At 42.8% G+C, this 64,486-nt stretch overlaps 2 protein-coding genes and 2 pseudogenes across 3 annotated transcripts; all 4 read right to left on the bottom strand.

Annotated features, from left to right (window-relative positions):
* Positions 1-6,539: 6,539 nt before the first annotated feature.
* Positions 6,540-10,257, bottom strand: LOC144505437 (protocadherin alpha-C2 pseudogene; annotated as a pseudogene). The gene has a single exon (XR_013499812.1). The product of XR_013499812.1 is annotated as a protocadherin alpha-C2 pseudogene (transcript).
* A 2,612-nt stretch (positions 10,258-12,869) lies between these two features.
* On the bottom strand, positions 12,870-14,184 carry LOC144505598 (protocadherin beta-4-like). Its single transcript, XM_078231710.1, has one exon. The coding sequence runs from the start codon at positions 14,182-14,184 to the stop codon at positions 13,495-13,497; it is 690 nt and encodes a 229-aa protein (XP_078087836.1). The 3' UTR covers positions 12,870-13,494.
* Positions 14,185-15,486: 1,302 nt separating this feature from the next.
* Positions 15,487-38,972, bottom strand: LOC144505599 (protocadherin gamma-A7-like). Its single transcript, XM_078231711.1, has 4 exons — positions 36,527-38,972; positions 18,083-18,185; positions 15,527-17,317; positions 15,487-15,494 (listed from the first exon to the last, which is right to left on the bottom strand). The coding sequence occupies exons 1-4, from the start codon at positions 38,906-38,908 to the stop codon at positions 15,487-15,489; spliced, it is 4,284 nt and encodes a 1,427-aa protein (XP_078087837.1). The 5' UTR covers positions 38,909-38,972.
* Positions 38,973-54,489: 15,517 nt separating this feature from the next.
* On the bottom strand, positions 54,490-56,883 carry LOC144505600 (protocadherin alpha-C2 pseudogene; annotated as a pseudogene).
* Positions 56,884-64,486: the final 7,603 nt, after the last annotated feature.

The raw sequence follows: 64,486 nt of genomic DNA on the forward strand, positions 1-64,486 counted from the left end.
TAGAAATAGGAGAGAGTTTTAAATGAGTTTAACTTAATGATGCAGTGCCGAGAAGGGTAAAACTTATAGTTAGATGCATGTTGAACGAAGGAGTTTGCACGCGTGGGTGCTGGTTTGAATTCCAACTATGATTCCACTGCCCTTAGAGAGAGTTACGGCATGAATAAGGAATATAACTAGTGGGGTTACCTAGCAACATGTGGCCCTTGTAAGGATGAAAAATGACTTTTAAGTTTTCGTTTTAGCTGAGTTTGTTAACAGTTGGAAACAGGACAATGGGGAGTGAACTTCTCAACTTTTCCAAAAGAAATATTGGACAAGACTGGAGCTGCAAAGAGGCACGCTCCCAAAGTATCAGTAACGGTCCACATAACCAGGGAATTGGTTCAGAAAGAATTCTTAAGATGGCTGGAGTTAAGTAAACAGAGACCAAAGCATTGTTCAAAATAATTGACGGAAGGGAAACTAAGTGTTGTGAGTAAAAGAGACATTGCAGTAACCAGATTTAAATTTGGATAGGAGACTCCAAAGGCAAATTAAACGTCTGATGCCATTTTAATACAGTCTGGAAATCGACAGTTAAAGCAATTGTGAGCACATTGCACAGTGGTCAAGAGAAACTAATCCTAAAAAGGCTGGTGTAAAATCTTAGAAAGGTTCGCTTGCAAAAGTGGAATGAAAGTGTTGATAAAAGTGTCATCAAGAAAATCTGGTCTAGCGTTTAGAATGCAAACCGGTAAAGGAAAGCACCATTATGAGAGAAGAATTAAAAATGCGATTTGAGGACTGGAGTTTGCAAACTTTCGCGTGGTAGACATCTGCAGGTTCTCTGAGGAGACCATTGTAGATTCTTTGTAATTCGTGTTACTCTTGAAAAGTGTGTGTAATAGTTAATCTAAGGGAAGAGCGAAGTTTATAAGTTTAAGTTTAAAGTTTATCCATTAGAGTCACAAGTAGGCTTGCATTAACACTGCAATGCAGTGACTGCGATTCCCTATTTGGATACACTGAGGGAGAATTTAACAAGGCCCATATGCATAACCAGCATGTCTTTCGTACTTATAGTAGGAAACCAGAGCACCCGTAGGAAACCCGGGCAGACACGCGAGAACGTGCAGACTCCACACACAGTGACCCAAGTCAGGAATTAAACCTCTGTCCCTGGCGTTGTGAAGCAGCAGTGCTAACCACTGTGCCACCGTGCCACCCGTCCATTTATTCACCTTTAATAAATGTTGTCTCCTTGTGAGTAATACGAATTGGCTGTCACGTATCTCAGTTCCTCCATGTTTTATAAACATAAATAAATACATGTTATGGGCTTTTGAGCTAGGATGCCATTCTGTCATCTTCCTATTAGGCTGTAACATCAACTAGGAACGTAACAGGATTAATTGGGCTAGTTTGATTTAAACTATCCTGGCAGGGAGTGGGAACGTATGTGCGGGAACACAAGGGACGGTAGCAAAGATAGAAATGAAAGATAGAAAAGAAAGTAGCAAAACTGGAAGAGGCAACGCGGGCTTGCAGAAAACCGGGCCATAGTACAAAACAGATGTGTAAAAGGACTAAAACGTAAAGTCAACATGCAATGTACCTGACAGCAGAAATAAATGTAAAAGAGTATGGTATGATCGTGATTATGAAGAAGTGGCTGCCGGGTGACCAAGGCTAGGAAATAAATATCCAAGTATGTACAATGATTCGAAAAGAGAGGAAAATGAAAAGGACACGGATTTGCATTGTTAGCAATGGATGAAATCAGTGCAATACTAAGAAAAGATATTGGCTCAGAAAACTAAGATGTAGAATCAGTCTTCGTGGAGCTAAGAAAAAAACAAGTGGCGGAGTCGGAGTCCTCAATAATCCGACGAACAGTCGTGGTAAGTTTGGGGACGGCATTAAATAGAACATTAGAGTTTCGGGTAACAAGGTAAAGGAAAGCACAATTATGAGACAAGAATTTAAATTGTGCTTTTAGGACTGCAGTTTGGAAACTCTCCCCTGAGATTAACTATTACGAGCGATTTTAATTTACAAATAGACTGCGCAAACCAAGTTACCAATAATGCTGTGAAAGATAAGCTCCTGGAGTATTTACGAGATTTGGTTTGGACAAGTACGTCGATGAACCAATGAGGAAACAGATTACAATAAGAACAGAAAATGTTGGAAAATCTCAGCAGTTCTGACAGCATTTGTGGAGAGAGAATAGAGCCAATGTTTCGAGTCTGGTTGACCCTTTGTCAGAGATAAAGACAAGGCAAATAGGACGTGATTTATACTAAGGGTGGGGGGGTGGGGGGAGACGCAATTGACTAAGATGCTATTGACAAAATGACAAAGGGAATGCAAATTGTGGTTATAAATGCTGAGAATGGTGCAAATAGGATCCATTAAGAGACCCGAAAGTGTAAGTGGCAGAACAAAGGCGCAGAGTGTCAATGGATGGCCTGAGGAGAACAGGTTATCTTAGGTTTCGTGTTTGTGCAATCAGAAACTTTTAATTCATGATTTTTTTGAGAGGTGCATTCACGGAAATGAAGCTTGCACAATCAAAAACTTTTCCGTGGATTGCCACTGTGTCATGGAAAGTGTTGAGCATTCAACTGAGCATTCCGGGGCGGCACGTTGGCACAGTGGTTAGCACTGCTGCCTCATTGGGCCAGGGAGCTGCGTTCAGTTGCGGCTTTGGATCATTGTCTATGTGGAGTTTGCACATTCTCCCTGTGTCTGCGTGGTTTTGCTCCGGGTGCTCCTGGTGCCTCCCACAGTCCAAAGATGTGCTGGTTAGGTTAACTGGCCATGCTAAATGGACTCCAGTGTCAGGGGGATTAGCAGGGTAAATATGTAGGATTACAGGAATGGGGCCTGGGTGGGATTGTGGTCGGTGCAGACTCGATGAGCCGAATAGCTTCCATCTGCACTGTAGGGATTCTATAATTCTATGATTCACTGATCCCGAGGGCGATGTCGTCAGGAATTTGTAATCCTGGCAAGGTCAGCTCTGAGAGTAAGGTCGATGGGGAAGAACCAAAGTGCAATCAAAAGCAGGTCCTCAATGGCATATCAAGCGGAAGATACACTCGTGATATCAATACCTACACTCGTGATAAGAATCGCTTCAATGGAGGATGAAGACTGCAGCAGTCAGAAGCTTCCCAATCGTCGACGTTCCTTTGCCGTTGGACTGGACCTAACTTGCTCAAGCACTGTGTGTTTACTGATGTGCATCGGAATTTCCACATGAAAATAAATGATGCACGAGGTGTCAAAAACCGCCCCCCCCCCACCTCTCACCCTCTCCCCTCCCACACCTCCGCCCCCTCCCCTCCACGCACAAATAGATCATGCAATGATCGCGAGAGTTCACGGGATCTAGAAGTCCGTACAATTGGACCAGCACCTAGGCGGTGGAGTTTAATTCGAGCAAGTGGCTAACAATGTCCGCCCAAAAACGTCCAAATCATTTATTGTAATGGAGTGGAATAAAGTTAAAGAGTTGAAGACATCCATCGTCTCATGTTATGAAGAAATCATCGCTTCCAGGACAAGGAAACATCAAAATTGGTTCGCAGAGAATGAGCTCATCATCCAAGACCGAACCAATAAGAAGGCGAATGCTCACTGCGCCTGGTGAAATGATATCCCCAGCAACGCAAAGAAGAGAACTCATCAAACACAAAAGGGGGAGGTACGAAGGGAAACTAGGAGAATCAGGAATCAAAATCAATGTTGGAATGAGAAAGTTAAGGAGTTGCAACTCCGTGCTGACAAGGATGACACCTGTGGCTTCTTCAATGTCACGTAGGCTTTGGTTTCAAACTGGTCTCGAATGAGGATGGATTTCTTTTTGAGAGACAGAGAACACAACGTCCTTTCATGGAAGGAAAACGTTAAATATCTCCTAATGTGGCACGGTGGTTAGCACCGCTCCGTCATGGGCGCCAGGGAACTGGGTTCAATTGCAGCCTTGGGTGGCTGTGTGAAGTTTACACGTTTTCCCCGTGTCTGTGTGGGTTTCCTTCGAGTGCTCCAGTTTCCTCCTACAGTCCAAAGATGTGCAGGTTAGGTGGATTGGCCATGCCAAATTGCTTAGTAGTGTCCAAAGATGTGTAGGTTAGGGGTATTTGTGGGGTTATTAGATGGGTATATTGAGGTATGGCGAGGGTAAGATACACTTGATGGGGAGTCTGTGCAGACCCGATGGGCCGAATGGCCTGCTTCACTGTAGGTATTTTATGTCTCTGAACCATGGTACAATTGTCGATGCGGATGTCCGACTCCCCACCAAAATGATTTTGGACTCCCAGAAAGCTCTCATGAAGTTGAAACTGCTATTAGAAATATGAAGAATGGAAAAGCTGCAAGAGTGATCAGGATTCCAGCAGAGATTTTCACACTTGGAGGATAAGAAATCACACTTACACTCCACCAACATTTACTGAAAATCTGAGACAGAGAAGAAATCCTTGCTGACCTCAGCGATGCTGTCATCGCCACTATATTGAGCAAAGGAGACAAAGCGGATTCTGGGAACGAACTTGAAATCCCCCATCTCTCCCATGGCAGAAATGCCATAGCCTGAATCCTTGCTGTCCGCTTTCTCCCTGTTTCTATAGAAATCCTTCCAGAATGCCAGTGCGGCTTCCAAACAAACCGTGGAACAACAAGCATGGCTTTCAGGGCACGACAAGCTCAAGAGAAATGCAGGAAGCAACATCACCTACTGTGCATAATCTTCACAGATCTGGTCAAGACTGTCGACTCAGTCAATCGGGAAATTCTGTGGAACACCCCATAAAAAGTCAGATGTCCAGAGAAATTCATCAATCCCTTCCGGCCCCTCCACAACAAGATGTCGGTGACTCTTGTCATTCATACAAATATCGAGGCCAAGGCTGGAGTCAAGGAGCCGTATGTCATCGGCACCACCCTCTTCTCCGTTTTCTTTGCACCATACTTCACCTTGTCAAGAGCAAACTCCCTAGTGGAATGTTCAGCTACAGGATGAACAGAAAACTTCTCAACCTCACTGGTTGCAATCCACAAAGTACAAAACACTGACATCTCTCGTGAATCATGAATCAAAATGTCATATCTTTGGAGAGAATCTCAAAGCTATGCTTGATGGCTTCGTGGAAACATACTGAAGAATCGGTCTCAGCCTTGAAGTCAAGATTACTCCAGACTCAAACCAAGGCAAGATCCGGGTTTTCCTCCATCAGGATCAATGGAGAAACTCTCCCACACGTGGAACATTTCCCCTACCTGGGGGGCTACATTTCATCTAAGGCTTACATTGACGTGTAGATCCCAAACCTATTTAATGCAAGAGATCTGCCTTTGGACGCCTATAGATGACGGACTTCAATGACAGGGACATGCTGATACTAAGATACGTTTATATAGGACTGTCGTCCTCCCAACTCTTCAATTCGGCTTAGAAACCTCGACTGAATGCAGACGCCAGTGGAAAGCCCTGGAGAAGTACCAGAAAGTTGTATGGGGTGGATTCTCCGCATCAGCTGTGGCTACAGGCATGCTAACTTTCGCGTCCTTGGAGGTGCCAAGAGCAACAACATCAAGGACATGATCATCCATGACCAACTCCGTGGTTAAGATGTCGGAGTCCCGGCTGCCAAAACAAATCACGTCCAAATCAAGGCAGGAACGCGAATAAGAGGACAAAGGAAGCGCTTCAAGACATTCTGAGGGCTTACCTCAAATAATGCACATTGACGTCACTGCTTGCGAGACCCTTGCGCAGAAGAAATCTACTTGGAGGACCCATCTGTTTGAAACTGCATAATTCTATGAGCGCATCGAATAGCAAGAGGTGGCCGGAAAAGGGGCGTGAGAAACGAATGCCAGTGATCTCGACTCCAAGGACCTGCCGGAAATATCTGCCAAATGAGCAGACAGAGTTTCGGATCAGGATCAGACTCATTAGCCACGCAAGGACGCACAGACCAATGACCAGGAACACAGAATTTCCGAGTGGACAATGATATTTGTTATTGAATGATCACCAAAGAAGAAGATCCTGCGATCTGAAGCATTTTATTGATGATCTTCTTGTGTGAACTCTTCAGGAAAAAGTGACGATAACTTGATAGAATTGTTCTTTGGAATGAGAAGTGAAGTAGTCTATGCGAAACTGGGGTCCTAAACGTCATCAGAGAAAACTAAAGGTATGAGGGGCGAGTTAGCTACGGCATATTGGGGAACGTCAACGAAAGGCATCACGATGGACAGGCAATGTCTAACATTTAAGGAACGAATTAATGCATTGTTGCAATAATACATTCCTTTCTGACACAAAAGCACAAAAGAAATGTGGCTCAACCATGACTAGAAAAGTCAATTAAAGATAGTGTTAGATCCAAAGAGGAGTCATATGAAGTTGCTAAAAAAAAGTAGCAAGCTTTTGCTTGGGAACATTGGGAACATTTCAGAAAATTACCAGGAACATAAAAGTGGACTGCAAAATCGTCTATAAGTATGTAAAAAGAAACAGATTAGACATATGTAGGTTCCATACTATCCAGAACAGGAGAATTTTTAATGCAGAAGAAGAGAGTGACCGCGCTATTAAACAACTACTTAATTTTGTCTTCGCGGTGAAAAATACAAATAACTTCCTAGAATCGCTGGTGGACCAGGAGTCCAGAGAGAAGAAGACATTTGAATACATTGAGCAAAGATGACATGCTGCATCTGCACATGTTCTTGGTGAGACGAGACATCGAGTATTGTGAACAGTCTTGATATCATTACTTATGGGCGGATGACCTGGGCCCAGATATCTTCATACTAGGGCCCCAGTTTGGATATGAGATAACGGGTAAACAACTGGCAAGCGTTTCGATGTGTGATATGAGACTAAATGGTGGAGAATTTTGTGCCTTGGTTTGTCGAATTGCATCTTGGACTTGCCGATATATTTTGTCATTAACGCATGCCAGCCCTTGCGAGTTAATCGTTTATTTCCTCCGATTTGATTGAAATTGCCGCAATAATTTTACTTTACTTGCACATATGGTCAGTTAAACTCTTGCCATAACTGCTGATTTGCTTGTTTTTCAAGAATCGGTAAGTGTTATTGGAAATTGTAGTGTTGATGTAAACCTACTTGTTACATTAATAAATCAAAAATTTTTTAAACTCATGCACTATTGAAATAATTATCACCGAGTTTTGCAAAATGTCTCCAGGGTGTTGCTTTGTAAATGCGCCCTTTGCAGGTTGCATCTTGATCGTTTTATAATGTTTGTAAATTTCCTTCACCTAACGTTCTGGTAATTATGTTTTGTATCATGCGTTTGAGTTCTTTCATCATGTTCACGTCAACTAACTTCACATAACAACAACGTAATCTGGGAATAAAATATGAAAACATTTGGTTATTGATACTTATTGAATAAAGGCATTTTCCTCAGCGCATTCTAATTAAATACTGAATAATTAAATGGAACATCGTTGCTGAAAAGGAAATGTTTAGCTCTATGATTGGTACACGTCAGTGACACGAATAGTAAAAATACAAAACAGCAAGCATGTAGGCAGACACAGCAAAGGAGATTCTGATTCGGGCAGTCAGAAGGTAAGGACAGTCATCAGTATGGCTACCTACATCTATTAGCGTGTTTTCACATGGGACAATATTAGGTGCAGTGCACAATAATTCTACCACTCACGAGAGTGATTTTTGGCATAATAGCCCTGTCTAAAATTTGGATTTCTTATTTGGTCAAGCTAGTGTTATGAACATTCAAATCATTCAATGGTAGGTTTGCTTCGCAGGGTTTTAGGAACAGGAAATCACTTTTGGATGATTCTGGAGATAAACGGACAGAGTACGGATAAGTTCCAGAAATGGGAAGTGACTGATGTGCTGCAGTGTAGCGTAACAGTTCTTTTGAGATAGTTCTCTGACTAAAGGCGTCATTCGAATTACTCCGTGTACGGCAACAACAATATGTGGGATTGTAATGATTGATATTCCTGCCCTGTTTGCACTTTAGCACTACCAAAAATATAATAGTTGCAAGAAATATAAAAGATGTTGAGCCAAAAGTGATGATTAAATAAATATTTAGTTCCGAAAAGTTCCCACGATTACTGGGTTGGCGACCTTGGTTGTAGCGCATTTCAAGAACGTTGGTCAAGACCGAAAAGCAGATGGTAGCCGTGCTGGAGAGGCTGGGTTGCCCATTGTCCTGTACCACGATGATTACTCTTTGCGTGGCAGCGTCTTCGTGTATAAAACTTCGGACTGCCCGGATCTCTCCAGAAAGTAGACCAATGCTGAAAAGACTGGTATCAGAAGCCTCCAACATTTGGAATGTAAGCCGTGTGTTCATGCCAGAATCCGCGTCCGTTGCGATTACCTTGGTGATAATGTCTCCTGGATCTATGGACTGACGATCAATCTCCACTGATGCTAAACTGTTGCACGGTAAAGGTGAAACAATGACCGGTGCATTGTCGTTTTGGTCCAGGATAATGACATTCACGATGGAAGTGCTACTCAGTGGAGGAGATCCAGCATCTTGAGCTTGAACAATGATCTTGAAATTCTTCAGCTGTTCATAGTTAAAGGAAAGCAGCGCATAAATGGCCCCAGTCGCCGAGTTAATTGAAATGGAAGAAGTCGACACATTTTGTACTTGACTTTCCATAAACGAATAGGAAATCACTCCATTCTCAACCAAATCTGGATCCAACGCAGTGACGGCAAATAGGAAAGAACCGGGTTGATTGTTCTCCAGCACAAGCACATCATATGAGAGTTGCGTAAATTTCGGCGCATTATCATTAACATCAGAAATAGACACCAATATGTGCTTGGTTGTTGCGAGCGGAGGAGACCCGTTATCCCAGCATGAAATAGATATGTTGTATTGTGGGTACGTTTCACGATCCAAAATATCATTTGAACTCAATTTATAGTTGTTGCTCAGTGTCTTCTGAAGTTTAAACGGAATATTTACATCAATTTCACATTGAACCTGCCCATTCTCACCAATATCTGGATCCCTTACACTTATTGAGGCTATCAGAGTCCCAGGATGCGCATCTTCTCGAACGGTACTGGAAACTGAAGTCACCTCTACCTCCGGGGTATTGTCATTCACATCAATTAATCGCACCATTACTTTAGTGTGTCCTGCCATTGCGACTACTCCTTTATCCACAGCTTCAACATGAATCTCATGAATATTATTTTCCTCAAAGTCCAGAACTCCTTCAACTCTGATCTCTCCGGTTCCTCGGTCCACTCTGAACAGCTCACGAGTCCGTTGTGATGTGTGACTGGTGAAAGAATATGCTAATTCAGCATTTGTGCCTTCATCTAAATCAAGAGCATTGACTTTTATCACTAACGTACCTTTCGGGGCGTTTTCAAGTACATTAGTCCGATACATTTCATGATCAAATACAGGCACATTATCATTAGCGTCCACAACACTGATGATAATCTGAGCAGTACCAAATCTGTGCGGATTACCACCGTCAATGGCCGTCAACACAAGATGAAATGTTGACTGCTGCTCACGATCCAAAGGTGTTTCTAAGGATAATCCTGCCATTTTACTCCCATCGCTTTTTGTCAGCACTTTGAGGCCAAAGTGTGCGTTTGGACTGATCTGGTAATTACTAATAGCGTTTGTACCAACATCCGGATCGTACGCGCTCTCGAGAGGATAACGCGCCCCCGGAGCGGTAAATTCAATAATCCGGAAAGAATAAACGTCCTTCGAAAAACTGGGTGAATTGTCATTCACATCCAAGATCTCCACTTCAACGCGATGCATTTCCAGCGGATTGTCGAGCGCAATTTGAAAAGAAAGGGAACAGGCGGAGCGTTTTCTACAAAGGTTCTCCCTGTCGATTCTTTCTTTGACAAATAAAATTCCATTTTCGAGATTTACCTCCATGTGTTGGTTGCGATCATCGGAAACCAGCCGAAACTTGCGAGCCGATAACTGCAGAATGTTTAGTTTTAAATCATCAGCGATATTCCCAACAAAGGCTCCATGTTCCAGTTCCTCTGGAATCGCGTAGCGAATCTGTCCCCAGACCAGATCCGACGCGCAAAGCAGGAGGAAGAAAGACGCCCAGCTCTCCGCTGTATGTGCCATTGTTCTGCGCTGGATTTTGTCGTAACAGTGCTAAATATCTGCCAGTCGGCAATATTAACTGAACAAAAGAATAAGCGAATGTTGCCCTCTGCACTAATCCAGAGCTGAGAAATACTGATCAATCAGTTATCTTTTCCAAAAAGGGTCGCATAACATAAACGCAGGAACAGGCTGCACGTCTCGCTCTCTCTCTCCGCCTCTGTTCTGCGTTTCCCTGCCGGAGCAGGGTCCAGATCTCTCGCAACATCTCAACTTCTTATTGGTAGACAGCGACACAATGTGTCCTAACCAACAACTGCAGCAACAGTTCTTAAAGCAGAACTACTTCAAAAATATTTTCATCCAGAGATCCAATATGTTTAGCAGTGCGCAAATGGTATATTGAAATGTACAATATTAATAATATTGGTGATATCTTTTTTTTTAATGTGCACGATGTATAATGTCTGAATAATGCGGGCAGTCTTTCTAATAAAATTTCACAGCAGCACATAATTTGATAAATACCTTAACGGTGGCATTTCCGTTCTCTTACAGTTTAGACTAATTATCTTCGTTTGGTGATCTCTGCTCTCCTGCACTGCTGGCCACTTAAGAATCCGGATTTAGTCTCTCTGTCCTTGGCAGCCGTGAGATCAGGATGGTAAATTTTGGAATGTCCTCTCAAAACTTCTCCAGCTGCATGAATTTCTCTCCTCTTTGAAGACGATATTGAAGACCTACGTTTTGGGACGTGAGAATTAAAGATCTTAGTCACCTCTCCTTATCTGACCCCGGTTTGAGATTTCGTTTGATAATGCGCTTGTGATTTATTCAGGATGCAGTACTACGTTGAAAGGCGCTATATCAATGCAAGTTGTTGGTACTGTTGAGGTGTGCTTACAGTGTATTTGTTTCCGTGCTTGATATTTCCTGTCGTCCCCTTTTGGTGAGCAATATTTGGTGAGTACTGTTGTTCCGTAAGCAGATCAATGTACTTCCAGTCAAATATTCACACGTTACGCATCCTCAATTAACTTTGGATGTCGTTTACCGTCAGTGGGTTAGTTTCCATAATTTGCATTCGGTTTGTGACCTTCATAATCGTTCATTCGTAAATATTTTCGCAGGTACTACATTAGATGTTTACCTTCAATTGCCTCTGACGTTTCCAGGACTCAAAAACAGCGCCGCAAAATTAACATTACAGAGGTTGATAAAACTATATCTATATTTCAATTGTTGGCATTGACGTGCTCATCATGCCTTTCCGTCTTCTTAAATCTTTGCATACAATTCATCAGAGCATCAGCTTCAACACACTCATTACAGCTGCTCAGAATAAAATCTGTCAACGCAACAAGGATAGGTCAATGGATACAGAACTCTGCAGCATACTTAGATATAGAACAATGCGAAAGTAAATGTGCCTCATATTTACTGTGATCTCCTGAACTTATCCGGCAGGTTTGGAGATTTATTTTCCTCAAAAAGGTCGAGGTATTTCTTATCTTACTTGACGATTCTCCTCTCCCACGGTATTGCATGGCGGACGGCCTGAGGGAAGAATGGTGGGTCATTATGAAGGAAAAGGTTGTGACTGAACAGTAGAGTTTCAAAAGGGCAGACTGTATTTTCCTGCTCATATTGTTAGATGGGCCTACTTGCTACAAAGTCATATAAATAAAGCTAAATGCAATGGGGAATAATTTTAAATTCCACATTGTTGAAAGGATCGTCCATGCACCAAGCTAAAAATAGATTGTTCGGCAACTGCATTTGTGTTGGTGAAAAAGGTTTCTTCGAATGTTCTACGCCATTTTCTTTTCAAATTGCACCATAAATAACATGTCCATGCCAACATACGTGCCAAGTATGCGATGCTAATCATTTACAATTTTGATTGAAAGCATTGTGATTATCCACAATGTTGCGAATCCTTCCATTATCGAAACGTACATCAATTGCTAAGTCTCCTTTGTCAAACACGTTCTTGATGTCAAAATGCTAGAATTATGGTCGTCCATCGGACGTCCACTTTTTTTATCTCACTTTAAATGCTCGACATCATGCTCTCAGCATCACAGATGGAGATTTGTTTTCAATGTTTCCATTACCTGGAAATAATATTACTGTCGCAAATAAGTCAGGTTTATTGTGAATCAGATTTATTGTGAATCGGATTTATTGATGAATGCGACACGATTCCAAAGGATTTCAAAAACAAAACGTCAGATCCAAAGTTTGAAACTGAACTAACCAATTATTAATAGCTATGATCAGAAATAGGAATAAGTAGCTCGTGATTTAGGAGCTCAATTGTCAGAGTTCATTGTAGACATAGATTCGGGGCTCAAGCTGCAACATATTTTAATTAATCAGCCTTTTCCAATTGAAATTCTGATTAATCACTATCTCCCATTTTTTTCTCTACATTTGAATATATGACCAGCAAAGGTCTGGCGAGAAAACCGTTGTCAAGTTTGGATACTGGAAATTCCCTTCCAAAGGTGGCTTGCAATTGAAACATGTTTGAACGCATTTCTTCCAATACCTCTAGAAATACATTTATAGTTCCATGAAGTCTCGAACAGATATAATCTTATTTCTGATTTTAAAAATAGTTCGCTGATTTTGCAAGCTGACCTGTTCATAAAATGTATGTTGCGCCTACGTTTAAAGCACTGACTTGACAAGACGACAAAGACGTCGTATTCGCCGTAGCAAAACAAAAAGCATGTTTCATTTAATGAAGTTTTAGCTTTCGTTTATTACATACAAAACAATGTAAGTGATCTAGGAATAAAATGACCTCATTAAGCGACCTCTAATAATTGATAACTGCAAACGTCGTCCCAAATTAGGATTTAGAAATGAAAACTTTAATGGAGATTTTAAACGGAAAGGTTTCGAACAGTCATCTGCTTTAATTATAGATATTGGGGGGAATGTTCATTCCAAATGTTTACGTGTTTCGGCAAAGCAGAAATTACAACAAGTGCGTAGCTAGTTATTTATGTGAACATGAACACGACAAGCTCTATTAAAGGCATTCGAGACATTAGCATAAATAATCAAATATTGCTATTAATATATACACATATCTAGGACAATGATCAAGCGCATAAATCAATTTTATTTGTACTGCGTAATAGATTAACTCACGACACGACTAAACTGCAACCAACAATCTCCAGCCCAAAGGTTAATATGTACTAACATATTAATATATTTCATGTCTTTGTTACATGAAAAGACTGGGAATAGAGGGATAAAAACGGAAGGTCGAGTTAGGAACACGTGATCGGTGCAGGCTTGGAGGGCCGAAGGGCCTGTTCCTGTGCTGTATTGTTCTTTGTTCTTTGTATTATTTTCTTACGCTACCACCACGAACATTCAAATCATTCAGCGGTAAAGTTGCTTCGCATGGTTTTAGGAACAAAAAATCACTTTTTGATGATTCTGGAGATAAACAAACAGTGTACTGCTGTTTTTCAGAAATGGGAAGCGTCTGCCGTGCACCAGAATAACTTAGCAGTTCTCGGGGGACAGTTCTCCGATTTAAGTAGTCATTCGAGTTACTTCGCATGCAGCAACAGCAACTTGTGGAGGGATAATAATTTGTATTCGTGTTCTGCTTGCACTTCAGTACCGTCAGGAAAATAATAATTGCAAGAAATATGAAGGATGTTGAGCCAAAGATAATGATTAAATAAGCATTCAGATCAGAAAATTGTTCAGGACTTCTCGGTTGGTGACTTCGTATGGAGAGATTTTCAGTAACATTGGTTAGGATTGAGAAGAAGATTGTAGCTGTGCTGGATAGTCTGGGCTGCCCATTGTCCTTCACCAGGATTATCATTTTATGCATGGTGGAGTCTTGCTCCTTAAAATGTCGCACCGCTCTTATATCTCCAGATAGTCGCCCCAGACTGAAGAGACCTGTATCAGTGGCCTCCAGAATTTGAAAGGAAAGCCGCATATTCTGCCCAGAATCCGCATCAGATGCGATTACCTTGGTGATCAAATGCCCTGGGTATATAAGACCATAAGACATAGGAGCGGAAGTAAGGCCATTCGGCCCATCGAGTCCACTCCACCATTCAATCATGGTTGATTTCAACTCCATTTACCCGCTCTCTCCCCATAGCCCTTAATTCCTCGAGAAATCAAGAATTTATCAATTTCTGTCTTGAAGACGCTCAACGTCTCGGCCTCCACAGCCCTCTGTGGCAATGAATTCCACAGACCCACCACTCTCTGGCTGAAGAAATTTCTCCTCATCTCTGTTCTAAAGTGACTCCCTTTTATTCTAAGGCTGTGCCCCCGCGTCCTAGTCTCCCCTGTTAATGGAAACAACTTCCCTACGTCCATCCTATCTAAGCCGTTCATTATCTTGTAAGTTTCTATCAGATCTCCCCTCAACCTCCTAAACTCCAATGAATATAATCCCACGATCCTCAGACGTTCATCGTATGTCAGGCCTACCATTCCTGGGATCATCCGTGTGAATCTCCGCTGGACCCGCTCCAGTGCCAGTATGTCCTTCCTGAGGTGTGGGGCCCAAAATTGCTCACAGTACTCCAAATGGGGCCTAACCAGTGCTTTATAAAGCCTCAGAAGTACATCCCTGCTTTTGTATTCCAAGCCTCTTGAGATAAATGACAACATTACATTTGCTTTCTTAATTACGGACTCAACCTGCAAGTTTACCTTTAGAGAATCCTGGACTAGGACTCCCAAGTCCCTTTGCACTTTAGCATTATGAATTTTGTCACCGTTTAGAAAATAGTCCATGCCTCTATTCTTTTTTCCAAAGTGTACGACCTCGCACTTGCCCACGTTGAATTTCATCAGCCACTTCTTGGACCACTCTCCTAAACTGTCTAAATCTTTCTGCAGCCTCCCCACCTCCTCAATACTACCTGCCCCTCCACCTATCTTTGTATCATCGGCAAACTTGGCCAGAATGCTCCCAGTCCCGTCATCTAGATCGTTAATATATAAAGAGAACAGCTGTGGCCCCAACACTGAACCCTGCGGGACACCACTTGTCACCGGTTGCCATTCTGAGAAAGAACCTTTTATCCCAACTCTCTGCCTTCTGTCTGACAGCCAATCGTCAATCCATGTTAGTACCTTGCCTCGAATACCATGGGCCCTTATTTTACTCAGCAGTCTCCCGTGAGGCACCTTGTCAAAGGCCTTTTGGAAGTCAAGATAGATAACATCCATTGGCTCTCCTTGGTCTAACCTATTTGTTATCTCTTCAAAGAACTCTAACAGGTTTGTCAGGCACGACCTCCCCTTACTAAATCCATGCTGACTTGTCTTAATCCGACCCTGCACTTCCAAGAATTTAGAAATCTCATCCTTAACGATGGATTCTAGAATTTTGCCAACAACTGATTGGCGCAGAATCTCCACGGCCAATGAACTGTTCCAAGTTAAAGGAGAAACAATAATTGGAGCATTGTCATTCTGATCCAAGATAATAACATTCACAGTGGCAGTGCTGCTCAAGGGGGGAGATCCGGCATCCTGAGCTTGAACAATTATCTGGAAATTCTTCAGCAGTTCGTAATCAAATGAAAGCAGCGCATTAATACTCCCACTCTTCGAGTTGATCGTAATATAAGAAGGCGCAGATGTATATTGTATCTGTTTTCCATGGACAAAGTAGGACACTTCGCCATTCTGATCCATATCTGGATCTGCAGCGCTAACACTAAATATAGAAGCACTGGGTGTATTGTTCTCCGTCACAAACACGTTATATGAGGACTGTGTAAACCTTGGAGGATTATCATTTACATCAGAAACTGACACCATTACAATTTTACTTGTAGCAAGAGGCGGAGATCCTCTATCTCGGGCCGTAATTGATATATTGTATAGCGGGGTCGTTTCCCGATCCAAATCACCACTTGTAACTATTTTATAGTTATTGCCGAAAGACTTCTGAAACTTAAATGGTATATCCACATCAACTTCACATTGGATTTGCCCATTTTCAAGAGAGTCTGCATCCCTTACGCTGATTGTAGCTACCACCGTCCCAGATTGCGCATTTTCTGGGACTGTACTGGATATCGACGTCACTTCAACCTCAGGCGCGTTGTCATTCATATCAATTAGTCCTACCATAACTTTGGCATGTCCTGCCATTGGATATTCACTTTTATCCACTGCTTCGACATCGAGTTCGTACATAGGCGATTCTTCAAAATCTAATAATCCTTCAACTTTTATCTCTCCATTTATCGGGTCCAGTGTGAACAATTCCCGAGCCTTTTCGGAAACATGGCTGGTGAAAGAATATGTTAACTCAGCGTTTGTACCTTCATCCAAATCAACAGCATTCAGTTTTATCACTAACGTACCTTTGGGGGTGTTTTCTAAAATATTGGTACTGTATGTTTCACTATCAAATGCAGGTGCGTTATCATTCGCATCCCCAATATTAACAACAATCCGAGTAGTGCCAGATCTATGGGGGATACCACCGTCCGTAGCCGTCAGTACAAGATGAAAGGTTGACTGTTGTTCACGGTCCAAGGTTTTCTGTAACAGCAGCTCGGCACTTTTAGTTCCATCATTTCTTGTCTGCACTCTGAGGTCGAAGTATTCATTTGGGCTAATCTGGTAATTGCTGATTGCATTTGTGCCGACGTCGGGGTCGTGCGCGCTCTCCAGAGGCAAACGCTTCCCTGGCATTATTAACTCATTGATCCGCAAAGCATATTCGTCCTTTAAAAAACTAGGTGAATTATCATTTATATCTAGTACTTCCACTGCAGCGCGATGCATTTCCGAAGGATGTTCGAGCAGTATTTGAAATGAAAGGGAACACACAGGGCTTTGCCTACAAAGCTGTTCCCTGTCGATTCTTTCATTAATAAATATATTTCCATTTTCCAGATTTACCTCCATGTATTGCTTCCTGCTGTCGGAGACCAGTCGAAAATTGCGGTCTGATATTTCCCGAGCGTTTAGGCTTAAGTCATCAGCGATATTCCCAACAAAGGCCCCATACTCCAGCTCCTCAGGAATCGAGTAGCGAATTTGACCTGAAACCAGGCCCGATATGCACAACAGAAAAATGAAAGACGCCCAACTGCTGAGTATATTCGCCATTGCTTTGGCTGGAATCCCTAATAATAAATAGTCATCAAAAAGGAAAAGTCGACCTTACTTCTGATTGCTAACACTCAAACAAGAGAGACAAATTCCTTCTGCGTCTTTTCTTCTGAATATGTCCGCTCAGCATGAACGCAGGAACAGTCTGCCTCTCACTCTTCCAAGCTGCTCATCATAGCTCTGCAAGAGGCGGGGGGTAGATCTCGACCAGCGTTTCAGCTCCTTATTGGTAGACAGCGACACAGAGTGTCCCAACCAATAACTGCAACAGCTGTCCTTAAAGCTACATTGCTTCAATGTATTTGGATTTAGAAGTGTGCAATGAAAATACTTAAGCGCATATAATAATATCAGGTCATTTAAATTTGTATTTTTAAAAGCCGACTTGTGATGTGTAAGTGAAACCCGGTGGTTCCTTCGATAAATCTGTGATGTCAGCCGTCGGCAATGATTCATTCCCAAACTTCGTGTGAGCCGCATTCTTGCTGTAACGCTGATCTGTGTAAGACATGAATAAATTGGACTGTGTTTATAATCAATAGCTTGCATTGCGAAATGGTGATGTTAAAGGATAAATTTTGTTTATACTGTATTCTCATGCAGCTTTTAGAATAAACATGTTATGCATGATACTCTTTTTCTATATTTTTTATCGCACGAAAATACTTTGCGCAACCGTTTGTATTTTATATTCTAGGTAGGCTTTGTAAACGTGCAACATTTTCACTGTATTTTCAAGTCAATTCATAAAATGGTAAAATTATTCAAAAACAAGCATCGTGTGAGAACCTTTGCCACTTTGAAGAATGTTCTACCTTCAGAGAGACAATAGCGTGTTTGCTTGCTGAAGTAACTTTCCATATTGCTTACCTTTAGCGAGTCCGTTTGGATAGCTGGTACTCTTTGTAAACGTCCGTTCTAGTTGGAACGAAATACGTGTCAACTTGTATTTACTTTATTTCCACAAGGATGAAAAAAAACATAATAAACTATCCACCGAAGTGATGCATTCGGTAAATTTCTCAGTTTCTTTTCAACTCATGACGGTCTGTTAACAATTAAAAACGGAGCATTTTTTTCCAATGAAATGTCACCGGCATGAAAATTCCCTGCGGTTCTACCTCCACAGATGCTGAACATTTTCACCATGTTCTGTGTTTGTCGTTAAATGTCCCTCATACGCTGCCTTATCGGTATAAATAAAAGTGGTTCACAATCTTTTTGAATGAAAATTTGAAATGGAATATGTTGGATTCAATAACAACACGTATAAGTGTAAGATTTTACAATTCTAACATAATTTGTTGAAAAACAGTGGGTTATTCGACTTAGCCAGTTTCACGATCCTCAAAATTCAAATGAAACATGGTTATACCCCTGCAACCATCAGACCCATGTTACAATAACGAGCAGTTCCATGTTGTCCTTTCATCGTATTTGGGCTGATACTTTGCTTGGTAAGACAGAATTATCCCATAATAAAAAGGTGGCATTTGACTGTGTTTATTTAACGAAGAAACATCTAGAGCAAGTACTGCACAATTTAGTCATCGCACATCATGAAAACAGCAACAAAGAAAGCATACATTGATTTTTTGTAGTATCCTTTATGGTACTTGTGAATAATAATATTGACTTAAAGTGTAATGCCAAGCTACTTTTCTATGAATGTCAAAATATTTCTAATGCGGAACGACACTTCCATTACTTACGAATGCATGCGGACTATCAATCATTGCCCACTGCATAATTGCATCAGGCAGACAGAACAGCGCGTTCTACTGATGACTCAACACAATTTCAGATTCGTGCGCTTCACATCTTATTCATCTCGATTGGTGATTGATGTTGCATCTTACTTAAAAAAATACGTAAAACTATTGTCAGTCAGTCCATCTCCCGACTATTCTAGTCTACCGAGCCAATTATTCTCAACAGGAATAATTTGCGTCTTGGCCAAATTTTATAATTTAGGACAGTTTTATTTTCTCAAGTTGACTTTTCTTTTCAAATGTTTGCACGATAAGAAGTTCAACTTCCAAGCTAGAATAAGAGCTGTTGGAAGCGAAATATTAACTTCAGATACAGAATAAGGGTTGCTAATCAGTTATGTTATTATTGTCTATAATTTAAAAACAGCAAACTTGCTCAGCTGCATTGAATTACATCGTACTTTATAATATTAAATAATATGATGTCATGCGCCACTCTCGAAGAGTCTGTACACTGTCTTGGTTGACATTATTGGTTCAGTGTTACTATCTCAAGTCACAGAATAGGGGAATCGGAAAGTGTGGCTGAGATGACCCATCCATTTAAATAGTGTTTTTATGAGCAGCAGCATTAGGTTAGTCCGGTTTTTCCTTCCTGCTAGTACATCAAGAAACAAAGAAAAATACAGCACAGGAACAGGCCCTTCTGCATTCCAAGCCTAAGCCGATCATGATGGTCGAACTCACGGAACAAGAAATGCCTTCTGCATTTACTCGGTCGGTATCCCTCTATCCGCAACCTTCCAACACCCCCCCCCCCCCCCCCCCACCCAGCCCCTGGCCCCATTCATTTACCCATCAAGATACCTTTTAAATGTTGCTCTGGCAGCGCGTTCCGGGCACCCACCATTCTCTGTGTCAAAAAACGTTCCACGCACATCTTCGTTAAACTTCCACCCTCTTACCTTGAACGCGTGCCGCATGTAATTGACACTTCAACTCTAGGAAAAAGCCTCTGGCTATCCACCCTTTCTATGCCTCTCACAATTTTATAGACCTCTATCAGGCCTCCCCTCAGCCCCATCTTTCCAGTGAAAACAATCCTAGTTTGTTCAACCTCTCCTCACAGTCAACACCCTCGCGACCGGGCAACATCCTGGTGAATCTTGTTTGCACTCTCTCCAAACCTTTCACATCCTTCTGGTACTGTGGTGACCAGAACTGCAGGAAATACTCCAAATGCGGCCTAACCAAGGTTTTATATAGCTGCAACATGATTTCCCAACACTTGGGCTCAGTGCCTCAGCTGATGAAGGCCTTCTTAATCACCTTGACCACTTTTAGGGAACTGTGGACCTGTTGTACCTTAAGAATATAAGAACATAAGAAATAGGAGCAGGAGTAGGCCATCTAGCCCCTCGAGCCTGCCCCACCATTCAATAAGATCATGGCTGATCTGAAGTGAATCAGTTCCACTTACCCACCTGCTCCCCATAACCCTTAATTCCCCTACCGATCAGAAATCCATCTATCCGTGACTTAAACATATTCAACGAGGTAGCCTCCACCACTTCAGAATTCCAGAGATTCACCACCCTCTGAGAGAAGAGGCTCCTCCTCAACTCTGTCCTAAACTGACCCCCCCTTTATTTTGAGGCTGTGCTCTCTAGTTCTGGTTTCCCTTCTACCCTATCCAGCCCCTTCATTATCTTATATGCCTCTATAAGATCACCCCTCAGCCTTCAAAACTCCGACGAGTACAAACCTAATCTGCTCAATCTCTCCTCATAATCTACACCCCTCATCTCCGGTATCAACCTGGTGAACGTTCTCTGCACTCCCTCCAAGGCCAATATATCCTTTCGCAAGTAAGGGGACCAAAACTGCACACAGTATTCCAGTTGTGGCCTCGCCGATGCCTTGTACAGATGCAGCAAGACTTCTCTGCTTTTATATTCTATCCCCCTCGCGATAAATGCCAACATCCTATTTGCCTTCTTGATCACCTGTTGAACTTGCAGACTGAGTTTTTGCGACTCATGCACAAGGACCCCCAGGTCCCTTTGCACAGTAGCATGTTGTAATTTTTTTCCATTTAAATAATAATCCAATTTGCTATTATTTCTTCCAAAGTGAATAACCTCGCATTTGCCAACGTTATACTCCATCTGCCAGATCCTCGCCCACTCACTCAGCCTATTCAAATCTCTCTGCAGACCTTCCGCTTCCACCACGCAATTCAGTTTTCCACTTAACCTTCGTGTCATCAGCAAACTTTGTTACCCTACACTCAGTCCCCTCCTCCAGATCATCGATGTAAATAGCAAACAGTTGAGGCCCCAGTACTGATCCCTGCGGCACGTCACTAGTCACTATCTGCCAACCAGAAAAGCACCCATTTATTCCAACTCTCCGCTTCCTGTTGGATAGCCAATCCCCAATCCACGCTAACACCCTACACCCAACTTCATGTGCCCCAATCTTCTGCAGCAACCTTTTGTGAGGCACCTTATCGAATGCCTTTTGGAAATCCAAAAACACCACATCTACCGGTTCCCCTCCGTCAACCGCACTCATCACATCTTCATATAAATCCAGTAAGTTCGTCAAACACAACTTTCCCTTCATGAATCCATGCTGCGTCTGCTTGATCGAACCATTCTTATCCAGATGGCCTGCTATTTCTTCTTTAATGATGGATTCTAGCATTTTCCCAACTACAGACGTTAAGCTAACCGGCCTGCAGTTACCCGCCTTTTGTCTACTTCCTTTTTTAAACAGCGGCGTAACAGTAGCCGTTTTCCAATCAACTGGCACTACCCCAGAGTCCAGTGAATGTTGATAAATAACCACTAACGCATCCGCTATTACCTCTGACATTTCTGTCAGTACCCTGGGATGCATTCCATCCGGGCCCGGGGACTTGTCCATCTTCAGTCCCATTAGTCTACCAAGCACTGCCTCTCTAGTAACAATAATTGTATTGGGTAGCTCTCCTCCTGCCAACACTCGATCGTTAATATTCAGAAAACTATTTGTGTCTTCCACCGTGAAGACCGACACAAAAAACGTATTTAACGTCTCAGGCATTTCCTCATTTTCCACTATTAAATCCCCCCTCTCGTCATCCAAGGGTCCAACATTCACTCTCGCCACTCTATTTGTATATATATTTATATATTTGTAAAAACTTTTACTATTATTTTTACTATTATTTTTTATGTTTAGAGCTAGTTCAGTTTCATAATCTATCTTTTCTTTCTTTATCGCTTTCTTCATCATTCTTTGTTGTTTTTTAAAGCTTTCCCAATCTTCTAAGTCTCCACTATTTTTGGCCACTCTGTATGCATCGGTTTTTAATTTAATACTCTCCTTCATCTCCTTCGTTATCCACGGCTGGCTATCCCTTTTCTCACAGTCCTTCTTTATCACCGGAATATATTTTTGCTGAGTACTGAAAAAGATCTCCTTAAAAATCCTCCATTGTTCCTCAGCTGTCCTACCTACCAGTCTGCTCGCCCAGTCCACCCTAGCCAATTCAGCCCTCATCCTATCGTACTCCCCTCTGTTCAAGCAGAAGACATTGGTTTGGGACCCTACTTTCTCCCCCTCCATCTGCACCAGAAATTCGACCATATTGTGATCACTCGACACAAGAGGGTCCTTCACAAGAAGATCCTTAATTCTAACGATCTTCTATCAATCCATGGCACTAACTACCAGCAACTCCACCAATCTTCGAGTTATCCACAAACTTACTAATCAGACCGCCCACGTTTTCCACCAGAGCATTTATATAGCACTGATCCCTGCGGAACACCACTAGCTACAGATCTCCATTCTGAAAAACACACTTCTACCATCACTCTCTGTCTTCTTTAACTAAGCTAGTTCTGCATCCATCTAGCCAGCCCACCCACATCACATGTGATTTTAGTTTTTGTACCAGTCTGCCATGTGGGACCCTGTCAAATGCCTTATTAAATTCTATATAAACTACATCCACAGCCCTTCCCTCATCAATTATCTTTGTTACCTCTTCAAATAACTCAATTAATTTTTAGGGTTAGGGTGCTTCCAAATCCCCAGAATGTTAGCCTGGTATTGCAGGATTTGGACCCAACGACAGTGAAAGCACGACACCATAGCTCGAAGTTGGTACGATGTGCGATTTGGAGTGAAACATGCAGGTGGTGGTGTTCCCGTGAGTCTATTTCCATTGTCCTTCTTGGTGCTCGGGATCGTGAGTTAGGTAGAAGAGTTATTTTATGAAAGGCCAATAAATATCAAGCGTATAATTCTTCACTCGGGGACAGTCAATTCCGTGAGTGCAAATGGAACTGGCTCAAGCACATGCAGTCAATCATGTGTCGAAAAAACAATACATGTAAAATTGGAACACCTGATAAAGGAGCAGTGCTCCGTAAGCTTGTGATCTCAATAAACCTGTTGGACTATAATCTGGTGTCCTGTGGCCTCTCATCTTGTAAAAGTGGAGGCATTTAAAGAGGAATTGTTCCGGGTACAGAGCATGAAAGATGAAAATGGCCTCCATACCTGGAGCTACCTGGTTGGTTAAATTATCGAGACTAAATTTGAACAGAAAATGAGATGTATGACAAATATAATCTCGACAACACAGTTGATCACAAAAGCTACAGAGTGGAGCTAAAACAAAACCACAATAAGAGGGGACAAGAAGAGATTATGAAAATAAATTAATGGCAAATACATTGATCAGGTTAATAAAAATACATTCAGAAGCAGGTTTCCTATAATCACATCAACAATCCAGGTTTTGTCAAAGAAAAGAGCACTATTTTATTAATATTATTCCTTCATGGGGTATGCTTTATACTGACAAGGATAGTATTTATTATACAGCACTCCGTCTCACTTGAACAGTATGGGATGACTAATGAATTCCAGCGAACCTGTTAAAAACAAATCTCGTTTGACGAATTAGATTGAACACTTTGTTGAAATAATTGTGAGAATTGTTAAGTTATTGTGACGAATATGGTTGATACAAGCGTTCAAGTGCATTTGGTAAAATAGAATGCAATAGACATCTATTTTAAAAAAATAACAACGGTGTGAATAATGGGGCTGTGCTGTTGAGATACGAAATTTGCAAAGTCACTGAACACAGAGAGCAGTGGCAAACTGCTGTCAAGATCGAAGGAAATATAAAGTATTCTCTCCCGAAGATCAGCATGATGACGATTGCACCTTTTGATGTTTGTTAATGACCTGAACGTAGGTATACAAGGCATAATTTAAGAACATAAGAACATAAGAAATAGGAGCAGGAGTAGGCCATCTAGCCCCTCGAGCCTGCCCCGCCATTTAATAAGATCATGGCTGATCTGAAATGGATCAGTTCCACTTACCCGCCTGATCCCTATAACCCCTAATTCCCTTACCGATCAGGAATCCATCTATCCGTGATTTAAACATATTCAACGAGGTAGCCTCCACCACTTCAGTGGGCAGAGAATTCCAGAGGTTCACCACCCTCTGAGAGAAGAAGTTCCTCCTCAACTCTGTCCTAAACTGACCTCCCTTTATTTTGAGGATGTGCCCTCTGGTTCTAGTTTCCTTTCTAAGTGGAAATAATCTCTCCACCTCTACCCTATCCAGCCCCTTCATTATCTTATAGGTCTCTATAAGATCCCCCCTCAGCCTTCTAAATTCCAACGAGTACAAACCCAATCTGCTCAGTCTCTCAATTTCAAAGTTCACAGATGAAAAGGAACTCGTAAATTTAGCAACAATGTGGATAGTACTAATAGATTTCAGGAGAACATAAATTAGGCAAGCGCTGGGCATATTACAGATTGAATTAAGGCAGAGAAATGTGCAGAGGTACAGTTTGGTCGAAAGGATAAGATTTGGAAAATGAACTAATTGTTGTATTTTTTTTAAATGCAGGAACCTAGAGAGCAGATATTACGTGTGCAAAACTCGTTGAAGATGGAACGACGAGTTGAGAAATATATTTATAAGGGTCCATTGGCTTTATTATTAGGACGGAGAGTATAAAAGCAAGGACGTTGTGCTAATTTTCTATGAAACACTGGTTTGGTCTTAACTTGATTTTGTGTTTAACTCTGGGCACCGCAATTTAGTTACATTTTCCAGTGGGGTGACATACTGCAAAGGCGGATGAAGAGAAGCAGCTGGAATTGAGTGAAGGTTTTTCTCCCTTGTGTGGGATTCAATAACCAGGGGACGCATAGAATCCTTTGTTTGCAGAATTAGGACTCCTGCATGGAGTTCCCTAGCTTGTGGCAGGATGCAATCCATTTCGAACTGTTTTGAAAGGATAACGGAGAGGACGTAAGCAGAGAACAATTTGACAGATGGTGCATCATGTGGAAAAATATTTGGTTATCCACATTGGTTATCCACATCCACAGGGTACAGAAAATATTTACGAGGATGTTGCCTGGTATGGAGGGCATTAGCGATGAGGAAAGGTTGGAGAAAATTCGTTTGTTCTCACTGGAACGACGGAGGTTGAGGGGCGACCTGATAGAAGTGTACGAGATTATGTGAAGCATGGACAGAGTGGATAGTCAGAAGTTTTTTTTCCAGGGTGGAAGAGTCAATTACTAGGGGGCACAGGATTAAGGAGCGAGGGGCAAGATTTAAAGGAGATGTACGAGGCAATATACGGGGCGGCACGTAGCACAGTGGTTAGCACTGCTGCTTCACAGCTCCAGGGACCTGGGTTCGATTCCCGGTTTGGGTCACTGTCTGTGTGGAGTTTGCGCATTCTCCTCGTGTCTGTGTGGGTTTCCTCCGGGTGCTCCGGTTTCCTCCCACAGGCCAAAGATGTGCGGGTTAAGTTGATTGGCTATGCTAAAATTGCCCCTTAGTGTCCTGGGAGGGATTAGCGGGTAAAATATGTAGGGATATGGGGGTAGGGCCTGGGTGGGATTGTGGTCGGTGCAGACTCGATGGGCCGAATGGCCTCTTTCTGTACTGTAGGGTTTCTATGATTTCTATGATTACACAGAGGGTGGTGGGTGCCTGGAAGTCGCTGCTGGGTGAGATAGTCGAAGCAGACACGGTAGTGGCTTTTAAGGGACGTCTTGGTAAATACATGAATAGGATGGGAATAGAGGGATATGGTTCCCGGAAGGGTAGGGCGTTTTAGCTAGATCGGGCAGAATGGTCGGTGCAGGCTTGGAGGGCCGAAGGACCTGTTCCTGTTTTGTAGTTTTCGTTGTTCTTTGTTGTTTGTTCTTTGTTTGGAAGAATAGAAAATCAGAATTTTGTTTAAATTAACCTTGACTGCGGAATGCTGAGGTACCGAGGCATTTGTGTGTCCTGATACATGAATCAGGAAAAAAACGTTAGCGTGCAGGTACAGCAAATAATTAGGAAGGCAAATGGAATGTTGCTTCTTATTGCAAGACGGATGGAGAAGAAGAGCAGGGAAGCTTTTCTACAATTGTGCAGGACATAGCTTAGACTACATCTAGAGCACTGAGTAATTTTTTGGCCTTCTTATTTAAGGGAGGGAAATATTTGCACTGGGCGATGTTCAGAGAACATGCAATAAATTGATTATTCCTGGTATGAAGAGCTTGCTTTATGAGGAAAACTCAGATTGTCTGGGTCGATAGACCTTGGTTTTTGATCAATTAGTAGTGATCTTATTGAAACATGCAAGGTTCCGAGGGAACTTTACATGGATTCTGAGGGAACTTCACATAGATTCTGAGAAGACTTCCACGAGTGGGGAAATCTCGAACTAGAGGGCAGAGTTTGAAAATAAACGGTCTCTCGTATAAGACGGAATCCAGGAATAATTTATTTTCCCAGAATGTCCTTAATTTTTGAAGTGTTCTACCCCAAGGAACCGAGGGACTTACGTCACTGAATATATTCAAAGTTGATTGAGACAGATGTTTGATCGGCAATGGAGTGAAATGTAAAGTGGCGGGGGGTGGGGGCTGGGGGTGGAGGATGAAAGCGCGAAAATAGATTTATCAAAACAGCCATACACATATTATGGGGCGGAAGAGGCTCGATGAGACAATGAACGTATTTCGTGTCATACATTTGTCCTAAATCTTAAGTTCTACTCAGAATGAACCACTTGTTGTGATCCATGTTCGGATCAAAATTACACGAAGTGGAAGAGAAGAGTTCCTGTTTGGAGAGTATGAGGAACACGGAGCAAGATTCAAGAACAGAACTTCAAGACCTTTAATCCCTTGATTGGTATGTTCGTCTTGCTGGCCAGCCCATGTCAGAACAGTAGCCAAGTTATTGAGTGTAATGTTATCACTATGTTAGTGTTTGGGAGTTTCACAGAAAGAAACAAAAATGGTTTTCACATAGATTTATACTACGCACATCAGATTTATTGAAAGAGATGTTCTCTGATCTGCACAGAATACAAAACTGCAAGTAAAACAGCAGCCTGCGGAAACGCCCTAATGACAGAGACATCAAATCATGTGATCAGTTCTCAAAACAACACGCAGCCCTTCTGAATCAAAAACATCTCTCACCCTGCACTTCTGCTGTCATGACCAGAAATTACTCCGATGTCGTGCAAAGGATCAATGCTACTCTAAACACAGAGCTATGTACCATTATTAATTATACACCGTCAATAAGAATGTCGATCAAGAGGATATCTATTCCTTGTTGGTTGTATACGTCGTTCGGAAATATGGCTGGCCTTGACCAGAAGTGTAATTTGGAACATCAGGAGATACTTCTTCTCTTTGAACTTATTCTGCATCATTCTCACTCTGGATAGTAACAGATACAAAATCACCAGGCAAATCAGGGTCAACTAAGTCTTCGGTAGTGGTGTTCACGACACTAGGGACTAAAAAATCTGGTACTTCAGTAGATGATTGTGGGAAATCATTTCAATATGACAACAATTGGTCAGCATGGGGTCGCCAAAAATGTTTATCTTTTGTTTGAACCAAGTAAGGAATTGGACCTGTTTTTGCAAAAATAATGGCTGGAACCCATTTATCGCTCAGGGCGTAATTTGGCACTGACACTCAATCTCCTTGTTGAATAATTATCGTTTTCCCTCAGTTCTCGTCTAGCAACTTGAGATTGTTGTTATCTCTGTACTATTCTGAAGTTCCTGGAGGTAATAAAAAATCAATCGTTTTTCTCAACTTTCTCTTTTAGAGGAATAACGTAGGTGAACTTTGGGTAGGCGAATGAGTCATGTTTCTATTAGGCGCCAGGAAGCTATTCACAGGAAATGATAAGGAACATTGTTCGTTTGATGCTTTTAAAGACTGTCTCAAGGATTGTAAAAATTTTTCCGTGAAGCCATCGTTTGATGGATGGTAAGGTGTGGATTTTAAATGCTGAATGCTATTTATTTAAAATGATCCGCAAACTCTTGAAAGTAAACTGTGAACTATTATCGCCAAGAATCTGCTGACGTATACCAAATCTTACACAGATTTCGTTAAGTAAGTCAATGGTTTGTTAAGATGTAGTAGATGTCATTATCACAACTTCTGGGCACTTTGAGTGTGCATCAATTATGACTTAGACCATGTAGCCCACAAACACACCAGCAAAATCTACATGTGATAGTTGCCATGGCATTTTATACCAATCCAAATGATGAAATGTGATGTGTTTTTATATTCTTGCAAAGGATTGATACTTTCCCAACTGTTCTTCAAACTAAATATCTAAACCCTGCCACCAAAATTAACCACGTGTTAATTACCTCACACAGACCATATCAGGGTGTTCTTCATCGAATTGTTCAAGAATACTTCCACGCACACTAGGAAGAATGATCACTCGGATTCCCCACAATGGACACCCACCTTGAGCGGGCAGATCAAACTTTCTTGACACATATGGTTTCAATCAGGATACGGAAGATGAATTCCAGTTATCGTTCATAACAATGCCATATCCATCAAATTCCACATCGTGGGATCATTCCTGGTGTGTCTCTAAACTTCAGAGGCTGTCACAGACAAATGATCTACTCGCGAAAAATAAAGAATATAACAAAACTCCCTTTATCCGCATCCAATCGATCAGCGTAAACATTAGTTTACTCCAGGGTGGCCTACTGTGCCATATATAGCATTCAACATCCATAACGCTGCGCTGCATAAAGCAAGGAGGACAAAAGGAATTTGGGAATACCATAATTTCAATGTTCTCCTTCATATCGGCATTATCCGGTCTCGAAAATAACTCGGTTTCCTTCACTGTTACTGAATACTGAAGGTAGACATCTGGCAGTTCTGCGGTTTTATCCACATCACCTGGACCGCATTGGGTTTAAGAAAGCACCCCCTCCCCCCTCGCCCCGCCCCCCCCCCCCCCCCCGCAAGCCCCACCATCATTGCAAGGGTATTTGGAATGTGCAACGTTTAATCAAAAAATCCTGCCATTGCTATCTGAAGCCCATGATCAAATAAAAAAAAGAAAATTCACTCCAACCCTACCACCGCAACTGAAAATGTGTGATGAAAGGAAAAGGAGTCTTAAAATTCAGCAAATACAATTCGTAAGCTGACCATGTAACTGAAAATGACAGATTGTAAATATCAACAGTGTCATTACTATTTTTTTAAATGGAAACATACTGCTCTTGGCCTCAATCACATAAGGCCTCGTCCGGCTGGCTGCCCAACAGAGACCAGGATCCCCACTGAAGGGGAACTTTCTCCTGTTCCACTGGGATCGGGCATGTGGAGTGTTACACGAAACAGTACCGTCAAATATAATTAAATTCATGGAATCTGAATCTCATGACCTACACGGAACTTGAAATGTTACAGTTCCTAATCCACCATTTGAAACGGTTGTTCGTTCTTTTCTGGCCGGGCAGTAGAACACGATCCTGATTTTGGGCCACCCGGTGGGAAGAGAGGGCTAGCTATTCAAGGGACATCATCGTGGGTCTGCTACAGAAGCTGGCCAAGGTAGCCATCCACAAGTCCAGGCAATGCATCGTCGAGCAGATCATTTGGGCTCATTACCGCCCTGCCTGAAGGGGAAATATTGCAAATGAAAAAGGGCACGGTGAGGAGGACAAGCAAGGTAAAAGAAAGGTGTGGTCTTGCGCTGCTGCAGCAGTAGAGGAAACAATGGAAAGAACTGATTGGTAAGTAGAAATGTCGGGTACGTAGTTAATAATAATATCACTTGTAATCGCAGAGGCAATTTCTGTGATTTATAGTTTGTAAAGGTTATATTCGCTCCGAACCGAATATTAGAGGGGAGGGGTTATATTCGAGGAGCAGCAAAGAAGGGCCCTAGAGAATTAGATATAATCTGAAAAAAAATCTTTCAAAATTTTAATTTAAAGGGGTAACACATGACAGGAGAGCTCCAAGCCGTGGTCTGCTATTTCTGCTCGATGCGGGAGGCGAGGAACGTTTCCATTGCCCTGTGCTAGCACGTGTTCAGGAAGTGTCCGCAGCTGCAGCTCCTGGAAGTCTGCGTTTCAGAGCTGGAGCGGTGGCGAGGGACACTGTGGAGAATTTGCGAGGCGGAGAGTATCATGATAACATATATAAATAAGTGGTCACACAGAAGGTTCGGACTCCACAGGCAGAAAGGGAATGGGTGACCACCAGTCAGAGTCAGAGATCTAGGCTGGTAATGCACGAATCTCCTGTGGCTATTCCCCTGCAAATCTGATATAACATTTTGGATACTGTTGAGAGGGATGGCCTTATAGGGGCAAAGAACAACAGCCAAATCCGTTGCATCACTGTTGGTTCTGCTACAGAGGGGAGGAGTAAAATTTGTGGGAATGCAGTAGTTATAGGGGTTTCAATTGTAAGGAGAATAGATAGGTGTTTCTGTGGCCGCAAGTGAGATTCCAAGATGGTATGTTGCATCATTGGTGCTAGGGTCAAGGATTTCTCAGAGTGGCTGCAGGGCATTCTGAAGAGGGAGGGTGAATAGTGGTTTGTAGTATACGTTTGTACAAACGACATTCATAGAAAAAGGGATGCGGTCCTAAAGGCATAGTATAGGGAGCTAAGAAACAAGCTGAAAAGTAGGACCTCAAAGGTAGTGACCTCAGCATCACTACCTGTGCCACGTGCTAGTCAGAGTAGAGGTAGCAGGATGCATAGGATGAGTAGGTGGCTCAAATATTCGTGTGTGGGGGGGGGGGGGAGGGGGCGGGGACAGCGTTTCACATTCCTAGGGCATTGGGACCGGTTCTGGGGGAGGTGTGATCTGTGCAAACTGGACGGGTAACAACTGGGCAGGATCGGGGCTGATGACCTGGGGGAGTGGGGGGGGGGTGAGATGGGGGTGGGTGAGGGGAGAGGGAAATACTTGCTACAGTGGTTGGGGGGAGTTTAAACTAATATGGTAAGGGGTGGGAACCTTTGCCTGGATTGAGAGCAGGGAGAACAAAGAACAAGAAAAAAGAAGTAAGGAAAATAAGGAAAGTCATAGGCAGATGAATCAAGGGCCACAGTCAGAAATAGTAGGAAAGGGTAAAGAGATGTTAAAAGTGCACACCTTAAGGAATCGTACCTGAAGGCTCAAAGCATTCGAAATAAAAATAGATGAATTAGTTGCACCGATAGATGTAAAGGTGCATGACATAGTGGAATTACGGAGGCGTGGCTCCAACGTGATCAATAATGGGAACTAAGCTTTGAGGGATATTCAGTGTTCGGAAGGACAGACAGAAAGGGAAATGTGGTGGAGCTGCATGGTGGATTAAAGATGATATTGATACGATATTGAGGAAAGATATTGGCGGAGGTGATGAGGAATCTGTATGGGTGGAGTTAAAAAACAACAAGGGCAAAAGACATTGGTAGGAGTGGTATATATACCATCAAACTGTTGTGGTGATGCTGCGAAAAGCATTAGACAGGAAATCAGAGATGCACGTGTTCAAGGAACTTCTTTGATTATGGTTGACTTTAATCTGCATATAGATTGCGAGATTCAACTTAGTCACAGTACAATAGATGAGGAATATCTGGACTGCATAAGAGATGGTTTTCTGGACCAGTACATTGAGGAACCAACAAAGGAGCAGGCCAACGTGGACTTGAGAAAGAATTGGTTGGCAATTTAGTTGTGAGAGAAAACTTGGGGACGAGTGACCATAATATAATAGAATTCTTTGTCAAGGTGGATAGTGATGAAGTTCGTTCGAAGATCAGGGTCCTGAATCTCAATAAAGATAACTATAATGGTATGAGGCATGAATTGTCCATGAAGGACTGGGAAACATTATTGAAGGAAATGGCAGTGGACAGGCAATGGCAAGCATTTAAAGAACTAATAGCTGAACTCCAGAAGTTGTTTATTCCTGTTTGGCACAAGAGTGATGAGGGAATTGTGGCCACACCATGGCTTACAAGGGAAATTAGAGACAGTATCAGATTCAAGGAAGAAGTATACAAATTGGCAATAGAAAATAATAGGATTGGGAACAGTTTAAAATTCAACAATGGAAGACAAAGCGATTGATTAACAAAGGAGAAATTGAGTATGAAAGTAAGCTAGCTGGGTACATAAAAACTGGCTGTAAAAGTTTCTTTTGATATGTAAAGAGAAAAAGATTGACAGAAAATGAAAGTAGGCCCCTGACATTCAGAAACAGGAAATTCATAAGGGTGAATAAAGAAATGGACGAGGAATTAAATTTGTACTTTGCTTCAGTCTTCACAAAGGATGATAGGAATAATGTACCAGTAGTGCTGAGAGAAACATGTCTTAGTGAGGAGCTGATGGAAATCAGCATTAGTAGATAAATGTTTGTGGCGAAATTGATGAGATTGAAGGTGGATATATCTCCAGGTCCTGATAAACGTCATCCCAGAGCACTTAAGAAAGTGGCCATGGAAATAGTAAATCCATTGGTGGTTATTTTCCAAAATTCATTGGATTTTGGAACAGTTCCTACAGATTGGAGATTAGCTAATATATGTCCACTATTCAAAAAGGGAGATAGAGAGAAAACAGGGAGCTATAGACCAGTGAGCCTAACGTCAGTACCGGGGAAGCTTCTAAATTCTATTATCAAGGACTTCATAATTCAACATTCGGAAGACATTGGAATATTCAGACAAATTCAGAATGGATTTACAAAAGGGAAATCATGCTTGACGAATCTATTGGAGTTTGAGGATATAACTAGTAGAGTTGACCGAGGAGAACCTGTGGATGCGGTTTATTTAGACTTTCAGAGGGCTTTTGACAAGGTCTCACATAACACACAACGATATAAAGTTAAAATACATGGGATTTATGGTAATGTCTGGACTTGAATGGAAAGCTGGTTAGCAGATGGGAAGCAAAGAGTTGGCATAAATAGATCTTTTTCTGATTGGCAGTCAGTGACTAGTGGGGTTCTGCAGGGATCTGTGATAGGACCTCAATTGATCACATTATACATTAATGATTTGAAAGATGGAACTGAATGTATTATCTCCAGATTTGCAGGTGATACAAAGTTGGGTGGGAGGGTGAGCCGTGAGAAGGATGCAGAGATGCATCAGCGTATTTTGGACCGGCTGAGTTTGTGGGCATCTGTATGGCAGATGCAGTACAATGTGGATAAATGTGAGGTTATCCACTTTGGCAACAATAATAGGAAGACAGATTATTACTTGAATGGTGTAAACTGAGAGAGGTAGATACCCAATGAGACCTTGGAGTCCTCGCGCATCAGTTGCTGAACGTAAGCGTGCACATACAGCAGGCAGTAAAGAAGGATAATGGTATGTTGGCCTTCATGGCGAGAGGTTTTAGGTGTAGGAATAGGGGTGTTTTGCTGCAGTTGTGTAGGGCGTTGGTGTGGCCACACCTGGAGTTTTGTGTGCAGTGGTGGTGTCATTTTCTGAGGAGGGATGTCCTTGCTATAGGGGGAGTACAGTAAAGACTTACCAGGCTGATTCCTGGGATGCCAGGTCTGTCATATGAGGAGAGACTAAGTCGGTTAGGATTATATTCACTGGAGTTTAGAAGAGTGAGAGGGGATCTCATAGAAAATTATAAAAATCTAACAGGGTTATTCAGGGTAGATACAGAAAGAATGTTCCCAATGCTGGTGGAATCCAGAACTAGGGGTCATAGTTTGAGGATAAGGAGTGACCCTGTTAGAATTGAGGTGAGGAGAAACTTCTTCATCTGGAGAGTGGTGAATCTGTGGAATGCACTACCACAGAATGCAATTGAGACCAAAATGTTATCTGATTTCAAGAAGAAATTCGATATAGCTCTTGAGGCTAAAGGGATCAAGGGATATGGAGGGAAGAGAAGGTCAGGACATTGGATTTGGTGAATACTCATGATCAAAATGAATGGTGGAGCAGGTTCGAAGAGCCGAATGGCCTACTCCTGCTTCTAGTTTCTATGTTTCTATGTAACGCTAAAACCGCGCACTAATACGAAGCTATTGGTCAACAATAGCAGTAAAATTTAAACCGCTGCAAGCTGCAATCTCACGGCGTCGAGGATTTCTCATTTGTCTATTACAATCAAGCAGGCATACTAAACCTGGATTAATATGGTCTCTCAATAAGCACACCGGCAGCAATAGCAGAATCCTAATGAGCTACCAGTCTGATTAAGCAAAATTAACAGCGAGGCAGTTTAGCTCTGGAGCTAAGCAGTCCAATACCAAAAGATAAGATTAACCTTGTCACATGTGAACGTCAATGGTGATGGACAATTAACCGACCACCACGAGCAGTGTATGTGACCCACATCCAACTTGTAACTGGCAAAGAGGAAATGGTACACACAAATAACTTAGTGTGATGAGCAAGGGTCCAGATGTAGGAAGAAGGGCATGTGCCAAGTTTGAAATGTGGTGTAATTGTGCAATTGAAAAACAGGATGCATTGAACATACTAAGTGGTCAAAATATTGCGAAATGTATCGATGAATTTGTAAGTGGTGCGCCATATGGGTTGGTTGCTTGGAGGCTTGGAATTTGTTGGAGAAGATTTAATGTCTTGTCATCATGTAAGGGCTGAAAACCTATGCCAGGTGGTCAACATTTGATGAGACTGCCAATAAGAAAATGGATGATGGAAACTTCTGAATAGGCAACCATTTGTAACTGGTGTTGCGCAACCGGGATATCTGCCAACAGATGACCATACAGTCTGCGAGCCTCGAAGAAGAAGACACGGCCTATGGGGGGGGGGGGGGGGGGGGGGAGGGGGGGGGGAAATGTCTTTAAAGAAGTGATGGGTGCAAGACATTCTCCACGGTGAGGGTCAGTTCTTAGAATTGCACTCACCCAGGCTAGTGGAGACTAATTCGTCATACTCCTGATTTGTGCCTTGTAGATGGTCGACACGATTTGGGGAGTCAGGGGGTTAGTTATTCCTTGCAGAATTTCCAGCCACTGAGTTGCTATTGTAGCGACAGCCATATCTGGTTCAATTCAGTTTCTTGTCAATAGCAAACCCCAGGATGTTGATAGTTGGGGATTCAGCGACATCCATGCCATTTTAGTGTCCAGGGGAGCTGATTGGATTCTCTGTTGTTGGCACGTCATTGTCTGGCACTTCTGTAGCGCAAATGCAACTTGTCGCTGCTCAGCCCACATTATGGAGATCACTGTCCCATTCGTTAAATTACCGCATGGAAACCTTTTCGTCCACACGAGAATAATAACAAGAATTGGGGTTAACGTATCATCCCTAACATGGCACCGATAGTACAGCTCTCCCTGTGCACTGTAATGGTGTTTCAGCCTAGATTTTGTGCTCAAGTTTTTTCGAATTGAAATACAACCTTGTAACTCAGAGGCTAGGCAAACTGTCCTCTAAGGTTTGCAGGGGCGTAGTGCTGAATCAATTTCGAACGTACTATGCATGGAACAAATGTGCCTCTCTCCTTCATGATATGTTAATGCGCGGCCAAGTCAAACGTAAAGCAGCCACGCAATGCATCGATGGGTCTGCACACAGTAAACTGAAGCCAAACGAAAAATTGTACTAGAACGCTGCAAAACCAGCTACAGTTAAAACTTAAATGCATCGCAATTCTGAATTAATATTTAGTTATGTGCATCGTCATTGTTTGATAGGAGACTCTCAGGGCCTGATCTCAGGTCTTCTATCCAATCGTAACAACTTAATTGATTGATCTGAAATTTCACTTGGTTTTGAAGGACACCGCTCAAAATAACTGAGCCGAGACTATTAAAACATTGGAGAGTGAAATTTCAGAAGGGCCCATACGGTTTCATTTCAGAAACATTTTTCAGTATGTAGTTAGTTAGACGTTAGTAAAAACAGAAATCATAAGCAGTTAAAAGACAAGTGTTTACAAACGTGCAAGTAATTAGTACACTAATCAAGACCGTAAAATGGGATTTATAGACAAGAACGCATGGAAAATGGAAAGAAGAGTGGGCAATTCTGGCACATTAGATTTGCCGTTTTCAAAATGGAAATCTAGATTCTTGCATGACACACAACCTCCAATTTAGCGCATAATAAATAATTCTTCACCAAAGCGCATTACCTGCCACTGGGAAAGTGAAACTTGCTGCCTTAGTTAATTTCTTGCGTTGATGTCATGAACACTCACATCATTGAAAGGCAACGTAGGATGACAGGGCTTTAAAAAGAGAAAATCACTCTTCGATGATTTAGGTGATAAACACACAGTGTAACGATAACCTTCAGTCTGAACTGACCCGCTATAATTTAAAGGTTCACTTGCTGCTTGCCTCCGATTAAAACCATCATTCGTATTCCTCCGACTATAACAACGACCTGTAGAGGTGTAGTCTTCAGCAATATTTCTGTCTTGTCTATACTTCAGGATGACCAATCCAATAATCGTTACCAGGAAAAGAAAGGAAGTGGATCCTAAAGTGATGATCAGATAACTATTTAGATCTGAAAAATATTCCAATCGTCTGGGTTCATCCGTTCGTTCAAAAGACTTCTCAGTCACATTGGACATTATTGTAAAGGAGATTGTGGCCGTACTGGAGAGGCTTGGCTGTCCATTGTCCTTCACACAGAGGACCAGATTTTCTGTAATGATTTCTTGGTCTCTAACACTTCGTATTGCTCTGATTTCCCCAGAGAGAATGCCAACGGTGAACAGGTTAGGATCAGTGGCCTCCAATACCTGGAAGGAAAGCCTTGCATTCTGACCAGAATCCTCATCTGTCGCAATCACCTTGGTGATTAAGTATCCTGGATAAGTTGACTGGGGCATTATCTCCACTGATGCTGAGCTGTTCCACGTTAGAGGTGAAAGGATAACCGGCGCATTGTCATTTTGATCTAGGATAATAACATTGACAATAGCAGTACTGCTCAGTGGAGGAAATCCAGCATCATGAGCTTGAACGTTGACTTGAAAATGTTTCAGTTGTTCATAATCAAAGGACTGCAGTGCGTAAATGTTCCCATTCTTGGAGTTAATAGTGACGTAAGCAGAGGAAGACATATCTTGCTTTGCATTGTCGAGAATAGAATAGGAGATTTCTCCATTTTGATTCAAATCTGCATCATATGCATTAACAACAAATATAGAAGCACCAGGTGTATTATTCTCCATCAGATACACGTTATATGAGGATTTTGTAAATTTTGGAGCGTTGTCATTGATATCAGTGACAGAAACCAAGATGAGTTTACTTGTTGACAGAGGTGGCGAGCCTCCGTCCCAGGCGGAAATCGAGATGTTGTACACTGGGATCAGTTCATGGTCCAGAATACCGTTGGTAACCAACTTGTAGTTGTTCCGCAAAGGGTTTTCAATCTTGAACGGAATATTCCCTGGAATCTGACAGTGAACGTCTCCATATTCATCAGAATCGGCATCAGTTACACTGATCAAAGCTATCGTAGTTCCTGCTGGAGCATCCTCCCGCACAGCACTGGCAACCACAGTTACGTGCAACTCAGGAAAATTATCGTTCGTGTCAATGACATCGACCACAACATTTGCATGGGCTGCCAATCCTGGTGGAACATGCTCCACTGCTTGTACGTCAAGTTCATAAACATTCGCTTCTTCAAAATCCACGACTCCCTGAACTCTGATCTCCCCAGTAACAGGGTCCAATTGGAACAACTCACGGACATTCTGGGAAACGTGATTGGTGAACGAATATGTTACTTCAGCATTTGTACCTTCATCCATATCCGCAGCATGAATCTTTATCACTAAGGTACCATTGGCGACATTTTCCACGACAGTCGCCCTGTAGGTTTCCCGGTCGAAAATAGGCGCATTATCATTTCCGTCCATTACATTAACGATAAGCTGAGCTGTGCCAGACCTGTGTGGAGTCCCACCGTCTATGGCCGTCAGTTGAAGAGTAAACATTGATTGTTGCTCACGGTCTAAAGGCTTCTTCAATAATAGCTCGGCACTTTTACTTCCACCCCGTCTTGTCTGCACTTTGATAGCGAAGTGTTCGTTTGGACTGATCTGGTAAGTGCTGATTGCGTTTGTACCCACATCCGGATCCTGCGCGCTCTCGAGAGGGAAGCGCGCCCCTGGCGCAATTAATTCATTGATGTGCAAGTGGAATTCCCTCTTCGGAAAGATGGGCGCATTATCATTTACATCTTGTATCTCTACTGAAACGGGATACATTTCCAAAGGGTTGTCGAGCGCGATTTGAACAGAAAGTGAACAGGGAGAGCTTTTTCTGCAAATCTCTTCTCTGTCGATTCTTTCATTAACAAATAAGAAACCATTTTCCGGATTTACCTCCATGTATTGTTTCGGGTCATCTGAAATCAACCGAAATTTGCGAGACAGTAATTCCCAAACGTTAAGTCGTATATTTTCAGCGATGTTCCCAATAAAGGCCCCATGTTCCAGTTCCTCAGGAATCGAGTAGCGAAGCTGTTCCGAAACCAGGTCGGACACGCACAGCACTAAAATGAAGACCGTCCGGCTCATCAGTACCTTCGCCATTGCTCTGGGCTGAATTGTGTGGCACAATATTGAAATTTCTCACAATAGAGTATATTGAATTGCCTAGTAGGCCATAACAATTACCAACAGTATATCGTTATCCGACGAGCGAATGGACGAACGTAAAGACACAATGTGGAGAGCTTTTCCAAACATGTCCGCACACCACAAAGGCAGAGACTGTCTGGCGCTTCGATTCTGTTCTGTTTTGCTGACGAAGGAGGGGGTCGATCTCTCGCAGAGTCTCGGCTTCTTATTGGTAGACAGCGACACGAAGAGTCCCAACCATTAATTGCAACAAATGTTCTTAAAGCCAGGCTGATTCTAAATAATGTATATGCCACCGAACGTTATATTTACGGGTGCACAATTATAATTATACGGACAAGCATGCATAGAAATCTCGTTTCCTGCTTCAGCCTTAATCTTAAACGTGAAATATCGGAATGCTGTGACTTTTGGTATTTGCAGCGTTCAAATCCGCAAATGTAACCAAATATTAATCGCCATATTATCGCCGTTCAATTTAATTACTGGTAGGATTCCGACTTTACAACGGCGCCTAATCTTTAAACGTCCTTCAATAATTTTAAAGGGTTTCGAGATGCTTTGAGATCTTGAAAAGCTTTGCACATATGCCAAGTGCATCCGTGGCTTTCGTAATGATTATTTCACCAGACGAAATCTATAGTAAGTTGTTACAGCATGTGTATAAATATCAACGAATATTTTAAGCCTATACTGATTTTTTCCGATACCTTTCTTCTTAATTCATTTTTATGTAACATTTTCACTATCGTCATAGTGATGGTAAGTGAAAGACCACCTCTTCGCCTTGTGCCACACTTCCAGATTGGTGCCCCTTACCCTTTGTCGATCATGATTAATGCCCAAAATCTGCCTACGATGACTGTCGTTCTGAGCAAAGATCGTTTAAAGATTTTTTTTCCAGAAAACAACTCAGACATATTGTCAGACGATGGTAACATCAAATAACAGCACTTCTATTCCATTGGCTGTTTAGAATTATTTCCTTCAGCATCACAATATCGGTCAATTTCAGATATCGTACCAGCTTTAAGAGAAGGTCCTGGCGTAGTTCTAAGGCCCTTGGGCTAGTAATAGGCTTGGGATGAATGGTTCAAATCACACCTGCCCTGCTGACAGAATTTAAATTCCAAATGTAGTATATAAAATTAAACACCAGTCCTGGTAACAATGAAAGCTATCAACGATTGTTTAAAAGCTTATCTGGTTCAGAAATGAGCTTTCGGGAAGGAAATCTGTCGTCCTTACCTGTTCCGACGTACATAGGAGACCAATCCCTACTGGTTGACTCCAGACTGTCCTCTGAAATTTCCCAGCAACTCACTCAAAGGAGAATTAGTGATGGACCACAAATGCTGGCCTTGTCAGCGACGCCCATATCCCAAGATAAAAACAATGAATGTTTCGTTCATATTTAAAGAACAAAGAACAAAGAAACGTACAGCACAGGAACAGACCCTTCGGCCCTCCACGCCTGCACCGACCATGCTGCCCGACTTAACTAACACCCCCTACCCTTCCGCGGACCATATCCCTCTATTCCAATCTCAGTCATGTACTTGTCAAGACGCCCCTTAAAGGTCACTACCGTATCCGCTTCCATTACTTTCCCGGCAACGAGTTCCAGGCACCCAACACTCTCTGTGTAAAACATCTGCCTCGTACATGTCTTTTAAATCTTGCCCCCTCGCACCTTAAACCTATGCCCCGTAGTAATTGACTCTTCCACCCTGGGAAAAAGCTTCTGACTATCCACTCTGTCCATTCCTCTCATAATCTTGTCGACTTCTATCAGGTCTCCCCTCAACCTCCGTCGCTCCAGTGAGAACAAACCACGTTTCTGCAACCTCTCCTCATAGCTAATGCCCTCCAGCAATTTAGCTTGTTCCTGACTGGTTACATGTCACTGCATATGAATTGTCATGACTTCGCTTTCATTTTTGAGTGGTAACTTCATCAAACTCCGTTCATACATTGTGCAGGTGAGACCCATTCTCTTGGTATCGAGTGAATTATCGTTGTTTCTACACCCAATTAACCTGTCGTCAAATTGACACAAATGATTATACTGTTATTTTAAAAGAATGAGCCAATGAGTGTCACATATGCTATAAACTCTTACCTTTTCTTTCGGCAAATTATCCTGTGATATTAGATTGTGGCTGAAATTAGGGACAAGAATTGCATGCAACGTTAAGGAAAATGAGCGTGAGAGAGGGGTTTAATGTGCAGATTCATTCAAATTTATGAGGCGTCGTGGAGAAGAATGTAATGTACAATTTTCTATTATTACTGCTTTCTTCCAATGCTGCGTGAGGCTTTCGAAAAAGGTCTAAGGTCGCCAAGGCACAACTTATAGAATAATGTGACTGTTTTCCAATTTCATGGTTGTTTTCATGTTCCTAGTCTTATTATTGTTTTTAGTTATCTTCTGCCGGGGCTGCAATTCCAACATTTGCAACATTTGAACGTTTTAGCTTTGCGAAGAGTTGAAATTGAAATTCCCCGTGTGCTCCTGGCATTTATTCCATTATTCAAAAAGACGCAAAAGAATCCTGTCATATGGGTGGTTGTAGATACCCGCGGTACATAATGGGCCTAACAAAAATACATTGCGGATATGATAAACGTAATAAAGTTTAATGAGATATAATTATGACAGTGTCACATCTGCAAAAATGAAAGCGAAGTCATGACAATTCATATGCAGTGACGTGTAGTCAGTCAGTAACAAGCTATATTGCTGGGTTTGCACTTTGCCTTCATGTCAAGAACACGAATTCGTTATGGAATTCTCAATCATCACAGAAATAATACGGTTTTAATCAATTATTTTTTCATAATTATATGGGTTCTGCACCAATATGCAAAACACCAAGAAGCCCCATGAATAAGAAAATGGCAATGTTTATTTAACTAGGAAGGCTATATTTTATTCAGCATACAGATTTATTAGTGTTTTATTACAAATGATGCGTTGAATGCATCACGTAAAGAGTACAGATTAAGAATTATTGAAAAATAGCATTACGTGACAAAAGATTCCAAGGATGCACCTACATGAAATGTTACATAGCTTCCTAGGCATGCGAGATACCAATTACAACTACAGTTGAATATACATCTGTCATGCTCCATTATGTCCACGACAAAACATGTCTTTGCATATTAGTTTGACTGCAAGATATAGGTGAATTTGATATTGTAGTCCAACTACTAGGACTTTGAAAACTCAAACGCATATCTAATCCCAGAGGAGAAAATTATGAAGCAAATTTTAACTTCATGCGACTATGCTTGCCGTTTCAGGTACAATTGCCTTCAATATTGAAATTATTGTTCAAGATAAAGTCAACGTTGATTGTATATTTTGCATGCTTAAATAATTTCAGACTCAGACTGTCAGAATGGCTTGTTCATTTCGGTCAGCAATATTCTAATAATTAAACATTAAAAACCGAAGGCTACAAGTATCATTCAAGTATTAAAATGCATGTTCACATCGGACACCAACATATCTACAATGAGCGTTATATAATATGTCATAGAGTCATAGAGTCAGAGAGGTTTACAGCATGGAAACAGGCCCTTCGGCCCAACTTGTCCATGCCACCCTTTTTTTAAAAACCCCTAAGCTAATCCCAATTGCCCACATTTGGCCCGTATCCCTTTAGACCCATCGTACCCATTCAACTATCAAAATGCTTTTTAAAAGATAAAATTGTACCCGCCTCTACTACTACTTCTGGCAGCTTGTTCCAGACACTCACCACCCTCTGTGTGAAAAAATTGCCCTTCTGGACACTTTTGTATCTCTCCCCTCTCAACTTAAATCTATGCCCTCTAGTTTTAAACTCCCCTACCTTTGGGAATAGATATTGACTATCTCCCTTGTCTATGCCCCTCATTATTTTATAGACCTCTATAAGGTCACCCCTCAGCCTCCTCCGCTCCAGAGGAAAAAGTCCCAGTCTATTCAGCCTCTCTTTATAACTCAATCCAGCAAGTCCTGGTAGCATCCCAGTAAATCTTGTCTGCACTCTTTCTAGTTTAATAATATCCTTTCCATAATAGGGTGACCAGAATTGCACACAGTATTCCAAGTGTGGCCTTACGAATGTCTTGTGCAACTTCAGCAAGACGTCACAACTCCTGTATTCAATGTTCTGACCGATGAAACCAAGCATGCCGAATGCCTTCTTCAACATTCTGTCCACCTGTGACTCCACTTTCACGGAGCTATGAACATGTGCACCTGGATCTGTTTGTTCTGCAACTCTCCCCAACGCCCTACCATTAACTGAGTAAGTCCTGCCCTGGTTCAATCGACCAAAATGCATCACCTCGCATTTGTCTGAATTAAACTCCATCTGCCATTCGTCAGCCCACTGGCCCAATTGATCAAGATCCCGTTGCCATTGGAGATAAATTTCTTCACTGTCCACTATGCCACCAATCTTTGTGTCATCTGCAAACCTAGTAACCATGCCCTCTATATTCTCATCCAAATCATTAATATAAATGACAAATAACAGTGGGCCCAGCACTGATCCATTAAGCACACCACTGGTCACAGGCCTCCAGTTTGAAAAAACAACCACACTCTGGCTTCTGTCAAGAAGCCAATTTTGTATCAATTTAGATACCTCACCCTGGATCCCGTGAGATTTAACTTCATGCAACAACCTACCATGCAGTACCTTGTCAAAGGCCTTGCCAAAGTCTATATAGACAACATCAACTGCACTGCCCTCATCTACCTTCTTGGTTACCCCTTCAAAAAACTCAATTGAATTTGTGAGACATCATTCTCCACTCACAAAGCCATGCTGACTGTCCCGAATCAGTCCTTGCATCTCTAAATGCCTATGGATCCTGTCTCTCAAAATACCTTCCAACAATTTACCCACCACAGATCTGAGGCTCACTGGCCTGTAGTTCCCAGGCTTTTCCCTGCAGTCCGTTTTAAACAAAGGCACAACATTTGCCACTCTCCGATCTTCACGCACCTCACCCGTGACTATCAATGATTCAAATATCTCGGCTAGGGGACCCACAATTTCCTTCCTAGCCACCCACAACGTCCTGGGATACTTCGCCAGGTCCCCGGGGATTTACCTACTTTGATGTGACTCATATTTACATCGCAGAGTGAGGCCATTCAATTTATCAAACCCATGTCAGCATCTATGCACCTCACGCGCCTCGACCCAAATACTCTATGTCTAACCTCATTAATAAATATGGATGGTGAGTGTAGAAAGGAGGACGTTGACATTCTAGGACACGTTGAGACAAAAAGGGAGGAGTTATTGGAGGTTTTGAAAAACATTATGTTGGACAAGTCCCCAGGGCCAGATAAGGTCTATCCCAGGGTACTGAGAGATGTGAGGGAAGAAAATGCTGAGTCCTTGGCCAAAATGGTTGTATCCTCTTTCGCCATGGGCGAAGTAACAGAGGATTGGAGAGTAGCTGCTGTTCCTCTTTTTAAGAAGGGCAGAAGAGACAAGCTGTGAAATTACAAGCCTGTGAGCCTTACACCAGTGGTGGGGTAATTATTGGAGAATATTCTTAGGAACAGGACGTAGTCACATCTGGAAGAGAATAGGCTTATTAGCGATAGGCAGCATGGTTTGTGAAGGAGAGATCGTGTCTCACCAACTTGATTGAGCTCTTTGTGGAAGTGACAAGAAAAATTGACCAGGGCAGGCAGCAGATGTTGCATGCGTGGACTTTAGTAAGCCTTTGATAAGGTTCCTCATGGCAGGCTGATACAGAATGCGAAGTCACGTGGGATCCGAGGTGAGATGGTAAGATGGATACAAAACTGGCTTGGGTATCGAAAGCAGAGATTAGCAGTGGAGGGGTACTTTTCCTAACTGGAGATCTGTGACAAGTGGTGTTACAGAAGGATCAGTGATGGGGCCTCTGTTGTTTGTAATATATACAAATCATCTGGAGGAAAATGAAGGTGGTCTGATTAGTAAATTTGGGGATGATACAAAAATTAGGGGTGTAGCTGATAGTGGGGAGGATGTCAGATGATACAGCATGATATAAATCAGTTGGAGACCTGGGCCGAAAGATGGCAGATGGAGTCTAACCCAGACAAATGTGAGGTGATGCGATTTTGTAGGTCTACTGCAGAAGGAAAGTATACAGTAAATGGTAGAGCCCTCAGAAATATGAGCATACAAAGGGATCGAGGCATGCAGATCCAGAGTTCCCAGAAGGTGACAACTCAGGTGGACAAGGTGATAAGGAAGGCGTATGGCATACTGGCCTTCATCGGTCAGGGTATTGAGTATAGGAATTGGAAATTCATATTGCAATTGACTTTGGTTAAGACTTTGGTTCGGCCGCATTTGGAGTGTTGTGTACAATTCTGGTCGCCATATTGCCGGAAGGATGTTGATGCATTGGAAAGAGTGCGGAAGAGATTTACCAGGATGTTGCCTGGTTTGGAGGATATGTTCTATGAAGAAAGGTTGAACAACCTTGGATTATTTTCATTGGAGCGTCGAAGGATGAGTGGGACTTGATAGAGGTTAACATGATTGTGCCAGGCTTGGATAACGTATTTTTCCCAGGGTCGAAGTGTCGATTCCTCGGGGACATAGGTTGAAAGTGAGAGGGGGAAAGTTTAAAAGAGATGTCAGGGGCGCATTTTTCACTTATAGGGTGGTAAACACCTGGAACGGGCTGTTGGAGAAGGTGCTGGAAGCAGATTATGTAACAACGTACAAGAGGCATCTGGATAGACACATGAATGGGCAGGGAATAGAGGGATGTGGACGACGTAGAGGCAAGAAAATATCAGAGAGGCATCTGTGTCAGCACAGACTTGGTGGGCCGAAGGGCCTGCTCATTTGCTGTACTTTACTTTGTTATTTGAGACCAAGAAGGGGGAGGGGGATCCGGAGGGGGGCGGGAGACTGGAAGGGGAGGCGTATCGCGGGCAAGTGGGGGTTGTCCCTGACCGGAAGGGGGTGGTGTACAAAACCGCGGCGGGGTCGCAATGGAGGGGCCATTGGAGAAGAGGTCAGAGGGTCAGAAGGCGGGGGAGCACAGTGGAGGAGTGATCAGAGTGGAGGGGGTGTTCAAGCAGAGGTAGATGCTGGAGCGAAGGGGGAGCTGGGACTGGGGGAATAGTGTTGGGAGCAGAGGGTGGCGGTTCGGAACATGCGTATTGGAGAGGAATCAGGGGTCGGGCTGAGAAAGATGCTTGGGCTGGGGGGAGAGGGGCGATCGGTGTGGAGTGGGATCGGAGTGGAGGGGAGGTCGGAGCAGATGGGGGGTGTTGGAGCAGAGGTGTGGTCAGAGGACCAAACGGGGGATGATCCCAGCAGAGGGGGCGTTTGAAACGGAGGGAGGTTCCAGCTGCATGGAATTGGGGGAGGGGAGGCTGAGAGTGGAGGATGTTTGAAGCAAAAAGGGTTGTTGAGACGGAGGGCATCGATGGAGCGGCGGGTGGATCAGAGCGGAAGGGACCGCGGACTGTTGGTGAGTCACAACGGAGAGGTGAATGGACAGGAGGGCATGGTTGGGGCAGAAGGGGGCTGGAGTGGAGGGAGGGGGGAATGATCGGAGCGGATGGGTTTGATGGAACGGGCCTGTGCCCCATACCAAGCTGAGCGGAGGTGAGGCGTTCTGAGTGGAGGTGTGGGTCACAACGTGGGGTGCGTAGTTATGAAAAGTAGGGGCATTGGGCTGGAGGGGAAAGGTTCAAGCAGAGAAGAAAGAGTTCGAAGGAGGCGTGTCATAACGGAGGGAAGGTTTGGAGTGGATGGGGGAGGCCGGAGCAGAAAAGGTAGGTCCGAGCGGCAGACTGGGCAGAGGGTCCAGAGTCGACCAGCAGGGAAGTCAGAGCGGGGGGTGAGTGGTGATGAAGCCGATTGGGAGAGGCGATAGCACCGGGAGGATATTCGAGCTGTGGCATGGTCGGGATGGAGTTCGGAAGTCAGGGCGAAAGGTGGGTCTGATTGGAGGGCCTGGCCGGAGTGGAGGATGGCATAGGTTCGGACTGGGTGTGTTGGTCGGACAACGTGAGAGAGTCGGGTCAGGGTTGGGTGGGGTGTATGGTGCGGGATTGAGTCTGCGTGTTTAGATAGTTAATCTGGAGTTAGAATTTTTTTTCCTTTCACAGTCTTTCAGAGTAACTGTCAGGGTAAAGAGGCAGAACCATCCGCAGTAAATCACTTCTGTCAGATGGCTCCCAGCCCAGGGCAAGTATCCAGAGGAAGTTAGCACTTTGGAACTCAAAGAGAGATTCCCCAGCGCATCACTGCGGTGCTCCCCAAATGCGATTCTGGGTAACCAGGAAGATATGGACCTGCGTGTTTGATGGCATTATGTTACAACCAGAACTTCAAATTTCCATTGTGAACAACCTTGCAGTTCACATCCCGAGTCGTTTGTCAGCGCATGCGTTTGCCTGTGTGCAATGAAGTAGATGCCTAAGCACTGTTCAATGCTTTTCGGTAAATCTTCGCACAGAGAGCAACATATTCTCCACCAAAATCCTTGTTTTTCAAAGACATTAGTTGAATTATTTATGCGCTGCGTACCGTGGTGAATAATCATTCACACTGATGTAATGGCACCGGCGTCTAGACTGCAAACGAAGTGAATATGTTCAAGGTAAAGTTGAACAATAACTGAGCACGAATGTTGTGCACTTCAAACAGTATCTTTCAGTGACGGATTTCGTTAAGAACACACGTACCTCAATCTGGCAGCCGTATACGCGTGTAAGTGCAGTTATGAATATGATGAAAAGAAAGGCACAAGATTTTAAAATGAAACAACAGCGTGATGCGACACATATTAGTGAAGGGAATGATGAATAGTAGACCTGCAGGAAACCATTCTGAGAGATAGGATCGACAGACATTTAGAAAGGCAAAGACTGATTAGGGGCATTCAACATGGCTTTCTGAGTGGAAAATCATGTCTCACCAATTTGATTGAGTTTTTTGAAGGGGTAACCAAGAAGATAGACGAGGGCAGTGCAGTCGACGTAGTCGACAAGGACTTTGACAAGGTACCGCATGGTAGGTTGTTGCATGAGGTTACATCTTACGGGATCCAGGTTGAGGTAGCGAATTGGATACAAAAGACGAAAGACAGAGGCTGGTTGGAGAGCGTTATTTTTCAAACTGGAGACCTGTGACCAGCGGCGTGCCTCAGGGATCGATGTTCGGCCAATTTTATTTGTCATTTATATTAATGATTTGGATGGGAATTTAGGAAGAATGGTTGGTAAGTTTGCAGATGACACCAAGATTGGTGGCGTAGTGAGCAGTGAAAAACGTTCAGGATTGAAACGGGATATTGATGAATTGGGCCAGTGGGCTGAGGAATGACAGATGGAGTTTAATTTAGATTAATACGAGGTAATGCATTTTGGCAGATCGAATCATGGCAGGACATACTCAGTTAATGGTAGGGCATTGGGGAGAGTTATACGACAAAGAGGCCTAGGGATACAGGTTCATAGCATCTTGAAAGTGGAGTCATAGGTGGACAGGATGGTGACGAAGGCATTCGGCATGCTTGGTTTGATCGGTCAGAACATTGAATACAGGAGCTGGGATATCTTGCTGATGTTGTACAAGACATAGGTAAGGCCACACTTAGAATACTGTGCACAGTTCTGGCCACCCTATTATAGAAAGGATATTATTAAACGAGAAAGAATGCAGAAGAGATTTACTAGGATGCTACCGGGACTTGATGGTTTGAGTTATAAGAAGAGGCTGGATAGACTGAGACTTTTTTCTCTGGAGCGTAGGAGGCTGAGGGCCGATCTTATAGAGGTCTATAAAATGATGAGGGGCAAAGATCAGCTAGATAGTCAATATCTTTTCCCAAAGGTAAGGGAGTCTAAAACTAGAGGGCATAGGTTTAAGATGAGAGGGGAGAGATACAAAAGGGTCCAGAGGGGCATTCTTTTCACACAGAGGGTTGTGAGTGTCTGCAACAATCTACCAGAGGTAGTAGTAGAGGCGGGAATAATTTTGTCTTTTAAAAAGGGTTAAGACAGTAATATGAGTAAGATGGGTATAGAGGGATATGGGCCAAATGCGGGCAATTGGAACTAGCTTAATGGTTTAAAAAAGGGCAGCATGGACACGTTGGGTAGAATGGCCTCTTTACATTTGTAAACATCTATGACTCCAAGACTCATTATGAAGCGTATATAGCGGGATACCTTTGAAAGGCCGTCATAGGAGAACTAACCGAAAAGAAATAGTCGCTGAATCAATTTGCCCTTTGCAATGTTTGCAAAAGTTTCATTATACAATTGGTTTTGTGAAGAATTTGGAGGATATTAGGTAGAATGATATAATTAAGGTATTTTGCATGACTTGGCCTTATGGAGGGCTCATGGCCACCAATGGTCGGGGGTGGTAGAGAGTATTGGCGATGGGAGACTTCCGAAATCGAGTGGCCACAAGCAGAGGGACGCATTGTCTGTAATGGGTGGCTGTAGGGCTGGCAGAAAGTGCAGAAAAGAAGGAAGAGGTAAAATCTGTGGCATGAGAGTGACAACTATAATTTTGATTACTTTTGGAAACAGGAATCAGTGCAGTTCACCAACAAGTGATGGATTACTTGGAATTGGAAAATAATGTGGGTAAAAATGTATTGAACGAATTGAAATTCGAAGATCATTGAGCAGACAACTCCGGCAGCCGAATACTGGAATATTTGAGTTTAGAGATGGTAGAAAAGCATGGATAAAGGATTCACTGGAACAAGGGATGAGACATGGGCAACAATATATTATGTTCGGGAGGAATTCTAAGTAGCATTTGTGAAACAGCGGACTGACTCACATCTGGTGTTGGAAGGATAAAAAGTCAGTTTCAGCGTAAGAGAATGACCAAACAACGAAACTATTCCAATGGTATAAAGTTTGTCCCAAGAGGGTGCTAGATCTTTTAACAGATTAACTGAAAGAAATTTCAGCTCATGCAAAATAAAATATCAGTCAAGATGTGCAGCAACAGAGAGAAAGTGCATTGCTGGTCGTGAATGATATTTTTAAAATACGATCTGACTGTCAACAGCAAAATATGTGGAATCTGACCCCAATTTTGTGGATAATTTCATCAAGCAGCAACTTACAGAAGAGGAGGAGAAATGGAGGAAGGATAAAAATTTGGTGTGGGACAAGAAAGTGTCACACTTTCTGATGTTTGAGATATTATACATAGAACATAGAACATAGAACATAGAACATTACAGCGCAGAACAGGCCCTTCGGCCCACGATGTTGCACCGACCAGTTAAAAAAAAACTGTGACCCTCCAACCTAAACCAATTTCTTTTCGTCCATGAACCTATCTACGGATCTCTTAAACGCCCCCAAACTAGGCGCATTTACTACTGATGCTGGCAGGGCATTCCAATCCCTCACCACCCTCTGGGTAAAGAACCTACCCCTGACATCGGTTCTATAACTACCCCCCCTCAATTTAAAGCCATGCCCCCTCGTGCTGGATTTCTCCATCAGAGGAAAAAGGCTATCACTATCCACCCTATCTAAACCTCTAATCATCTTATATGTTTCAATAAGATCCCCTCTTAGCCGCCGCCTTTCCAGCGAAAACAATCCCAAATCCCTCAGCCTCTCCTCATAGGATCTCCCCTCCATACCAGGCAACATCCTGGTAAACCTCCTCTGCACCCTCTCCAAAGCCTCCACATCCTTCCTGTAATGTGGGGACCAGAACTGCACACAGTACTCCAAGTGCGGCCGCACCAGAGTTGTGTACAGTTGCAACATAACGCTACGACTCCTAAATTCAATCCCCCTACCAATAAACGCCAAGACACCATATGCCTTCTTAACAACCTTATCTACTTGATTCCCAACTTTCAGGGATCTATGCACACATACACCTAGATCCCTCTGCTCCTCCACACTATTCAAAGTCCTCCCGTTAGCCCTATACTCAACACATCTGTTATTCCTACCAAAGTGAATTACCTCACACTTCTCCGCATTAAACTCCATCCGCCACCTCTCGGCCCAACTTTGCAACCTGTCTAAGTCTTCCTGCAAACTACGACACCCTTCCTCACTGTCTACCACACCACCGACTTTGGTGTCATCAGCAAATTTGCTAATCCACCCAACTATACCCTCATCCAGATCATTAATAAATATTACAAACAGCAGTGGCCCCAAAACAGATCCCTGAGGTACACCACTTGTAACCGCACTCCATGATGAATATTTACTATCAACCACCACCCTCTGTTTCCTATCCGCTAGCCAATTCCTGATCCAATTTCCTAGATCACCCCCAATCCCATACATCTGCATTTTCTGCAGAAGCCTACCATGGTGAACCTTATCAAACGCCTTACTAAAATCCATATATACCACGTCCACTGCCTTGCCCCCATCCACCTCCTTGGTCACTTTCTCAAAAAACTCAATAAGGTTAGTAAGGCACGACCTACCTGCCACAAAACCATGCTGACTATCACCTATCAATTCATTACTCTCCAAATAACTATAAATCCTATCCCTTATAATTTTTTCCAACATCTTGCCGACAACAGAAGTGAGACTCACCGGTCTATAATTCCCGGGGAAGTCTCTGTTCCCCTTCTTAAACAATGGGACAACATTCGCTAACCTCCAATCTTCTGGTACTATACCAGAGGCCAACGACGACCTGAAGATCAGAGCCAGAGGCTCTGCAATCACTTCTCTTGCCTCCCAGAGAATCCTTGGATAAATCCCATCCGGACCAGGGGATTTATCTATTTTCAGACCCTCCAGAATATCCTGCACATCCTCCTTATCAACTGTAATACTGTCTATTCTACTCCCCTGCAACCCAGTGTCCTCCTCAGCTATATTCATGTCCCCTTGCGTGAACACCGAAGAGAAATATTGGTTCAATGCTTCACCAATCTCCTCCGGTTCCACACATAACTTCCCTCTGCCATCTATAACTGGCCCTAAACTTGCCCTAACCAACCTTCTGTTCTTGACATACCTATAGAACGCCTTAGGATTCTCTTTAACCCTATCCGCCAAAGTCTTCTCATGTCCCCTTTTAGCCCTTCTAAGCTCGCTCTTCAACTCCCTCTTAGCCAATCTAAAGCTTTCTAGTGCACTACCCGAGTGCTCACGTCTCATCCGAACATAAGCCTCCTTTTTCTTTTTAACCAACAAAGAAACTTTTTTGGTGCACCACGGTTCCCTAGCCCTACCAATTCCTCCTTGCCTGACAGGGACATACCTATCACAGACTCGCAGTAGCTGCTCCTTGAAAAAACTCCACATGTCGGACGTTCCCAGTCCCTGTAATCTCCTAGTCCAACCTATGTTTCCTAATTCTCTCCTAATAGCCTCATAATTACCCTTCCCCCAGCTAAAACCACTGGCCCGAGGTTCATGCCTATCCCTTTCCATCACTAAGGTGAACGTAACCGAATTGTGGTCACTATCACCAAAATGCACACCAACTTCCAAGTCTAGCACCTGGTCTGGCTCATTTCCCAGCACCAGATCCAATATAGCCTCACCTCTAGTTGGCCTGTCTACATACTGAGTCAAAAAACCTTCCTGCACGCTTTGAACAAAAACTGACCCCTCTAACGAGCTGGAGCTATAACAATTCCAGTCAATATTAGTCAAGTTAAAATCCCCCATAACAATTGCCCTATTACTTTCACTCCTAAGCAGGATTGACTCCGCAATCCTTTCCTCAACCTCTCTAGAACTTTTAGGAGGTCTATAAAAGACTCCCAACAGGGTGACCTCTCCTCTCCTATTTCTAATCTCCGCCCATACTACCTCAACAGATAAGTCCTCATCAAACCTCCTCTCTGACACTGTGATACAATCTCTGACCAATAATGCTACCACATACCATACGTGCAGAACGTATGACCAAATGTAAGCAGCCACGCTAATTAGGAAACAGGAAAAATGCTAGAGTAACATAAAATCACCCTTATGTGAAAAGTTTAAATGAGATCAGAGAGATCGTATGGGGACGAGGCAGCGGGGTCCCTGTCACTAAGGGTGTCGTTTGTTTTACTGGCTGCAGGAATTTCAGTTGGGTGGTGGACCTCTACCTGATTAGAGTGATTCAAACAATTAAAGAGATAACATTGGATCATAGTTGGAATGTGTGGTACAGATGCATCTTGCAATTATATTTTCGTGGATTAGTTCGGCTGCTATTGTGTTTATTTATGTAGTCAATAGCACCAGTGTCACTGATTTATGTTGCATAAGTACGTCAAGTTTCATCGTTTGAAATATTTTCCGAAATTCTTATGGTATTAGGGAGTGAAATATAGAACTCAGGCCATTTTTCAGTAAAGTGAAACTTTCTAGGGAAGTGTAAACTGAGTCATTCTACATTTCATTTGTGTATAATTTTGTTCGTTCTCATTTAAAGCTAATAACATACTACAACGTGGCATATAAATAGCTGGAGTACACATCATATATACTATTGTGTCCAGTTGAGAGCAAAATAGTTTAGTGGCACTGTCAATATCTTGAAGACTGTCCAAACGACATTTTCTAGAATGTTACCAGGAATGAGAAAATCTAATTACGTACAGGGAGTAGAAATCACGGATTTGTTTCCTTAGAGTAGCAAAGCGTGCGTAGAGATTTGAAGAAAGTGTTCATAATTATGATGGGTTCTGGCAGAGAAAATAAGAAAAGAACCGTTTCCTTAGAAAGACGTGATGAGCAGCTTTTTTTTAAGTTGAAAAAGTATCCAAAGTAAAATCGAGAGGAATTCTCTTTTTGCGCAGTGTTACTATAATCTGGAATGCATTGCCTGAAAGGACGATGGAAGAAAATATTATAGTTCCGTTCAACAAGAAATTGATCAGGTACTTGCATTTTATATAAGGTGGGTAACAAACTTAATGTGAGACAACAAGATTACTTACACAAGAAACGATTACTTTTATATAAAATCTGGAAGAAAGCTGAGAAAGTGTTTACCATTGACATACCCTTGTTGCATAATTTTCCAGGACCAATACATAACATTTAGTGAAACCAATGGATATGCCGGGTCCACACAACGATATCACCGGAGAATTTAGTTCAGCCTGACATCAGGGACATGTATTTAGTTTTACGAATCATTACTGTTCAACGTAACTAAGGTTCAAGAAATATTCTTGTCGCATTAACCACCTCAAGATATACATGCAATGTAACATTAGCAGAGCAAGGGGTTGCACTTCTATAATTTAGAAAATCAAACAATTATATATCAGGCTTCAATGTAAGATTAATTAAGCATGAACTGCTCAGGGTTGTGAGGAAGTAGGCAGGCATGTGTAGCATCAGTGGAAGGCAAGAATATAATAACAACAATAAGCAATTTGACTAATTTAGTCTTAAACTACCAAATTCGAAGATCTGGGGGTATGGCAAAGAATAACTTACCCAATATTTCAAAGTATAGCACACAGATCTACCCATGTGTGAATTATTTACTACTCCCTGCATCGAAATTGCTTCCAAGCTATAGTTTTGTGTTGATGTCCCGGACACCCAAGTCATTGAAAGGCAATGTAGGATTACAGGGCTTTAAAAACAGAAAATCACTTTTCGATGATTCTGGTGATAAACACACGGTATACTGATAACCTTCAGTCTGAGCAGATTCGGCATAGTTAAATGGTTCGATTGGTGCAGACCTCCGGTTAAAGGCGCCGTTCAAATTCCGACTTGTGTAACAACAAACCGCAGAATTGTCGTCTTCAGCAATATTTCTGCCTTGATTAAACTTCAGCATGACAAGAAAAATGATGGTTACAAGAAACAAAACTGACGTTGATCCCAATATAACGATTAAATAGCCATTAAGATGCGAAAAATATTTCGACGCACCAGGTTCATCAATTTGTTCAGAAGAATTTTCTGTTGCATTAGACAAGATGGTAACTGAGACCGTCACCGTAGTGGAGAGGCTTGGCTGTCCATTATCCTTCACGACGACGACCAATCTTGCTGTGCTGATACCTTGCTCCCTTAAACGTTGTGTTGCTCTGATTTCCCCAGAAAGAAGCCCCACAGTGAACAGATTTGGACCATTGGTCTCCAACAGTTCATAAGAAAGCCGGGAATTCTGACCGGAATCCGCATCAGTCGCGATTACTTTGGTCACCAAATATCCTGGGTGCAATACTGACTGCGGCCCAATCTCTACTGATGCTGAACTGTTCCAGGTTAAAGGTGAGACAATAACCGGTGCATTGTCATTTTGATCCAAGATTATAACATTGACAACGGCAGTACTGCTCAGCGGGGAAGATCCCATATCCTGGGCTTGAACTTTGATCTGGAAGTGCTTCAACTGTTCATAGTTAAAGGAGCGCAGGGCGTAAATGTCCCCATGTTTGGAATTGATGGAGACGTAAGCAGTCCCGCCTCTTCCTTCATTCTGAGTCTCCAGAATTGAATAGTGAATCTCACTGTTCTGGTCTAAATCTGGATCCAATGCAGTGACAGCAAATATTGACGCACCTGGAGTGTTGTTCTCCATCAGATATATGTTATATAAGGATTGTGTGAACTTTGGCACGTTGTCATTTATATCTGAAACGGAAACTAAAAGAGTTGTATTTGTTGAAAGAGGGGGAGACCCTCCGTCCCCGGCGGAAATACTGATATTGTATGTCGGGGATGCTTCACGATCCAAAATATCATTGGTAACCAACTTGTAGCTATTCCTCAAGGTTTTTTGAAGTTTGAACGGAAGTTGCCCTGGAATGTGACACTGTACGTGCCCATATTCGCCGGAATCAGGATCCATAACACTGATTAAAGCTATCACAGTCCCCGGAGGAGCATTTTCCTGCACCGGGCTGGACACCAAAGTCACGTCTATCTCGGGGATGTTATCATTTGTGTCTATCAGTCCAACCATCACTTTCGCGTGTCCAGCCATACCAGCCGGAGCGTTATCCACAGCCTCTACATCAAGTTCATAAAGACTTGATTCTTCAAAATCTAGTACATTCAGAACTGTAATTTCCCCAGTTTTCGGGTCTAAATTGAACAATTCGCGAACAGCCTGGGAAACATGGCTGGTGAAAGAATAGGTCAGTTCAGCATTGGTACCTTCATCTTTATCAGCAGCGTGGACTGTTGTCACCAACGTCCCTTTGCGGGAGTTTTCTATGACACTGGATTTGTATATCTCGTGATCAAATACGGGTGCGTTATCATTCACGTCCACGACAGTGATCGAAATTCGGCTGGTACCAGATCTCGGGGGTTCGCCGCCATCAACAGCCGTCAGTACAAGATTGAAGGTTGACTGTTGTTCACGGTCCAACGCTTTCTCTAACAACAGCTCGGCACTTTTGCTTCCATCATTTCGTGTCTGAACTCTGATGCCAAAATGTTCATTTGGACTGATCTGGTAAGTGCTGATTGCATTTGTGCCAATGTCCGGGTCGTGCGCGCTCTCGACAGGGAAGCGCGCACCTGCCGAAATTGATTCACTGATCTGCAAGAGGAATTCGCTATTCGGAAATCTGGGTGAATTATCATTTACATCTAATATTTCCACTGCAACAGGATGTATTTCCAAAGGTTTATCGAGGAAAACTTGCAAAGAAAGGGAACAGGCAGGGCTTTGTCTACAAAGCTGTTCTCTGTCGATCCGTTCATTAACAAATAAAACCCCATTTTCCAGATTTACCTCCATGTATTGCATCCTGTCGTCGGAGACCAGGCGAAATTTACGAGTCGATAATTCCCAAATATTTAATCTCAAATTTTCAGCGATGTTCCCAACAAAGGCCCCGTACTTCTGCTCCTCGGGAATCGAGTAGCGAATTTGTCCCGAAACCAGGTCCGACAGACAGAACAGGAAAATGAACGGGACCCCGCAGCTCATTTTCGCCATTGTTCTCGTGAGGATATTTTTGCAAAATGTAAATCATCCAATCGACTGTGCTAACGTGTCTCTTACACGACAACACTATTTGATAAAAAATCGTTTACAAATAGGAAACGGAGGAAAGCAAAAACTAGACCTGGGGAGCTTTGCTAAACATGACCGCACATCATAAACGCAGGCACCGTCTGTGTCTTCGCTTCTGATCTGTTCCGTGGACCGGGGAGAGAGGTAGATCCCTGGCAGCGTATCCGCTTCTTATTGGTAGACAGCGACACGAACAGACTCAACCAATAATTGCAGCAATTGTTCTTAAAGCGAGACGGTTTGGGGACAATATAAGGAAACTGAAGGATTAGAAGTGCGCAATATAAAATCCCCTTAAAAACACAAACATCCTGCAGTTGTTTTTTTAAATCGGTATAAATTATGTAGCAGCAAAACGACTGAAACCCCTCACAATGATATTTTGCATTTCATTAATAGCTGTCCATGATCCTTATTGTGATCATGAAACCTTACCTGTAACGTCCAGGTTATTGCTGTTCAGTATCACTTAGAGTCATAGAATCCTACACTGCAGAAGGAGGCATTTCGGCCCATCAGGTCGACACCGACCAAAATCCCACCCAGTGCCTATGCCCACAACCCCATGCATTTACCCTGGCTGGTCCACCTGACACTAAGGGGCAATTTAGCATGGTCAATCCACCTAACCTGCACATCTTTAGAACGTGGGAGGAAACCGGAGCACCCGGAGGAAACCCACGCAGACACGGGGAGAACGTGCAAACTCCACACAGACAGTCACCCAAACCAGGAATCGAAACTAGTTCCCTGTTGCTGTGAGGCTAACCAATGTGTCACCATCCCGCCCGTGTTCCTTTATTGTTGCATTGACCCCTTATTGACCCCTCACATGGATGAACGATCGTTGTGTTGTGCTGCTGAGAAAAGTCTGATTCAAATTGGTCCCACTGGAAGGATGAATAAATTTGGCGATATACGTAAGGAGTTCGCGTATTTTTAAATAAAAATAATTTTCAGTGCATACTCCGAGCGCATAATTTTTACTACTATTACAGTTTTACAATAATTATACCCAACGGATCAGCGCACAGTGTGTCGAAAGTACAAATACTGGAATCTAAACAGAATCTAAACAGAAATTGCTGGAAATAACCAACAGATCTGGTTACATCCAAGAAAAGCGAAACAGAGTAAAAGTTTCCAGTTGGAGACTTCAGTCTTATGCAATTGTGATGAAAGATCACGACCTGATACGTTAACTCTTTATCACGTTTAACAGATGTATATATATCGAACATTTTTGGGCCCTATTTCACAAAACTGGGCACTATGCTGATGGAATTTGCGGTTTGGTATTGTTTGGTAGCTAACATCAGGTCCGTTGCACATTTTCCATTACTTTTACACATCGTGGGTCTTTTTCAGCAACAACGAATTGCATTTTTATCACGTCTTTCAGGTAGGAAAATGGCGCAGGTTGCTTCACCTGGGCCATTATCAAAAGAAAATCCTGTAACCAAGGAACATGAGGAGGAAATATGACAGATTACAAAAATCTTGCAAAACAAGATTTTTGTAACGCCGTCGGGTTTAAAGGATACCTTGAAGGAGGCAAGGTAGGGAAACTGAAATGCTGAAGAGCAAAGAGCTCAGACAGCTAGGGCACCACACCCTTTGGTAGTGTGAATACACCGGATAATGTGAGGAGTGAAGATACATCTGAGTTCTGGAGGACTGCGAACTTTCAGAGAAAGGGAGGCAAGGGGCAGAAGCTGCATTTGTAAACACAAGTCATTCATTTTTAATTCGAGATGCTGTTCATACAGGAGCCATTAATATCAGCGAATACAGTGAATGCCTTTCTTGCAAGTTAGAAGAAATTTGGATAACATTTTAAAATTTTATTTTTTACTCATTCGTGGGATATAGGCGTCACTGGCTGGCCAGCATTTATTCCCCATCCCTAGTTGCCCTTGAACTGAATGGCTTGCTCGGCCATTTGAGAGGGCAATTGAGAGTCAACTGTGGGTCTGGAGCCACATGTCGGCCAGACCAAGTAAGATTTTCTTCCCGAAAGGGGACATTAATGAACCAGATGGTTTTTCTTACAGCAATCGACAATGGTTTCATGGTCAGCAGTAGATTCTTAATTCCAGACTTTTTTCATTGAATTCAAATTCCACCGTGATGGCATTCGAACTCCAGACTCCAGAACATTACCTCATTTTCTGGATTAATGGCCTAGCGATAATACCAAAAGCGCACAGCCTCCCCTTTACGTGTATAGGGGCAGAGCTTGGGAGGCAGTCAGAAATTCCACGAAATAATCAAGTCAAGAAGGTGAAATAGACTTTTTTTTCAATTCAATCTTGGGGTGTTAGAGTCGCTGGAAAAGCAAGAATTTTGTGCTCATCCCCAAGGTGCAGGTAAGCTGCCTTCTTGAGCTGGTGCAGTCTAGCTGCTGTCGGTAGACCTACAGTTCAGTCAGGAAGGAATTTCCAGCATTTTTACCCAATTGACAGTGAAGGAACAGAAATGTGTGTCCACTCAGGATGGAATGTAGGTTGAATGGAATCTTAAAGGAGGTGGTTTTCCCATTCGTTTATTGCCCTTATCCTTCTAGCTGATGGAGGTACAGGTTTAGAAAACAGATTTCAAGGTTGTTGAGCTGCTCTGGTGCATCTTGTAAAGGTGCAGGATCTAATATCTGCTTCTGGCAGGAAAAGTGATATTTCTGGGAAGGATACAAGATCTGGGAAGGAATCAATCACAGATTGACATGGAAACAGATAATGGTGGATAAACTTTGCAGCATTGGTGGAGAGAAATGGCAACAAGCTACAAAAAGGAGGGAGGTCCAGACAGAGGGAAAAGTTCACAGTCTAAAGTTGCTGAACTCAGTGTTGTGTCCATAAGGCTGCAACACGCCCAATCTGAAGATGGGGCATTGTTCTTCAGTTTCTGTTGACCTAGAGCATTGCAGCGTGTCTTGAATGGACATGTGGGCATGAGAGCAAGATGGTGAGTAGAAGTGGCAAGTGAGCAGAAGGTTGGGGTCACCCTTTTAAATGACCCGCAAAGCAGTCACCCAGTCGACACAGACTATGCCAGTTTATGGCACCATATCAAGGTTGTAGTTTGTGTTGTTATAGCTGGATAGGAGCACGGCATTCTCTAAACTAGGAATTGGAATGTCAAAATGTCTAGACATTCCTTCACGATAAGCCTGAGCCATTAGTTGGACTGCTGATATCACAGCTTGATCAGTACATCAACAGTTCTTAAGGTGGTGCATGAATGCCAAGTTAGCCAGTTGCTGGGATTTGCATCATGCTGAAACTCTAGAATGTTGCTGCAGAAGCACTCATGCAGGTGAAGGAGAATATTCCACTGCACTCCTGAGTTGTACCGAGTAGATGGTGAGCAGGCGTTGGAGAGTCCCGAGTGGAGTTCCTCGTTACAGAATTCCAATTCTCTGACATGGTCTTGCAGCTTTAGACCTTTGTTGGCTAGTTCAGTTAAGTTTCTGGTCAATGTTGACACCCACAATGTTGATGGTCGGGGATTCAGCGATCGTAATACCATTGAATGTCAAAGGGAAGTGGTTCGGTTTTCTCTTTTTGCAGATGGTTATTGCCTGGCCATTTAGTGAACGGAATGTCGTTGGTCACGAATCAGCCCAATTATAAATATCCTACAGTTAATGCTGCATATGGAAACAGCCTGTTTCGGTTTTTGAGGAGCCAGGAACAGAACTGAGCACCGTGCAATCTTCAGCAAACATCCGATAAATTACTATAAAATGTTGGAAGGTCATTGATGAAGCAACTGAAGATGATTCGGCCGAGAACCAAACCCTAATTAGCAATTGCAGTGATTTCCTAGTACTGAGTTGATTGGTTTCCAACGACCAGAACTATCTTCCTTTATGTTCGGTATTACTCCAGCCGTGAAGAGCTTTCTTTTGTTCTCTGTTGGTATTCGCCTGATTTCCACGGCAAGCCTCCAAACACAGCAACGTGATGATGATCAATTAACTACTTGTTTGGTGTTAGTTAAGGAATATATATTGGAAGGTCACCAAGAATAATTCCCCTGGTCCTCTTCGAAATATGGCCTGGAAATCTTTAACAGCCACTTGAGATGGAAGGTGGGACATTGGTTTGATGTCTCAGGTAAAAGTGAACATGTCCGGTATTGCAGCGCTCTCTCAATACCACACTAAATTGTAAGCCTTGATTTTGAGTTTATGTCCTGGAGTTGGAATTGACCTGTGACAGTGGTGCATATTTTACATAGTTTAATATTCCAATTCACGAAACTCGGACATGTAACTTGCCAAAAGAAAGTAAGGAGGTGTGGGATAGAGGGAAATTTGGCCGATTGGATAAGTAACGGGCTATCTCATAGAAGACAGAGGGTGGTGGTGGATGAAAAATTTTCAGACTGGAGACCAGTTACCAGTGGTGTACCACAAGGATCAGTGCTTGGGCCTCTGATATTTGTGATTTTTATACATGACTTGGAGGAGGGGGCTGAAGGGTGGATCAGTAAATTTGCGGATGACACCAAGATTGGTGGAGCAGTGGATGAGGTGGAAGGCTGTTGTACGCTGCAAAGGGACATTGATGGGTTGCAGAGCTGGGCCGAAAAGTGGCAGACAGAGTTTAACCCTGATAAGTACGAGGTGATTCAATTTGGTAGGACAAATTTGAATGCGGATTACAGGGTCAAAGGTAGGGTTCTGAAGAATGTGGAGGAACAGAGAGATCTTGGGGTTCATATCCACAGATCACTCAAGTGGTTAAAGCCGTGAAGAAGGCCTATAGTGTGTTAGCACTTATTAACAGGGGGTTTGTGATTAAGAGCCGTGGGGTTATGCAGCAACTGTACAGGACCTTTGTGAGACCACATTTGGAATATTGTGTGCAGTTCTGGTCACCTCACTATAAGAAGGATGTGGAAGCACTGGAAAGAGTGCAAAGGAGATTTACCAGGATGCTGCCTGGTTTGGAGGGTAGGTCTTATGAGGAAAGGTTGATGGAGCTAGGGCTTTTCTCTTTAGAGCGGAGGAGGCTGAGAGGCGACTTAATAGAGGTTTATAAGATGATGAGGGGGATAGATAGAGTGGACGTTCAGAGACTACTTCCTCGGGTGGATGTAGCTGTTACCAGGGAGCATAACTATAAGGTTCGTGGTGGAGGATATAGGAGGGATGTACGAGGTAGGTTCTTTACTCAGAGAGTGGTTGGGGCGTGGAATGGACTGCCTGCTGTGATAGTGGAGTCGGACACTTTAGGAACTTTCAAGTGGTAGTCGGATAGGCACATGGAGCACACTAGAATGACAGGGAGTAGGATAGCTTGATCTTGATTTCGGAAAACGTTCGGCATAACATCGTGGGCCGAAGGGCCTGTACTCTGCTGTACTGGCCTATGTTCTATGTTCTATGAAAAATAAAATTTCACCGAATTTGTTCTTACCAGTAAATAGGTTGAAGAATTGGATTTGGTTGCACACGGGGTCTGTGTTTTTGTGCCAATCAGAACTGTCTTAGCTCTAGTAACTTTGGCGCAGACCTGGGCTTTGGGAATCCTATGGTATGAGCACTAGTCTAATTGGACGAGAGTCTTTTTGGCATGGGGTGCAGATGGGATTTCGTGAAAGATTTTGATGTAGTGTTGAGGCCCCAGCATTGAACGCTGCTGTATGATACATGTTGCCAATCTGAAAATCATCCATATAAGCCACTTTTTGTTTCCTGTTAATTAGCCGAGCTTTACGCCATGCTTATATGTCACCTCGATACCATGAGCACTTGTTTTCTGCAATTAGCGTGGCACGGTGGCACAGTAGTTAGCACTGCTGCCTCACAGCACCAGGGAACTGCATTTGATTCCCGGCTTCAGTCACTCTCTGTGCAGAGATGCACGTTTTCCTCATGTCTGTGTGGGTTTCCTCCGGGTGCTCCAGTTTCCTCCCACAGTCCGGCCTGGTTAGGTGAGTTGGCCATGCTAATTCTCCCTCAGTGTACCTGAACAGGCGTCAGGGTGTGGCGACCAGGAGATTTTCACAGTAACTTCATTGCAGTATTAATATAAGCCTACGTGTGACTTAAACTTCATGTGGCACCATTTCAATTTTCTTTCTGGAAATCTAGGTACATACAATCACTGGGTTTCCTTTATCTTCAGCAGATGTTCCACAAACAACTCCAATCATTTGCTTAAACATGATTTCCTCCGCACAAAATCATTTGAATCCGCCTCATTACCTTGAATAATTCTAAGCGCCCAACTGTAACATCATTAATAATAGCTTCCAACATCTTCTCTTTGACAGACTTACAGCTAACTAGTCTGCAGTTCCCTGCTTTCTGCCATCTTCATTTTGTGAATAGAGGAGTTACATTAGTTATTTTAGAATCCAATGGAACATTGACCAAATCTAAGGAATTGTAAAAAATTAGAACCAATGCATCAACTATATCACTCGTTGCTTCTCCATGGATGAAATTCATCATGAACCTAGAATTTGTGAGCCTGCAGCTCCAAAAGTTCCTCACTACCAATTCCCTGGTCATTGTCATTTTGTTGAGTTCCCCCCTCCTTTCCATTTCCTGATTTACAACGATTTCTCGGATGTTACTTGTATCCTCTTTAGTGAAGGCTGATGCAAAACATGCGTTCAATTCCTCGTCCATCTCCTTATTTTCCATTATTAATGACCAGCCTCTTATTCCAGGGGATAAACGCTCACTTTCTCAATGCTTTACTTTGAGAAAAATATGTATTGAAATTTATACTCTATACTTTTATCTACCACTTCCCGTATCTAATTTGCCCTTCCTTGTTAATCTTTTAATAATTATTTACTCTCTTTTACATTCTGTGTTATCTTCTGACTTACCACCCGCCACTGCACAAGTATGCACCTTTTCTTTCAGTTTGATAATACCTCTAACTTCTTTGGCGAACCAGGAATAGTCGCTCCTCTCCTTGGAATTTTTCTTTCTCCTTGGAATGTATCAATTCTACATGTTCTAAAATCATGGAATCATAGAAACCCTACAGTGCAGAAGGAGGCCATTCGGCCCATCGAGTCTGCACCGACCACAATCCCGCCCAGGCCCTACCCCCACATATTTACCCGCTAATCCCTCTAACCTACGCATCCCAGGACTCTAAGGGGCAATTTTTAACCTGGCCAATCAACCTAACCCGCACATCTTTGGACTGTGGGAGGAAACCGGAGCACCCGGAGAAAACCCACGCAGACACGAGGAGAATGTGCAAACTCCACACAGACAGTGACCCGAGCCGGGAATCGAACCTGGGGCCCTGGAGCTGTGAAGTAGCAGTGCTAACCACTGTGCTACCGTGCCGCCCGTAAAATGCTCCCTTCGTGGCCGATTACAGCATCTCTATTGACCTATCCCGTAACATAACTTGCAAGATTAATTTAGCTGCCACTGCTTACATGCCCACGTAATTGTCCATATTGAAGTTTTAATTTCTAGCCTTGTACCCACTTTTCTCTTTCTCTCAACCTTAATGCAGGATTAAGTCAAATCATGAAAGTT

Source organism: Mustelus asterias, chromosome 16 (genome assembly GCF_964213995.1).
Source record: "Mustelus asterias chromosome 16, sMusAst1.hap1.1, whole genome shotgun sequence".
NCBI classification, from domain to species: domain Eukaryota; kingdom Metazoa; phylum Chordata; class Chondrichthyes; order Carcharhiniformes; family Triakidae; genus Mustelus; species Mustelus asterias.

What these genes read in the sequence shown, in the direction of transcription:
- LOC144505598 (XM_078231710.1), bottom strand. Translation starts at nt 14,184, where the DNA reads ATGTCTTATGGTCTTATATACCCAGGGCATTTGATCACCAAGGTAATC.
- LOC144505599 (XM_078231711.1), bottom strand. Translation starts at nt 38,908, where the DNA reads ATGGCGAAGGTACTGATGAGCCGGACGGTCTTCATTTTAGTGCTGTGC. An exon ending in TGAGTGTTCATGACATCAAC is followed by an intron (nt 18,186 to 36,526) that starts GCAAGAAATTAA and finishes CGTTCCAACTAG; the next exon opens with AACGGACGTTTACAAAGAGT. An exon ending in ACGCTATTGTCTCTCTGAAG is followed by an intron (nt 17,318 to 18,082) that starts GTAGAACATTCT and finishes ATCAGAAGTAAG; the next exon opens with GTCGACTTTTCCTTTTTGAT.